Consider the following 72,089-nt stretch of genomic DNA (forward strand, 5'->3'; position numbering starts at 1 on the left):
TTGCAGCTAGGTGGTGCAGTGGATGGAGCATTGGCCTGGGGTCAGGAAGACCTGAGTTTAAATCCAGTCTCAGACACTTACTAGCTGGGTGACCAATAAGTCACTTAACTCTGTTTGCCTCAGTTTCCTCATTTATAAAATGAAGAATAAAAATAAAAACTACTCTAGTATCTTTGCCAAATGGGGTCACGAAAAGTTGGACAGGACTGAACAACAAACAATAGAGTTAGTTGCACAGGAAAGAAGCTTCATTGTTCTGAACCAGTCTCCTAAACTAGACACAGCCTTGGCTCACACTCCAAGCCTACAAAGCTCAAAATACAAAAGTTTGACTAAACACATTAAAATCTGTTTGGTGTTTCATGCCTCTCAGGAAGCAGCAAAGTTGGGTATAACAAGAATTGCCCTGTAATTGGAGTCAAGAAGACCAAGGTCTACCCCTTACCTTGATCAGAGTTATATATTCTAGCTCTCTAGCTTTATGACCTAAGTAAGCTACCCTCTCTAGATAATTTTCCTTTTCTATAAAATGAAGGGTGGCACTAACCCTTCACATGGAAGAATTCAAGAATCACAGATTTCAAACTGGAAGGGACCTCAGGAGCCATCTAGTTCCCTACCACTCACCTTATTTTACAGATGAGAAGCAGTTAAGTGGCTTGTCCAAGGTCACACAGGTGGGATTTGAACCCAGGGCCTCTGATTCCAGAGCTAACTCTGACTTCTCTCAAAGTACCATGCTGAAGGATTGGACTTGGTCTGTTTTGCCCCAAGCATCAGAAAGAAAATAATAGCAACAACAATAGTCAACATTTGCAACATGCTTTTAAGGTTTGCAAAGCGTTTTATAAATATTATCTCATTTGATCCTTGAAATAACTCTGGGAGGTGGGTGCTATTATTATCCCCATTTTACAGATGAGAAAACCAGGAACAGTAGCAGAAATCACAAAGAGACAAATTTAGGCTTGATATAAGGGAAAACCTCCTAATGACTAGAGTTTTCCCAAAGTGAGATGGGTTGCCTAAGGAAATGGTGTGCTCGCCATCACTGGAGGAATTCAGACAAAGGCTGGATGACATATACTTATATCAGATATGTTGTAACATAATGTAATGCTAGCTAATAGAGGGGCATCTTGTCCTGGTTCCAGTTGGAGCAAATGGTTGCTGAGGTCCCTTCCAGCTATGCTGCAAAATCGAGATTTGTGAGAATTAAGTTCAGAGACTTCTAAGGTTCTGGTCCCTCTGAACTAGAACAGCCTGCTCATTTTCATCCAAGTGCTTACAACACAAAGAAAAGCACAAAATGCACAATGTTTTCTATCTGCCTGGTCATTTAGTTACCTAATAATGAAAATACCAAGGAAATGACTGGTGTGTAATATGAGGGAATACATATACATAGAAACAAATATCACATATATACATATATGTATTATATATAATCTATAAATATTCCCATTCATATGTGAACTGTATATATCCTAGGCCCATCTTCCAAACTGTTTTATTGTATCCCAAGGCGAAGATTAGTCATAGAACCTCAGAGCTAAAAGAGAACTTGGAAAGTATCTCTATAGTGCAAATCTTCTCTCTACAGATGAGGATACTGAGGCACAGACAGGGGGAGTATCTTGATCAGAGTCAGCAGCAAAACCAAGACCAGAACTTGAGTTTCCCAACTTCTCATTCAATGCTTTTTCTACCACGTCATTCCATTTTATTTAATGGGCTAGGAATAGGAGTTCCATGAGAAAAATGTCAACACTTTTTTTCCCCCTCCAAAATAATAATATGAAAAAAGTATCAAAATATTTATTGTGTGCATAATTTTTTGTATGAAAAATGGGTTTAATTTCCTTGATTTTTGCCCCTAATTTGCCTAAGTTCCCTTTATCCTGGGAGGTATTCCACACAGTCCAGATGCCGCAGAATGATGTTTATGGTTTTTGTCAGCATTTTTCAAGTGCAGAAGTGTTCTGTGGGCCAAATTAGTTTGGCAAACACTGATCTGCATTATCTAAGAATTCCCATTCACCTCCAATTCCCTACTCCACCTTTCTTCACTCCCACAACCTAAGAAAGGCCAAAAAATTAGGATACAGAATCAGAATAGCAGTAGCCCCACCTTGTTTTCCTGTTCTTGGCATGAACAGAATTGCTACTGTAATCCTTCTGGCTCCTATGATATCACTATAGTAATGCCCTCTCTCAAATGCTTCCCATTTGTCTTCTTCACTTCTTGCTTTATAGTTGAAACAATTCTTTTCAAAATAATTTATAAATGGTTTTGTATGACACCACTGACATTACAGGTTTCTACATTCTACAAAAGATACTCAATAGTGTCCATTTAATTCTTACATCCAATGCTAGAGACCTTAGCTGGGGTAAAAATTTAGAGGTCATGGCACTGAAGAGTCTCACAGTGAGGGGAATAGTTTTACCCCTGGCCAGAAGAGGAAACTTGGCAGGCACCAGCCAATGGGAAGTCTGCCAGAAGAGACAGAACAGTAGGTTTCAACTTAGAGGCTATAGATGGAGGCCAAAGGTTAGTCCAAGAATAAAGGGGTGAAGCTGTTTACTGTCTGATTTTTAAGTTACAAAGAGATGCTTTCCAGTATATCTTTGATATTTTTGCTTCTTTTAAAAATTGCTCCATAAGAGAAATAAGACAAATCCTTTAGGTTAATTTGATTGTTCAATATCAATCATTGTCTTTTTGTTATGCAATTAGCTTATATTTTAAATTGAGGCAAGGATCATATCTCGTTTTTCATTCTGTAATACCACTCCATACACATTTAATGCCATGCAAAGACTAACAAAAAATGTATCTGAAGAACTAATCATCATTTCTTTGGGTGGGGAAAGGGGTGTGGTAGACAGGGATAGTCCTTCGTTTCTGTCTGCATGTAAATATAGTTCCATCTTTGATCCTCCAAATTTCAGAAAGTTCATAGTCATATTAATGGGGATTTTGTTTTAATTGATTCAATCCAGTGGAAATGAGGGAGGGAACCCACTCTACTATCTTGAAAGCATGAATTCCTCCAGAGGATGCCAGCAAAGGGATGTTTTGATTAAAAACTCAGCAATCTCTGGAACTTGCTATTTCTTCTTTTAAAGATTAGACATAGTTGACTCAAGAATCACTATTTAATATTTTTATAGTTTATTGTTTTATCATATTAATAAAAGCTGTCTCCCATGCATGTGTACAAGATTTCTTGAAAGATTTAACAACTGAGACAAGCTAATTGAATAACACCATAATTGTCAGTATCAGACAAAGCAAAAAAAAAAGGGAAGGCATTTATGCTACAACAGAAAAGACTCATTGCCAAGTTGAAAAGCAATTCTCTATACATGGTGATGTATATGCATACATGGTGACTCTTGATACTCCTGTTTGTATATGACATTGTAATGGTTACATCACACCCCAGACTACTACAGAGCTTCCTGGATGAGATATATAATCACTCAAAAGAGTTTGGTTTAACCATCCAAATATGCACAACCAAATGGATGACAATGTCTATCATTCAGGTCATGACATGAAGTTAGATAAATAACCGACAAGGCTCTTCTATCAGTACATACTATTTCAAGGTAATGATAATACCAAAATATTCTATGTAAAGATGTAGTAGGAAGAAAGTCCTGTATGAAATCAGAGGACCTTTATTTTAATCCCAGCTCTTTCATTTAGAACCTGTGTGACCTTGCACAAATCTCTTAACCTTTTCTGGGCCTCAGTTTCCTTGTCTGTCAAATAAGGAGTTGGACTAGCTAACCTACAAGGTCCCTTTTGGCTCTATATTTATGATCCTATGCTCCATAGTGAGTAGGTAATTATTTCATGATGTCAATGAAGGTTTCATGCCCATGGTTGGTGATAGCACATGGTGAGGTACGATTTTTAATTGTAGGAGACATAATTTCTAAGCCTTGACCTGGGCATAAAAGATCAAATGTTTTGTCAGTCAATCAGTCAACAAACATTTATTAAGAACCCACTATGTGCCAGGTACTGTGGTAATTGCTTAGATTACAAAGAAAGGTGGTTCTCAGGCTAAGTACATCTTTAATACTAGAATTTCAAATCAGTTGTAATAATGAGTAGGATGGAGCAGTTGTTCGATGTTAAAAATAATAATAATAAACAAGGATTTTTATTGTGAGGCATCTCTGATTCTACCATGCATGTAGATCTAATTTTAATTATTAATATTATAATGGATGAATGACATTTGTATTTAAGCACAAAATGTCTTTGGATAGAGACAGCTTGATCTGGTAGGTGCAGCCCTTTCCTGGATATCGGAAGCTTATAAACATTGACAATTTTCTTTTTTTAAAAAGGGGGTCCAGGATCTCAGGCTGTTTCTCCAAGGACTTTCATAGTTCTGGACTTTGAGAGAGTCCAAAAATAGCATCCACCTCTAGTTTGTAGCAAATATGACAAACCAGCCAGTTTCTCTTCCCTCAGAGCCTGGCCTGATGACTACGTAACTGGATCAAAGAGAGGGTAAGCAAGCACCCACCCACTCATGTTTTTAATAGCAGCTTGCCTTTGATTATTGATAACCATGTCTAGCTATACCAAGTCCACACTTAAGTCCTGTCTATAGCCCAATATTCCTGCTAGCGTAAGTAAAGAGAATTTATCTCCTCCAAAGTTATTGACTGTCAGTGGCCATCCTCCCAAAGGCCCAGTCCAAATGCTACCTCTTCCAGGAAGCCTTCTCTGATTCCTCCAGCTGCAAGCAATGTCTCTCTCCTTTGATCTCAAGGCACTTTTTATCCTTCTGATGCAATAATAGTGTTCTGATTTGTATCCGATTTATTTATTTATATGTCTTGGTAAAGTGGATAGAGACTCATCATTAAAGCCAGGAAGATCTGAGTTCCACTCTGATCTCTGACATACACAGGCTGTTGTAGTCCTGGGCAAGTCAACTATACAGCCCTTTAAAGCCTCCAATGGACTTTAGAGATATTAACTCATGTGATTCTCACAATAACCCTGAGAGGTAGGAAATACATGCATCATGGTTCCCATTTTACAGATATGGAAGCTGAGGCTCAGAAAAAATTAAAGAAAATTTGCCTAGACTAGGTGTGACAGAGATGAAAATGGAACTTGGGCTTCTTTCTCCTGATTCCAAGTGCAGTATACTTTCCCCTATAACTAGACTGTAGATAACAAGGGCAAGAACTCTGTCTTACTCATTTTTATATCTCCTCCAGCTCTATTAAAGACCATTGCTCATATTAGGCACTTAAGAAATAGCTGCTGAATTCAGGTAACAACTGAATAGGATAACTTCCCAATGGTTGTTGAGGGTACTACCATCCTCCCAGTCATGTAGGTTCACAACCTTGGGGTCATCCTTAACTCTTTCCTCTCCTCACCCCAGAAATCTAAGCCATTGACCAGACTGGTTGGTTTGACATCTATAGCACAAATGGTGTCACTTCCCTTTTCACCACTCATACACACACACACACACACACACACACACACACACACACATCGCCCTGGGTCAAGTCTTTGTCATCTTTTCCCTAGCTGATTACAATAGCCTCCTAACTGGCCTCTGTCCTTCTGGTCTCCCAATCCTCTCCAATCCCTTCTCTATGTAGCTGCAAAAATCATTTTCCCAAAGCACAAGTCAATCATGGCAAGTCCACTGCACAATAAACTTCCATGGCTCCCTATTGCCCTAAGAATAAAATAAAGAATCCTGAGGTTGACATTAAAACTCTTCACAATCTGGTTCCAGTCAACCTTTCTAAACTTATTTTATAAAATTTATGTTATTTATTTTTTATATGATTATTGCATTTATTTTTATATTTATTAAATTCTTTGTTATTTTATATTTATATTTATTTTATTATTATTTATTATTATTAAATTCATTTATTTTATAAAATAAATTTATAAAAAATTTATAAGTAAATATTCATTTATTTCACATTGCTCCAATTCATGCATTCTGAGTTCAAGCCAGACTGGCTTACTTTTTCCTCTCTGAATTCAGAATTCCATCTCCAACCTCCATGTCTTTATATAGTCAGTCCTGCAGTCCTGAAATATACTCCTTCCTTACCTCTGCCTCATGGAATCATTTTTTCTTCAAGACTCAATTCAGACATCACCTGCCATGGAAAACCTTACCTGGCTCCCATAAATTTTAGCATTCTCTCCTTTAAGTAACCTTGTATTTACTTGACTGTCTTCAAGTCACATCCCACCCCAAAAGAGCTGTACTTCCTGAGAGCAGGGCCTGGTTTTTTGTTTATTTGTTCATTTGCTTTACTCTTGGTAACACCAGAGACTATCACAGAGCCTATCACATTTTACATTTTTGTCTAGGTCTATAATATTATGATGTGAAGAACTCCCTGTGTGGAAACCATTTCCATTAATGCAGGCCAGCAACTCTATTCCAATTTATAGCCTTCAGGCATTCAAGGATTAACTGAAGTGTTAAGTGATTGACTCAGAGTCACAGAGCTAGTATGTTAGACTTAGGACGTGGACCCATGTCTTTCTGACTCTAAGGCCAGCCCCCTATCCATTGAATCATGCTGCCTGATATAATAAGTGCTTAATAAATACTTTAGTGAATTGAATTTGTTATTTGGTAAATTGACACACATCACTGGTTCTTAGATCCTTAGAATGGTATTCCTTATGTATTTCTCATTGCCCCCTGAACCAACTCTCTCAATCTTCTTTTTCCTTTCTACCTGCCATCATTTCCACCACTATATATGGATAGTTTACCAATTCTCCAAAGCCCAGCTCAAATGCTGACTGCTAGTGGAAGCCTTCCCTGATTACTCCAACGAGAAGTGACCTTTTCTTTCATTGATCTTATAGCACCTTTTATCCTTCATGTACTGATTATCTCCAATTAATCCTGGATAGATATTACTTGTACATAGTAGGTTTTCTGTTGGTTTCCCCAATATACCGTGAGCTTCTTGGGGGCAGAGGTTGTCTTTTGCCTTTCTTTGTATCCCCAGTGCTTAGCACAGTGGTTGGCCCATAGTAGACACTTAATAAATGCTTGTTGACTGACTGTATGGTTATTGCATTCTCAGACCTCTATTTGCAAGAGATGTAAACATTGTCTATCCCCATACTCATTCCCTAGAGTGAGCCCCAAATACCTGAAGCCTTGGAGGGGCCCCGGAAAACTGATATACCACTAGAAACAGTAAGAGAAGACAAGCAAGCACCCATTTAGCCTCCTTTTTGAATATATAGAGCTCACATTCACCATTTGGCAAGCTCTGTTCAGAGGAGGCTTACTTAGCTCTCATTCTGGGATTATTATAAAAATAAATCTTTTAACATTTGTTTGGGATTAAAAGTGAGGGAATCTAGAATCACATTTTTAAACTGCATATCCTGATGAATAATAAATACAGTTAGTAAATATACATTAAGGGAGAATGATATTTTCCGTAAGAGTGCCGTTTGTTGTCTTTCGGCGAAGGCTTACCCACCATAACAATGAGTTAACGGGGCCCAAATACCAGGCTGAGGTTTCAGCCATGCATGTGTAATTCTTACTGCCATCTATTAGAAACAGGCAAGGCAGGCAGCAGGAGCAGGGCAAAATGAAGGGGAGAGAGCTGACAAGAAAGAAAGGGACAGTGGGCTACAAGAGGGCCATGAAATGGAGCCCTTAAACTGGAAGTCAGAAATCCAAAAAGTCACTCATGATAGCTGACATTCCTGTGCATTTATATTGATGAATTAATCAATCAGTAAGCATCTACTATGTGCCAGGTTTGGCAGTAAACACTAAGGATACAGGAACAGAAATGAATCTGTTCCTGGTCTTAAGAAGCTTGCATTCTATAGAAGAGCCATGTACGCCATTTAAATTGCTTTATATAACAAGGTCATTTATATAAGGACAGGTACTGAATGTGGGGTGATGACAAAAGAAAGTTCGATTAATGGGCAGGTCCTGGATTCAAATCTGTGCTCTGCTACTTACCATCTGTGTTACAATGAACAAATTAATTACCCTCTTGGGCCTCAGCTTCCTCAACTGTAAAATGAGGATGGGCTCTAGCTCCTCTTCCAAGTCTCAATCGATGATCCTAGGAAGTATTATGATCGCCATTGTACAGGGAGGAAGAACATCTGGATTTCAGAGATGTTAGTCACTTACCCAAGCTCACATAGGAAATACTATGTAAAACCTGACTCAATCTTAAGGTTTTCTAAGTTGGAATAGAGTGCTTCTCACAATATTCTGTCAAGGAAATGAGCAGCAACTTGGCACAGTGGAAAGAGTCTGGATTCCTAGTGCTTAACACTGGAAAAAAATGGAAAGAGGGATGGCTTCAAGTTAGGGGACCAGAGTCGAGGTTTGAGCATTGGCAATAGCTAGCTATGTCACACTAACCTGTAAGAGTTTCACTTTCCTCATCTGTAAACTACGTACCTGTATACTAACCTCACAGGGTTGTTTTTGTTATTGTTGTTTAGTTTTTTCAGTCGTGTCCGACTCTTTATGACTCCGTTTGGAATTTTCTTGGCAAAGATATTGGAGTGGTTTGCCATTTTCTTCTCCAGCTCATTTTACAGATGAGGAAACTGAGGCAAACAGGGTTAAGTGACTTACCCAGTGTCACACAGTTAGTAAGTGTCTGAGGCTGGATTTGAACTCAGGAAGATGAGTATTGCTGACTCCAGGCCCAGTACTATGCACTATGGCACCCCCAGCTGCCCTCACAAAGTTGTTGCAAGGTTCAAATGTGATAACATGTGCAAAGGGATTTCCAAATCTTATGGCCCTATATAAATGTTAGCTATTGTGATCAAATTACCTAATACACTATTATTCTAATGCTCTCTTTCCTCACCTCTGCCTCATAGAACCCCCATCTTCTTTCAAGATTCAGCTCAAGCACCGCCTTCTGTAGATTTCTTCCTGGTCCCCCAGTTTGCTAGTGCCTGCCTTTCCAAGATTAGCTTTCATCTCCTAAGTATTTATCTTTCATAAATAATAAATATACACACACATACACATACATACACCATATACATGTATGCATATACATACATATACATGTATGCATACACACACACACACACATATAATTTGTAGCACATGTTCTGGACTTACTTTCTCAAACCCTTCATGAACTTGCAGGTCAGGTCCCCCGAGGTAAGTTATTTCTTTCCCTCAGAGTTCTAGAGATGTTGGGAGAGGTTTTGTCTAGGACTATAACTCATGGGGCCCCACCCATGTTTTCCTACTATTGATTACCAGCTGATATCAAATAGCCAGCCAGATTAATTCACCTTTAGAGTCAGGGATTTACTAAAGTGATATAGTAAATATAGCTGGTAGCAATATGTCCCCAAACCAGGGGCATACTTTCATACCAGTATATACAGAGTACAGGGGAAAGTGGGCTCTTCCAGTTTTTCGAAGTTCACAAGATCATCCTCTGGTCAAGAAGGCAGAGTGAGAAGGAGCCAAGGTTCTTCTCTCTCCCCTAAGCAATTCCCTCTCAAGGTCTTGGCTATAACTTCTCCTACAACCAAGCTGGTCCAGGATACAAACTCACTTGCTATTTCATATAAATCCCGAGGGTATGACCAAGTGTCCCCAACCAATCCCTAATATGCGTCATGTGGAGCATAATTTCATTTCATCCAATAGCTTACATTCCTTTCAAATGGATTAAAGATTTTTCCCTCACCTAGTTTAATGCCTCTGGATAACTGATTAATTCAATGGGAGTGTTCTCACCCTTTAAAGTGTGAGAACATCTCCTTAGTTACTAAGGTGGGCTGTTTGATCAATTCAGTCAAATTCCACCCTTACACGTGGACATATCATCTTCCCCATTAGAATATAAGTTCCTTGAGGAGAAAGATGTTCTTGCCTTTTTTCTTTGTCTCCTTAGTGCTTAGTAGCACAGTGCCTGCCACACCGAAGGTATTTACTAAATGCTTCTTGATTGACCAGTTGATTTCTACCTGTGTGACCTTGTACAAGTCACTCAAACCCAAGGATCCTCATTTTCTTCATCTGTAAAATAAGAAAGTTGAACTAAGTGATGTATGAGGTCATTTCCAGTTTAAGTCTATGATCCCATGACAGTCCTAAAACATCTGCCTCATACCACCTGCAGAAAACCCCTGAGAACAAAACAGGAGGTCTAAGGATCAGGGTCAAGGACTATATTCCATATCTATGCCCTGCCTCATGAACTGTTCTTCCTCAAAATAGGGTGAATAGAGAGATTTGAAAAAGGAAGAAGGGAAAAAGGAAGGGAAGGAAGGAAGAGAGGGAGGGAGGAAGGAAAGAGGAAGGGAAGAAAGAAGGAAGGAAGGAAGGAAGGAAGGAAGGAAGGAAGGACGGAAAGAAGGAAGGAAGGAAGGAAGGAAGGAAGGAAGGAAGGAAGGAAGGAAGGAAGGAAGGAAGGAAGGAAGGAAGGAAGGAAGGAAGGAAGGAAGGAAGGAAGGAAGGAAAGGAGGGAGAAAGAGAGAGGAAGGGAAGAAGATAGAAATAAAGGAAGAAAGAAAAAGAGAGAGGGAGAAAAAGAAAGAGCATTATACTGTGATCTCACAAACAACTCTTTAATATTCCATCACTAGCTCTCCCAAACAAACCATTGCTAGACCTCCTCATCTGCAGAGAAAGACAATTGTTGTTTTGTTGTTTTGTGAGAAGCCTTTGGGGAGCTGGTGAAGGAGAAGGATGGAAGGGAAGGATGAATATTACTCGTCCCCTTAGCAGCTCTCCAGGTAAGCTATACGGGGGCTCAAGGACAGTGTGTTAAGGCTTACTCCTGTGCTGCCCCTGCAAAGCACTGGGAATTTTAATTGAAATTATTTTCCAGATTTGGCACTCTGCCTTATTTGCAATTTGTATTATGAAGGACAATGCTAAATAAGACGGGTGACAGATTTTTTTTTCGAACACAGATTTCCAAACCGTGTGTTGCCAACCCACCTCCACCCACCCCAACAGACAGAAACACAAGTTTGAGCTCACTGAAGGACAGTAAACATCTTTGGTTAGCCGTGTTCAAATGCCAATTAGAGAAACACAGCAGGCATCAGGGAAAGAAGGTCCCCAAAGGGATGAGCCTTCTGGGGAGAAAGGAATGGCTAAGCTCTGGAGGCAAGCTGTGGAGTGAGCACAGATGGCAGGTACCACCAATGTCCATTCCCCATAGTAGCTGCAGCCCATCAGGTGGGGCCACATGACTTGAGAAGCCAAAAAACTCCATCAAAGAGTAAAGCCCTCCATTGATTTTCCTTTAAAAACTCATTTTCTCTCTGCCATAGAGAAAGAGAGGAACCACAGATTTAAATTATGTGAACAGGTTGCTATATTTTTTAAAACCTAAGGAGCAACGTAGTCTGGTGGCTGGAGTGTACAAAGTGGCGAACTTTGGAGTCAGGGAAGCTTCGATTCAAATCCTGCTTCTGACAAAGAATAGGTATGTGACAGAGTCACTGAACTCTTCAGTACCCCTGGGCAACTCTCTGTTAATAGAAGTTTGGGGGAAGATGCCAATCTGAACTGGTGAAGAGAGTTTCCCTATTGAAAGTTCCCCCACATTAATGAAACCATATATCAGGTAAGGGGAGCAAGGGGGAGAGAGGCAGACAGAGAAAGAGGAGGAGGAGGAGGAAGAGGAGGAGGAAAAAGAGGGAGAGGAAGAAGGTGAAGAAGAAGAGAAAGAGGAGGAAGAGGAGGAGGAAGCAGAATGGGAGAAAGAGGAAGAAGAAGAAGAGGAGGAGGAGAAGGAAGAGGAGGAGGAGGAGGAAAAGATGAAAGAGAAGAAGAAGAAGAAGAAGAAGAAGAAGAAGAAGAAGAAGAAAAGAAGAAGAAGAAGAAGGAGGAGGAGGAGGAGGAAGAGGAGGAGGAGGAGGAGGAGGAGGAGGAGGAGGAGAAGGAGGAGAAGGAGAAGGAAAAGGAGGAGAAGGAGAAGAAAAGAAAAGGAGAAAAGGAAGGAAGGAAGGAAGGAAGGAAGGAAGGAAGGAAGGAAGGGAGGGAGGGAGGGAGGGGAAAGGGAGACAGATGGGGTAAGAGAAGGGGAGAGAGAAGAAAGGGGAAGGAGAAAAGGGAGAAAGGGGGAGTGAGGGAGAAAACAGGGGAAAGGAGGTATGTGAGAAAGAGGGAGGGAGAGAAGTACAGAAGGAGGGAGAGAGAGGTTGAGATTTCAAGCACCCAAGAACACATCTAGAAATTCTGTCACCTTGGTTAACCATAATTGAATAGGGAACAAAGGAAGACACACCCCAGGGAGGAGCCTTGAACCTTAGAATACAATGTCACAAGGTAAAGAGATTCCACGTGATTCTGGGACACCAGAAAGCAGTTCTTTGGGGAGAAGACAGGAGTGGAACTGGCCAGACTGCACAGCAGCTCCCTTGGGATGTGGCTAAAGAGGCAACATTAGGACAAGCATTAGGTGTCAGCCGGCTGCAGAAGATGATCAGTGATGATCTGCATAAGAAGTGGCTTAGAAGATATCACCCCAGAAGTGCATAACAAGACAGAGAGGTGGGTTAGTGAAGAAGGATAGAAGATGAGTCCAATCCAAGTGTTGACTGGAAGGAATAGAATCTTAAATGAACTGGAAGAAGACCTCCCTGCCCTTCCCCAAGCCTTGGGTGGGTCCTTTTTGGAGGAGGTATGGGAGGATCATGAGTCTGTAGCTGAAGAACCTTAAGGGGCCATCTAGTTTTACCCCTTCATTTTATAGATGTGGAAACTGAAACTTCAGAGATATTAAGTGACTTGTCCATGGTCACATGGATAGCAAGTCCCACAGAAAGGGTTTGAACCCCTGTCTTCCTAACTCCAAGCCCACACCATACCATGTTACCTCACCTCCAGGACAAGAACAAGACAACATGAGGATGAGCTGTGATTTGTGCCACTGGAGGGAGTACTCCTATTGGTGAGATCACCTTGCCTAGTAGCATTAAAGCACTGATTACAGGAAATGCTTCCCAGTCCAAATCAACAATGGAGGACAAAAGTAGAACCACATAATTCAGGTCCTTCAGCAGCCTTTTTATGGGTCTGCCTAGTTTGTGGAGAGTACTGGAAGAGGCTCTAGGGGAGGGTCAGTCCAACTGAATTCCAAAACATTTGTGAAGGGCTTACTCTCTGCCATACACTTGGATACAAAGATTAACTATATGTCCCAAGGGCCACATAGTTTATTAGGGAGGCTATGCTTCATATGCATGATATAAAGTAGAATGGAAAACTTCCTGAATCAAGGCCAGACTGAGACAAGAGGATGATAATAGAAACCTCACATTTATATAGTGCTTTGAAGTTTAGAAAGTATTTTACTCACAGCAAACCTGTGAAGTAGGTGGTACAAGCAGTATTGGTCCCATTTTGCAGATTAGGAAACAGGCAGAGACAGGATGAATGCCTTGTCCAGCATCAAGTCACTGGGCTGTAGCAGCACAAACATTCGAATTCTAGTCCTTCTGAGTCTAAGCAAAGACTAGTGTTTATCTCACTGCACCAGGGGTTCTCAAAGGGTGTCCCACAAATTGTATGAAATTTACATTTGTCATTGCACATGAGCAAACCTACCAACATTCCTACAGTCTGTTGGGATTCTTCATAGCTGGAAAAATGCTGTGAGCAAAACAGAGTCAAGAATCACTGACCTATACTTTGTTTCCACTCAAATGAATACTTCAAAACCTGCTGAGTGTGCCTCCCTCTTGCCTTTCTCTTTCTAGAGCCATTATTTATAGAGTGCTCTAAGGTTTACAAAGTACTTTACAAATATTATCTCATTTAATGCATACCATAAACCTGAAAGGCAAGTGCTGTTATTATTTCCATTTTCCAGAAGAAGAAACTGAGGCAAATAGAGGTGATGTGACTTGCCCAGGGTCACACACAGCTAGTGTGTGTATGATGGGGGAGTTGCTCCAGGTTCAGCACTCGGTGCATTATGGCGCCATCTAGCCGCCTCTAATCTTTCTAGAACCAGTCTCTCTCTCTCTCTCACTTTTATTTCTCCCTATTTCTTTCCACCTGTGATTCTCTCTTCCACCCTTTGACTAACTTTAGCTGCCTCATACACATAACAGGCAATGATACATACTGACTGAATAAAATAATAAATATCTTTCTGAAAAAGGAGAAAAGGAAGCTAACTAAATTCCTTTTTATTTCCAGGTAGCCTACAATTGACTGTTTCTGAAGGTCAGTGGTTCTAATTCAAAAAAAGACTGCCAACCCCTCACCTCATACACTCCAGGAATGCATTTAAAACCTAGTCTTAAAACCATTGTATTCACATGCTCCCACTAGCGTTTGTCAATCAAACATTCACTTTTAACACTTTTAGTAGAGGATCAGCCCCTGAATTCTGAACTTTATCTCTTGGATCTAGAAATTTTAATGTTTAAGGTATTTATTAAAGCAGCAAAGCAGTAGGCCAGGCCTCTTAGTGGTATTCTTTGTTCCTGCCTCTGGTGCCTGTCTTTTTTTGTGGTGAGGAGCTTTCAGGACCAGAGGAAAGCCTTTAACAGATTAAGGAGATCGTCTGTCAGTCAGTCAGTCAGTCACTAAGATATAGTATGTACCAGGCACTGCGCTAAACACTGGGAATACAGATGCAAACAAAAATACAGCCCCTGCCCTCAAGGAGCTTACATTCTAATGGGGGCAGAGGTAAAGAGGGAAGACAACAACACATAAACGGAACGTGAAAAGGATTTAGGAAGGATCTGGGCAAGAATAGTCCCAATGAGAAGGCATTGATGTGTTGTGATCTAGTAAAGAGACCATTTATATCCATGAGATGATGAATCCTTTGATTTGATTTGATTTAATAAAGAATTCCCTCTCCTGACTAGCAGAGAGACTCTAGGAAAAAGGAAGGAAACCCAGGGAAGCACCATCCATTTCTCTAATAACAATAGGGGTAGGGAAACAAGGACTGGACCTGTGATCTTTTTTGAAATCGAGAATTCCCAGAAAAGGAAATTCAATGCAAGTTAGCACCTTCTTGGCAGCCTTACAGAGCTGCTGAGAACACTGAAAGGTCAAGTCTGTTGCCCAGGGTCACACAACATATACATCTATCTATCTATCTATCTATCTATCTATCTATCTATCTATCTATCTATCTATCTATCTATCTACCGAGCTATCTATTTATCTACCTATACACACACATACATATATATACATTTACCCTACATATACATATATATGCACACACATACCATATATATATGTATATATACACATATATACATAAACATATACACTTATATACATATGTATATATGTGTGATATATATGGTGCCATATATAGATGGTGCTATATATGTATATGTGTGTATGTATGTGTGTATGTATGTATGTATATATCACAAGCAGGACTTCAACTCAGGAATTTCTGGCTAGCCAAGACCAGCTCTCCATCCATCTCCACACTGCTTCTCATAACAACACCAGTAACTTGTATTTATAAAGTTCTTCACAGCTTTTTAAAAGCAGTTTCCTCGCAACTTTTCTTCACATAGGTAGTATGTTATTGTGCCCTTTTGAGATAAGCATCACACAGTCAATAGGTGCAGGAGCATGGACTTCGGCCCAGGCTTTTTGATGTCAAGGTTAATGTTATTTCTTCCATATCAATCTCCCACTACTCCTTATATTCTCATGCAGAATCCCCAGTCTTTGGTAGAGCCCTTAAGAGCAAAGAACACTCCCATTAAAAATTAAACCTAGAAAAAGAAAATAATGTGTTGGAAGGGATGTGGGAAAATTGGGACATTAAAGCATTGTTGGTGGAGTTGTGAACAAGCAATCTGGAGAGAAATTTGAACTATGCCCAAAGGGCTATAAAATTGTATATATCTTTTGCCCCAGCAATACCACTGTTAGGTCTGTATCCCAAAGAGACTTTTAAAAAAAGGAAAAGGACCTTTATATACAAAAAATATATTTATAGAAGCTCTTTTTTGTGGTGGCAAAGAATTAGAGATTGAGGGCATGACAATCAATTGGGGGACAGCTGAATAAGTTGTGGTATATGAATGTAATTGAATACTATTATGCTATAGGAAATAATGAGTTGGATGATTTTAGAAAAACTGGACTTACATAAATGATGCAAAGTAAAGTGAGCAGAACTAGGAGAACATTGGACCCAGTAATAGTTATATTGTATGATGATCAACTGTGAAAGACTTAGCTATTCCCAGCAATACAGTGGTCTAAGACAATTTTGAAGGACTCATGATGAAAAAAGCTGTCTGCCTCCAGAGAAAGTACTGTTGGAGTCTGGACGCAGTATGAAGCATACTTTTTTAAACTTTCTTTATTTTTCTTGGTCTTTTTATTGGGGGGGGGGAAATCTGTGTTTTCTTTCACAACATGACTAATGTGGAAATATGTTTTGCATGACTGCACATATATAATCTATAGCAAAGTGTTTGCCTTCTCAATGAGGGGTGAAGGGAGAGATGGTGGGAGAGAATTTGGAATTCTAATTAAAAAAATTAATGTCAAAAATTATTTTTAAATGTAATTGGGGAAAACATTTTTAAAAAAAGAAAATTTATCCAGCTAATCCTGCCCCTTCTACACACACACACACACACACACACACACACACATATATACACAATCTACTAAAGAAATTTCAATCCTACAGCATCCTCAGTTCACATCGTCTAGTCCTGGACAAAAACCTTTCTGAGAAGAAAACAGTACTTCAGTAATTCAATGGATCATTGACCTCATCAATGTGGAAACTCCCTATTATGAAGGCTGTAATCTATCCCTGCCTTCCCACCTTGTGTGAGTCTCACTCAGGTTGTCACTCAAGGGGTCCATTGAACTGGCTAGGGATCTTTCTCAGGTTCTCTTGAAACCTTGAAGATACCAATGAAGCATGGAAGTTATGCATTGGTGATCCCTTTCTATCACCAAATGATAGGTCTATCATATGTATCCAATCATATGTTTCTTTGGTGACATCTTTATATTCATCATCTGTTGAGGGTAAGGGATAATGGTAATAATAATAATAATAGCTAGCATTTGTAGAGTGCTTTAAGGTTTGCAAAGTGCTTTACAAATATTACTTAATTTCATTTCATAACAGGTAGATGCTATTATTATCTTCATTTCACAGTTTTGGAACTGAGGCAAATAAAGACTAACTGATTTGCCCAAGGTCACACAGCTAGTAAATGTCTGAGGCTGGATTTGAATTTGGGTCTTCCTGACTTCATGCCCTGCACTCTATCCACTGCACTACCTCATTGCCTGCTAAGGAGAGCGATGCCTACTAAGCCAGAATGATGCACTGGCACCCTTAGAATGTCAGAAGAAAATAAGAAAACCCTCTAGGACATTGGGTGGATACCCTGTGTTGAATTTATAGGAGGAAATGGATAAAAGATACACAGAATGGGCAGGTATGGAGAGCTGTGGTCTACACTATTGAAAGGAATACTCAACATTGATAAAATCATAGGTCCATTGCAATATGTGGGTCTAATGTCTTTACATCACTTCTCCTACATAAATCTTTGTTTACAACCTCTTAAAAGCCTGCTCATTCCCACTGTCTCCCATTCCGTGGGGTGATCCTCAACTTCAAATCTTTACTCTCTGAAGAAGAAAGCAGCTCAGCTAAAATAGTTCATGATAAACCACACTCATACAGATCCTCATAATTACAAGGTGCCTTTCCATCCGTGTTTCCATTTGATCTTCACAACAACACTGAGAAGTAAGGCCAGAATTAACCTCACCATTTTACAGATGAGGAAACTAAGGACCAGAAAGGTCAAATGCATTATCTGAAGTCACAAGGTCAATATGTTCTCAATCCAGGTCTCCACCCTTGATCTGACTCCATTCTAGTCAAATCTTCTTTCCACATACACTACCCTATCTCTCAATGACAATTGCTGTACCCATACTAACGTGGTTGAGCTTTGTTTGTTCAAAAGCATTTATCAAGGGTTTAGTAGGTTCAAACATTGTACTAATTATAGAGTATGCAGACAAAAACAAAATATTCCTTTCCTCAAAGAGATTACAGGATATTGGTGAGAAGTAACAGGTATAGAGATAAATTCTGTGTATGTGTGTCTCTGTCTCCTTGTCTCTGTCTCTCTGTCTCGCTGTCTTTGTCTCTCTGTCTGTCTCTCTCTCTCTCTCTACATATATATCTATCTATATATATATACACATAGGTATGTGTGTGTGTGTGTGTGTGTGTGTGTGTGTGTGTGTAATAGAGTTCGCTTGAAGCAGGGAATCAACAGCTGGCCTTAGAGTCAGTAAGACCTGGGTTCAAGTATTGCCTCTAATTGCATACTGGTTTTGGAACTTTGGGGCAAGTCATGGATTTGAGAATGGGGAGTAGAATTGTGTTCTAGGTGAACAAAGGGGCCAATGAAAAGTGGAAGCAGTGCTGAATCACCACTCCAAGCTTCAGAAGCATGGATGCACAGGGGTCAGGTGAAATGTACCAGTTTCTCAAAGAGAAATCTGTGCAGGCTGTCGCCAAGGACGAGAGAACCTAACTGCGTCTTTGCTGGAATGCTGATAATAAGGCAGAAAATGGTTACCGGTCAGGACTTACAAGGCAACAGGCCCCCACGGACAGGGCAGAGAAGTGGGGGTCCCTCAGCCAGGCTGTACAGTGTATGTTCTTAGAATGTGAAGTGCAGGATGGATGAGGGGGAGGTTATAATGGTTTCATGTCTAGAGACAGCTAAATGGGGCACTGGATAGAGCAGTAGACTTGGAGTCAGGAAAATCTGATTTCAAATTCTGCCTCAGACACTTACTGGCTGAAAAAGTCACTAGGAAAGTCACTCTTCTAGCCTCAGTTTCCTTTTCTGTGAAATGAACTGGAGAAGGCAAACCATTCCAGTGTCTTTCCTGAGAAAACCCCAAAATGGGGTCATGAAGAATTGGCCATGACTGAGCAACAACAAAATGAGGACGATGAAAGCACTTACCTCAAAGAGTTATTTGTGAAGATCAATAAAGCTCTTCACAAATGTTAAAGCACTTTACAAATGCTAGCTATTATTCTTGCTGTTCTGGGATGTCCAAGCCCCAGCTAGGAGTCTTCCCCACAAAGCGTAAACATTTCCTATGTCCCCTTATTATTTCTGGGGCATGGTATGGTGCAAGAAGCACCGGCTGTAGAGTCAAAGGAGCTGGGTTTGAATCCTGCCTCTGGTGCTTACTACTTGTGTGACCTTGGGAAAGCCATTTGCATTTCCTAGGTCTTAGTTTCTTCCTCACTAAAATGAGACAGTTGGACTGGATTGCCTATGAGGTCCCTTCCAGATCTAAGTTAAATCATCATATGAAATTCTGGACGTGGCCCCTGGCTGTCCTTGGGGATTCACATTTTAGACTTAGATGTTACTTACACCGTCTTCTCCTTTTTACCAGGTGTGACTCCCCACTCCACCTCCATGTCACATGTGATGAAAGTGCTCAGTAGGCAAAGTCACTCTCTCTCTGAAATACACACACCTATTAGGAATGGTTACATTTCATCTAAGACAACAGATAGTTTTTAAATGCACCATCTCCTCCACGATGTACCTATCATTGGCTTGCTCATTTTCTTCTCTATCTAGCCCCCTTTGAATGGAACAGCACAGATTACACGAGACTCACTTACCATGAGATCTTTTTCCTTCTGAACAATGTAGATTTTTTTTGCTTGTGTCTCTAAAGCTGCCTTTGGAAATTTAAAAAAAATCCACTTTCTACTTTCTCATGCTCTTGATGGTACCCTTCCATGTTAGCCATGGTCATACTGAATTTTTCTTCAAATAAAAGAAAAAGAATTTAAGAAAATAACTTTGACCTTCTGAAATTCATGTTTGCTGGCTATCTGTGTGGTTTCCTCACACTTCTAGCAAATAGGGATCTGTTATAGGCATGAAAATGAGAAAACAGATACTGCAAACCACTTATCTCCTAAGCTGATTCTGTCCTGGAACATTCTGTCCATGGGATGTGTGGACGGAAAGAACAAATATTGATCCAGGCATGGGGAGGTTTAAGGAAGGAAGGAAGGAAGGAAGGAAGGAAGGAAGGAAGGAAGGAAGGAAGGAAGGAAGGAAGGAAGGAAGGAAGGAAGGAAATATACCCTGACCTGAAGGAGATTACTTTCTATAGAGGAAGATAAGAGATAGATAAACAGATGGATAGATAGATAGATAGATAGATAGATAGATAGATAGATAGATAGATGAATGGATAGATAGACAGCTAGATCTCTACGTGTATGTGTGTATATATACACATATACACATGTGTATACACACATATATCTATTATCTCTACCTATAGAAAGTAGTCTCCTTGAGGTGCATATGCATACACACACTCACACACACACACACACACACACACACACACACACCCCTGCAAGCACACTTTATCTATATGTGTGTGTGTGTGTATATATATATATGTACACATATATAACATTATATATGTAAAACTTTGATATACACACATGTGTGTATACCTTGAGGTTTACATCTATATCTATATATACATATATATACACATACACACGTATATGTGTGCATTTAAGCAAATTATATATTTTATTTAATTATATTAATTTTCTTTTTGATTTATGGAATAAAACAAGCATTTTCATAACATAATACAATAAAAAAGATTATTGCACATGAAACTGCAACTCTATTATGTACAACTTGCTATTCCTTTTATATATATAATAAAGCTATCATGTATATTTCTTTTTTTTTCTTTTTTTCCTTTTTTGTAAAGAGGCAGAGATCTATGCATCAGTGTATATACAAAGTAAATAAAAAGGTATAAGCTCCTCCATGGTAGGTACGTTTTGTGTCTTGTCTTTGTATCCCTGGCTAATAGCACAGGGCTTTGCATGATGTAGCTATTTAACAAATGTTTGTTCAATTGAATTAAATGATGGGGAAGGGGAACACATAAAAAACAATCTAGAACAGAATCAAGGAAGTTAAGCTGATTGGATACTAAAAATAATCACAGCACAAATAAGGGTTTTTTTACACACACAAGATTTCACATTTTACATATTAAAGGAAAGAAATATTCCTAGCATCAAGATTTCCTCAGAACACTGCTTGGAAACACTGTCGTGAACCAGTGTTTATCCAAATTGATTGAGGAACAAGGTGATGGAGAGTTACTGTATGTGCCATAAATAAATTACCACCTCTTCAGTGAGAATAAAATAAAATAGACTCTGATTATTTTGAGGAAATTAAAAGTTCCTGCAGTGCCATTTTGGGGAATGCCAATTCAATAAATTAAGACTTTGAAGTCAGGAGTCGGCAGTCTATATAATACATTTCTCAAAGATGCCAAGGAAGATGATGCTTAGTTGTCTAGCGGTTGAGGCTGGGAAGAGAGGCCTGCCTAGACGTATAGGCAAAGCCTAGACAAGGCAACATCATATATGGGAAAGAGTGCTAGACATGGATTCCAACCACCTGGGATCTACTCTCATCTCTACCCTTAACTAAACCATAGTACCTGCAGCTGAAGGATACTTTAGAGGTCACCTAACCCAACCTTCTCATTGTCCAGATGAGCCTGAACATTTTTTTTTCCTTTTGAATTTCAACTTCTTATATTCAACCCAATATTGTAACCCAACAATATGTCTTGGGACTCTGCTCTTTCATTCAGTATGCTAGCTCTCTCTCCCAAGCTTTATATCATTTGCCTATTTCATAAGCATGCCATCTTTGCCTTATCTAAATCACAGATAAAAATGTGAAATCAAGTGGGCTAAATGCAAATCCTTGTTGCTCTCCATTGGGAACCTCCCAATCACATGATAGAATAGAGATTTGGATGCAAAAAGAGAAAGTCATTGGTCATCTTTTATAGGCATTTCTGAACAGAAGTCTTGGGCTAAACCTACTGGTTATACCCACATCTTTAAGCACCAAGGGAGTTTCAACAAAAAGATGTCCCTCCTGTAAGTTCCCCTCCCCATATCTATCCAGTTACAGACAGAGATAAACGTGCATTTACATTAGAGCTGAGAGCTAAACCTCTGCCTGAAAGTTAAGAGTTTTTGTATCTGGGGGCACTAAGCTATTGCATTTTTGCTATCAAGTTTTTGTTTGAAAAAGCTCCATAAAGCAGCAAAGGAGGAGGCTACATGGGCTGGTAATGCCATCATAATATTAGCCATGGACTTAAAAAAATACACTTATTGTTAGAACAAGGTATAGCTGATTAAATAACCAGAAACAAATACAACAGGGAAGAAAGGGTAATATCAAATATGTGCCAGCCAAATTATATCATATACCTGTAGTACAAAGCTATACCCACAAAGCTGTAACACAACCACTGTGTTAAACTAACATTGAAATATTATCATCCATCTCACTATAATATCATGCAGTCCATATTGCTCCATCTTTTCCTCCAAACTAATTTGATACTTTATCATCGCATTCATGAATTCTAGGCAACTTCCTCAGATCTTTTACTAACTCTATGTAACCCACTTAGCAGCCCCGTGAAAAAGGAAATCTGGTCGACATGGCAAGAAGCGTTCTTAACTAAGTTATTCTGGCTCTTTGTACCACTCCTTCTAGATTATTTTCTATTTCTCTAATCACCCATTCTAGAAATTTGGCAGGAATCACAGTCCAACTCAATGGCCCATAGTTTGCAGACTCTCTCTCTCTCTCTCTCTCTCTCTCTCTCTCTCTCTCTCTCTCTGTCTTTCTCTTCCTGTCTCTCTCTCTCTCTTTCTCTCTCTCTCTCTTTCTCTGTCTGTCTCTCTTGTCTTTCTTTCTCTTTCTGTCTCTTTCTCTATCTCTGTCTCTATCTTTTTCTTTCTTTGTCTGTCTCTGTCTCTCTGTCTCTCTCTGTCTCTGCATGTGTGTGTTTCTCTCTTTCTGTCTCTGTCTCTCTGTCTTTCTCTCTTTCTCTTTCTGTCTCTTTTTCTCTCTCTCTGTCTCTCGGTGTGTTTCTCTTTCTCCATCTCTCTGTCTGTCTGTCTCTCTCTTTCTGTCTCTCTTTCTGTCTCTCTTTCTCTGTCTCTGTCTCTCTCTGTCTCTCTGTCTCTCTCTGAAAATCAGGATGTTTGCTCTTCTCTAGTCCTTTAGTACCTCTTCCGTTCTCCATGATCTTTCAAATATCACTGGCACCATCTCAGCAATCATATCTGCCAGTTCTTCCAGTGCCCAAAGCTGTACTATTTGAGCCAGGTGAATTGGGCTCATCAGAATCAAATGTTTGGCCCACCAGTCAGAAAGCTAGTAAGTCTTGAAGCCAACAAGACTCAAACCCTGGTTTTCTAACTTCAAGTCCAGTAATCATAATGTGAATTCCAATTCTTTAAGCTTTTCACTAACCAGAATTTCTGATAAATCCCCTAGTTTAAAGAAGACAGCAAATTAATTCCAAACTTCCTATATGACTATGGGCAAGGCACTTCACTTCTTTGTAGATTAAAACAAGGAGGCTGGATTAGATGACCTCTAAAGTCCCTTCCAGCTTTATGATCCTGAGATCTAATTTGTATTTGCATAAATTACTGAAAAACAGAGACAAAATTAAGATGGGACAACTGGGTTTCATTGGTGCTGAAAATACAGAGTTCTGACATCTGGGGATGTATTTCTCTTCCCCAGAATCTGTAACCCCACCACCGCCAGACCTGCCAGGTCTTTAAGCATCATGGAAACCTTGCATCATACCAGGGCATACTTCCTACTCTACCTGTTCCTCTCTAATTCCATCACTGCAGATCACACCCCTCTTAGGTTCCAAAATTCCTACTTATGGCTCTACTGAGAGCCATGAGCTAAGAGATAGCATGGCATAGATAAGAAATCTGGGTTCTAGTACGGGCTCTACCACTAACTGGATGATTCAAAGTCTTTTCACCACTTTAGTTTCTAGCTCCTCAATACGAAGAGGAGGACACCTCTTCCTGATTTGTAAGGTCCCTTTGAAAATCATGGAATTTTGGAGTTGGAAATGACTTAGAAATAATCTAGGTTAATTCCTTCATTTACAGATGGGGAAACTGAGGTCCATAGAGGCAAAGAGATTTGCTCAGGCTCAAACTGCTGGTTAGTAGCAGAGCTGGGCTCAGAACCCTGGTCTCCTAACTCAGACTCTTTTGACTACCATGCTGTCTGAAAATCCATAATCTTCTAGTTCTAGTAAGGGCAGGTGGCCACTTAATATTACTGGAAAAGATGTTAGATCCCTAATACAGCAATGCCACAGGGAAGATAATCCCTGCACCACAAGCAATTCATGTTTAAAAAAAAAAATCCCGATTTGCTGTATAGTGTGACTGATGGGGATGGTGAGGATTGAAACGTATGTGGGAACAGGAGAGGGGGAGTGGGAGGAGAGAAGACCCATGCAGATCAGTGAAACATAAACATCCTAAATGTATTTTCTCACTCTGATTGATTTAAAATGTGTGACTATGAATCCACTGCAGTGAACAGCTTGAAGTTCTTTGGAACGAACATCCTCTCTTTTAAGGTCAATCCTAAAGGAACGGCAATAATAACTTTTGGCATATGTAGATACAGTGCTTTGCAGACGGAGCATGGAGAATTATGCACTGCATGTTCCGGGAAAAATGATCCGTGATTCAAGGGTAAAAAATGGCAGGTACATTTTTGACGGCAGCAGCTAACCCAAACCGTGGAACCATCCAATCAATATGGATGTCCTCATTAAAATCCCCAAGTAGCTTTGTGGTAGATTTTCAGCAGGGCCCAGCCAGGAATAATGGATTCGGGTGGCCCCGAAGAATATTAGAGGTTTTAATAAAAGGAACTTAAAATTACCAGCCTTGGCCCCAGTTCCAATGAAGACCAGTCGCTGTCTCCGCAGCCAAAACAGGGCGCACCGAATTTGTCGTTTCTCAGTTTCTTGTTTCAGAGGGAAATCAGATTTCATATACAGAGTGATCATTTGTCCTCAAAAATAAAGCTCATGGAAAAAAATGGCTTGAAAATGCCTGATCCATGTTTGAAGTCCACATAGGTATTAAACCCAGTTTCCGAAAGCCGGAAAAGCCAATTATGCATTCAATTAGAGTTTCTTAATAAAGATTAAAACTCTGAAGTCTATTACAAGCCCATATTTAATTCAGCTGCCATTTTATCCACGCATGAAAGTGGAAGTGGTAACAATGAATATAAATTATAATACATGCCATAGAGCGCATGCTATTTGTCCAAGTATATTCCTATAAAGAATTAAATTTTGCTATCAGTCCCAGGATCGAGTTTAAAATTGGTATTCTTTCTTCGGTCTTTCAATGCAGTCCAATTTCCTACTTTGAAAAACAAATTCTGGGGAATAAAGAAAAGAGATTAATTTATCATTAAGACTCTGCTTAATTGAAGTCAATTCCGAACAAACTTGAATTCAATTTCTGCTCATTAAATTGAATGTGCTCGGCGTTTCTCTCTGCATTGCTTTGAGCAAGCAGCTGAGAACAAGGGACTAACATCAAAATTATTAAATTGAAGAGATTTTATTTGGTCTTCACATGCCAGCGCCGCTTTGATGAGGGGCTGTTTTGGCACTGAAAGGGAAGAAGAGCAGCTGGAGGAAAAATCAAATGAAACTAAGCCTCGGAAAATTGAAGAAAACGCGAGCTTAATAATATTTAATAATTAAATTTCCACAAACAATAGCAGCAAATGAAGTAATCTGCAAAGTCTGCGAACTCATTTGCATAATTGATGCCGGTCCCCCTGTAAATGAATAATGAAGATAATAAAAGATGTTGCTAAAAATGGGCACAATAACAGCAAATTTCATCAAGCCGCGCGCTCTGATTAATCTGCTCTTGCAAATCAGCCGCGAGAGGGGAGCGCGTGATTAACCGCGCTGAGGACTGCGGGCGGCGGGGCTGCCCTTTCTCTGGGTGTCTCTGGGCGCCGCAGCTCCCGCCGCCCCTGCGCTCTGCCCCGCTCCGCTCGCTCCCAGCTTCCCGCTCCGGCCCGCCTGCCCGCCCGCTCGTGCCTCTCCCTGGCAGCTGCTGCAGCCTCTCCTGCTGCAGGCAGCGGCTCAGCCCGAGCGCCCCTCACCTCCCCACCCCCTTTCAGGAGCAATTTGGTCTTTGTCATTAACCACTTCAGTCCTGCCCTTTGTTAGTGCTGGGGCCCTCTCGGAGAAAACTAGCGTCTGCAAATGGATAGCCGTGGCGAGTCAGGCCTGCCTCCCTGCGCGTCTAGGTGCACTGTCGGGGGAGGCCCAGAGCAGATCTGGGGAGCTGGGGGGAGCTTGCTGCAGGCAGACTTGAGCAGAAATACGATTGTGCTTGCACAGGGAGGCAAGGAAGGGGGCTGAAATCACACCATCAGATGGCACAGCATCCGCAGTGAGGCCTGCCTTTCCTTTCTCCCGGCTACACCTTCCTACTGCTTGGATTAATCGGTATTTGGGGATGTTTTTAAGGAAAAGGGGGCCCAAGGGAACCCAGAGGACCTGGAAAATGGGCCTTCTCAGATATATGAGAGTGGGCATTGGGGTTGGAGGGAGTCGATGGAAGAGTACCATAAAAGCATCAACATTCCCCATCCTCTCTCCCCATCCCATCTTAAAGGAATGGGCCTTTGAAAGGACGAATGTATTGAATACTTGGAAATTCCTATTAAGAGAGACAGAATAAAATGCTCACCAGCCCCCACACTTCTTCCCGACAAACATACATATATTGCCCTCCTCTAGCAGAAGGAAGGGGGGGAAAAAAGAGAAAAACCCACAGAGGTATACCGAGCATTTCAGGTTTTTATATCTTCTTGACTTTTTTTAGAGTCAAAATAATATTTTTCCAGTTTGTGCCTTACATTTTCAAGTGTATTTTTCTCTGGGCCAACCCAGGGGGCTAATAAAAACCTCTGAAAGCTCTCCGTTATGCCACAATACAGTTTGTGCAGGAGTTCAAGAAAGAAACTTTGTGGTGTGCAAGTGAGTGAGTAAGCGAGGGGAACGTACATCGGGGCCATGAAACAGAGTGAGCATTTCACAGCCGCAAAAGGCCTTTTTCAAACAGAGGCGGTACTTTTCCAGCCCTCCAGAATAACTTGTCTCAGGGAAAATAAAACTGTTGATAAAACCATGGTTCCAGACTGATAGTTATTTTATGACCTCCGGTTTGCCATCTATCACAGCGCTGGTCCAAACCCGACTGATGGGGGCTCTTCACTTGTTTATAGTATATGCAATGGTTTATGCTTCAAATGTACCACATCAGCTATGCAGAATAATGTGTTCGCTTTTTTTCCCATCCTGGATCCACCTTCACAACTGGTTTTTGTTTGAAATGAAGGGCATGTTTTTTATTACAGAATGGAAACTTAATTCTCTAGGCGACAGAGAGGCACTTCTTTTTTTCAAGTCAAGAGAAAGGGAGGGAGGGTCTCATGTTTACCCTCACTGTAAACTGCAATTGAATCTATTTAACTTGACCAGCTTTAATCAAGTCTAATAAACCACAACCTTGCTTGCTTAGGCACAAAGAAGCTTGTTCACTGCTTGCTGCCTTCCTGCCAAGCCCCTCGCCTTCATCTTTCTCTGTACGAGGACTTCAAATAAGCTCCCTGACTCCTTTGCTTTCCCACATTCACTGCCATTGGTTAGTTGGTTGTTGTTTTGTTTGTTTTTCTGGAGCATCTATCTCATTCAAGTCCCCCCCTCTGCAGACTATAGTCCAGACATATTCAGGGCTCTGAACTCCAGTGTCCTCATCTATAAAATGGGAATGATAATAGCATTTATTCAAAGTGTTGTGAAAATCAAATGAGATCCTGTATGTAAAATACTTCCCAAACTTTTGATGGTTTAAAGAAGTGTCAGCTATTATGATCAGCTAGGGAATAGCATCTATGACTTAGGATATCAGTCCTAGGGAGTTGCTTGAAGTCCTTAGCAGCTAAATGACTTGCCCAGAATTCCTCAGCTCATAAAAGTTGGAAGAGGATTTTAAACTCAGATCTTCCTGACCCCAATCACAGCATGCTATCCATTAGTTGCACTGCCTCTCCTGTAGTATACTCTAGTTCTCCATTGGATTGATTATATCATCTGTGTAGGCATCTCCTCCCAAATACAGATAGTGACCATAGTCACTGCTCATCCCTTGCTCCCATTGTCCATGTCCTACATTAAATCCTTGAGGGATGGAGTAGTGGGGATCCACTCAACATATTCACAGCATTGGGAACACACCAGTGCAGCATGAGAGCAGCCCTGGTTCTCCCTACAAACCAGCCCATCTTCTTTTTCAATTGGGCATTTCTTTGATGTCATTTTTATAGTTCTTTGTATCATGTTGCAGTCCAGTCACACCAGCCTCGTCTGAACTCCTCCATTCCTGTCTAGGTTATCCTCAACTTCATTTTTTCTTTAAAGACCAGATAGTTTAATGACTCGTAGCCATACAGTCTTACAAGAAGAATACTAGTCCTTGTTAAGTAGATCTTTTTTTCTTTTTCTTTCTTTCTTTTTTTTTTTTGCAGGAAGAAGCTATAACAACAAGGAAATCAGAAAAAATCAGGGACTTTTAGACATGGGAAGGACCTTAGAAAACATGTAGTGCAGTTCCATCAGTTTACAGATGAGAAAATTGAGACCCAGAAGAGGTAAATGACTTAACCTAAGATCCCACAATCACTGGGGCCAGAGGACTAGAACCCAACTTTCCCTATTTCTAGTCCAATGGTTTGGCACTACATCAAGTTACCTCTAATATACATTGGAATAAAAACAGCTCAGAATTAAATAAACACTTTAGGAATCACAAAGAACTTCACGTACATCACCTCATTTTTTTTATTTGCAACAATTCTGTGAACTAGGAGCTATTAGTATATTTATTTTACAAATGAGAAAAATGAGATTGAGAAGTTAAATGACTTGCCCAGCATCACACAGCCAGCGAGTATCTGAGAGAGGATTTGAACAAAATTCTTCCTGATTACAAGTCCAGCAATTTTCCTCAGATAGTTGAAAGTGTACCAAGTACCAACATTTTTGAAAAGGTAGGAGTTTAGGGAGTAAAGTTAACAAAATATGGGAAGGGTAAGAATCATAAACTGAAAAAGATAGGATGGAAAGAACTGGGCTGGGCCAGGCTGGGAAGCATTGGGATGAGATGAGACAGGATGAGATGGGATGGGATGGGATGGGATGGGATGGGATGGGAGGAGTGGGATGGGATGAGATTCAAAGAATTAATTGCAATATAGCAATAAACAAGATATGACAGGGTAAGGATCTGCTTCTCTGTCAAGCAAAATAATTTTGAGCTGTGAAAGAGATGTGTTTAGATCAATACCCAGAGAAGGAGAGGAAGGTCTGTGGAAGTTCTTATAGCTTAAAAGGGAGTATCGCGTAGGCTTCTTGTAGTGGATAGGAACCCAGAAGACACGGGATGCTGTTTCAGGAAAGGATGAGGTGACAAATTGCCTCGCAGTGAGAAGACAAGTGCAGGGGGCTGGGAAGGAAGAGAAGAATTACTGCAGTCAAGATGAATTGTAGACCCTTGTAAGAGTTTCATCAGAAGAGCAGGGATGATAATGCTGTTTCTTGATGCATTCCAGAGGGACTGCAGCAGGACAGAATGGAAATGCCTTGAGACCAGTCAAGCCTCAGGTGTCAAAACAAGTGATCCAAGGTCAACAAACTGGTCTACACCAAAGCAGAAGGGAGGACCCAGGTTTCCTGAATCCTAGTCTAGGACAGCTTCCCAGAACCATAGGACTTCGGAGTTGGAATGGACCTCAGGGATCAACTCATTCAATCTATATTTTAGCAGGAATCTCCTCTCCAATATCCCCGACAAAAGATCAGCCAGCCTCAACTTACCTACTTAGAGTGTTAAAAAACTTACTAGCTCTAGAGGCAGCCCATTCCACTTTTGGACTAAGCTAGCTGTAGGCAGTTTATTTTTTTTTCTTGTATTAACTTAAAATTGATGCAATTTCATATATAATCACAGAATTTGAGAGACTTCTGCAACCATCTAGTGAAACACATACATAAAAGGAATTCTCACATCTCCCATTATAAAATACCTGACTAAAGGTTGTCTAGCCCATATTTGAAGATATTCAAGGAGGGGAACTCCCCACTTTTTGAAACAGCCCATATGAACAGCTCTAATTGTTAGGAAGTTTTTCCTGACATTAAACACAACCGCTTTCCAGTTTCTATCCATACCTTCCAGGTGAGTCTTCTAGGGCCAATCAGAACTAGAATAATCCCCCCTCCATATGACTATTCTTCAGACACTAGAAGACAGTTATTATGTTCCCTCATATCTTTTCTTTTCTAAGCTGAACATCCTCAGTTTCTTTAATCAATCTTCCTATGACATAGAATCAAGATCCTTCACCATCTTGGTTGTTTTTCTTTGTACACTCTCCAATTCACCAGTGTCCTCAAACTATGTTGCCCAGAACTGAACACAGTACTCTAGAAGTGGTCTGCCAACCACTGTTCTCAATTCAGCTCTTCAGGGCCAAAGACAATAAGTTTCTCCCTTCTTTACCTTGGCTTACTTTAAGAAGAGAACACGATGGTGGCAGGAGAGTAGGGACCTCAATAATTAGCCAGTTCTGCCTCTGTCTCTGTCCCAAGATGTCAGGAGGGGACAACAGGGAATGAAGATAGAGAGGGGAAAGAGCAGAGGGAAAGGGGATGGAGAGGGAAGGGATTGTGGAAGGAGAGTGGAGATAAAGAGGATAGTCAGAGAGTGGAGGGAGAAGGGAGGGAGAAGGGAGTGATTGTGTGGGGAGAGGAGAGGGAAAGTAAAGGGATTGTGGAGGGAGAGGAAAGGGAGAGTGGAAGGAGAGAGGAGAAAGAAGAAAGAGGAGAAGGATAAGAGGAGAGGAAGGAGAAGGCTGGGGGAGGGGAAGGAGAGTGCTTCAAAGCATTAGGTAGCATCGCCCACCACAGACTTTCTTCTGTAAGCTAAACATCATCATTTCATTGAAGTAAGCCAATTTCCAGACTTCTCCTTATTTTGGTTGCCTTCTTCTGGACTCACACCAATTTATGTGTGTGTTTCCAAAACTGTGACACTCAGAAATGAACATAAAACTCCAGTTGCTGTCTGACCAAAGCTAAGTACTATGAAGTTCATCATTCTAAAAATTGTATCTCTATTAATGCAATGGAAGATCAAGTTAAGCTGGAGGAGAGAGGAGGGAGAGAAGAGGAGGGCTACTTAGTCCCATTGTTGATTCATGGGATCTTACTGTTCCCTGAAACCCCCAGACCTTTTTCACCAAAATCATTCATTGTCTTGCCACTTTTCCTCCCAGGATGTACAAGGGTAGTTGATTTTTTGAGCCCATGTATATTACTTTACTTTTTCTCCTACAAGTCCTTTCCTCAGCCTTTCAATTATTACTCCTCTCCCCCTTCATATTACTTGTATTTGTTTTGTACATGTTTTTGTCTTTATCTGTGTATATATTGTTTCTCCCCAACAGAAAATAAGCTCTTTGAGGATAGGCATCATTTCATTTTTGTATGTTATGCCCAGTGCCTGGCATAGTGCCTAGCACAAGGAGATACTAAATAAAGGTTTGCTAAATGAGTAAAATGGAATTGAGTTATTAGATTCAGCTAATTGTTCTAGACCACCAAGATCTTTTGGGATCCCAATCCTTTTGTCCAGTGGCTTAGCTCACTCTTGTTCAACTGCAAATTTGATAAGTATATCATCTATATATTTATTCAAGTTATTCATATAAATGTTATGCAGAGATCAACTGGACATTCAAATAGAGAACTTCTTTGGGCTGATAGTAATCTGACTGAGTGCAGTCATTCAACCAGTTTCAAATCCAGGTAAAGATATTGCTCTCTACCCCAGAGGTGTCACACTCACTGCCCAGTTGCACTCCCCCAGGTGATCTGAACCAGATTAAAGTGTAATTGGGAAATGTTTAACAAAATAAATAAAAATGCAATGTAACATATTGTTAATGGGTGGTTTTCTAGGTCAATATGCAGCCTAAGGAAATCCATTTCCATTTGAGCTTGAGACCACTGATCTACCATTTTTTCCTTAAAGATATCAAGAGAGAAAGTTGAATAACATACTGAAGACCTCAGCAAATTAAGTCCATATCATTCCTCTGATGTATTTATCTGATAACCTCATTTAAAAAAAAAGAAAGAAAAATGACAGTCTGACATGCCCTGTGCTTGATGAAGCCCTTTTCACTTTGAAGTGATTGCAGCTTCCATTTCAAAATGTTCACAAACCATCTCTTTAAAAATGCATTCTAGAATCTGGCAAGGCATTGAAATTAAGCTCATTCATCTCAATTTTTTAGGACTACATACTCATCCCTTCCTGGAAAAGCAAGACAAGCTTTACCCATTTCCAGTACTGTGGCACCTCTTCCCTCCCATTCTCTAGGAGTCCCAAGTGCACTAACAGAGGGCCAGCAATCCCATCTACCACTCTGTATCTATCTACATCCTGGGATACATTTATCCAGGCTTGACATCTTGTGCTCATTGAGGGAAGGGAAAGGAAGGGAGAAGGAGGGGAGGCTAGGGGAGGGAAGAACACAAGTGTTTCTTAAGCACCTACTATGTGCCAGACACAATGTTAAGTACCTTATAATTATTCTCTCATTTGAGCCTTATAGCAACCCCATCTGATAGGTGTCGTTATTATCCCCATTTTCCAGATGGGAAAACTGAGGCAGACAAAGGCTAAGTGATTTGCCCAGGGTCATACTACTAGTAATGTCCAAAGCTAGATTTGAACTTCCTGACTCCAGGCCCGGAGCTCTATCCGCTGTCTCACCAAGCACCAAAGGCTTTCTTGCTGTTTTGTGTATCTTGGGCTTTCACTCTGTTAACCATTTTTGTTCCATCCTTGACTCAGAGACTATTCTCCTCAGTAGAGGAAATGGAGGCAGAATAACAGTTAAATAGTTCTGCCTTCTTCTTGTCATCCACTATTATCATACTACCCACCCCAAATCAAAATCTTATTCATTTTTTTAAATTTTCCTCTTGTCCTTAACATAGCTTTCTTAAAAATCTGATTCTTTGTTTCTTTTCTTTTTTTCTGGATCAGTCTCCATTTTTTTCTTAATTCTCACACTCATGATCCAATTCTGATAGATTTATACCACATTTTTATATTCATCCTCAGGTACCTATCTGCTTTTGCTCCTATCTTTCTTTGCATGTCTTTTTAGTCTAATTTGCTCTGTGGATTTCCTTGATATCAATATCAATCTCTTTGGACAGTTCCTCTTTTATTTTTTTCATCAAATTCATTTATATTTATGCTGTAAGAGTTCTTATTCTTGAGACTCTTGGGCTGACTTCCCAGGAAATTTTTAAGAAATGGGAAGCACTGAGTTCAAATCCTGCCTCAGAAATTTGCTAGCTGGGTGATCCTGAATAAGTCATTTCACTTCTCTGTGCCTCAGTTTACTCATCTATAAAAAGGAATTGAACTCATTGACCTCTAACGTCCCTTCTAACTTATAATCTATGATCTCACCCATTACACTGTGAGATCCTCAAGAGCAGGAACTGTCTTTTACCCTTCTTTGTATCTCCTGGCACTTAACATAGCTCTTGGTACATAGCAGGCACTTAATAAATGTTTACTAGATGACTGATCAGTGATAGTTTCTCCATCCTTTCTCTAAGCTCTTAGAAATCCATTCAGCACACAAACACCAGAATTTGTGTTAGACTTTACCTGGGTTTATCCTCTGTACTTATCACAAACTCAGTGATGGATAGCCACTTCCTCACAATCTTGCCATCATTTAGGAATAAAAATTGGTCTATGTTAGCTGACACTAGATCTGGAACAGTGCTAAATTAGAATCACAGGATTGTGGGATAGGAAGAGATCTTAAAAGGCCCCATCAGCACGTCCTCTGCTCCTTCCCTTTTCTAATTTATCAATTAGAAATTTACCCTAGAATGTCACTCAGCTTTATCTGTCTCATCTAAGAAATACATTATCTTCCCCTGACTAGGAAAGGATACCCACAGCTTGGCCATTTCTAAGCTACACAAATGTAATAAAAAAGTCAAGTTCAGTAAAGTTGATTTTAATGAGTGAGCTTTTGAAAGCCATTAGTCTCGTACTACCTTATTCTAAGTAATCCTGCCTTGCAATGAAGTGATGAGAAAGTAGAGCTGGAAAAGATTTAATAGCTTTCTTTCATTTTTTAATACCCCAGGGTTGAAAATTTTAATGGGCAAATGCCTAGTTCTCTGGAAGTTGGTGAGCTTTGAAGCTGCATTCTAAAACATCAGTTGCAAGTGTACTTTGGCATTAGCCCCAATGCTGTCTTGCTTACAGTCGTGGTCTTTATATGAATCCATATACCACAAGGGCTGTAACATCACCTTGTGAGATGGTTGTGGTAAACAATCATTATCAGTACCTGGGGGATAGCCAGGTGGTGTGGTGGAGAGGGTATTGGACTGAAACAGAACTGAATTCAAATCCTTGCTCAGACCCTTAACTGTGCGACCACAGACAAGGCATTAAACCTTTGTCTACCTCAGTTTCCTCATCTGCAACCCCTACTCAATAAGGCTGCTGTGAGGATCAAAGTAAATAATACACAGTGTTTTACAAACCTCAAAATGCTGTATAAATGTTAGTATTTATTACTATTATTAAAAAATTATCATCATCATCATCATCATCATTATGCTGCTAGGTGGCACAGTAAATAGAGAGCCAGACCTGGAGTGAGGAGGACTTATTTTCCTGAGTTCAAATCCAGACTCAGATACTTACTAACTGTGTGACCCTGAGCAAGTCACTTAACCCTGTTTGCCTCAGTTTTCTCATACGTAAAATAAGCTGGAGAAGGAAATGGCAAACCATTCCACTATCTTTGCCAAGAAAACCCCAAATGGGATCATAAAGAATCAGATACAATTGAAATGACTGGAAGATAATAACAATAATTATTATTATCATTTATTGTTGTTGTCACAGTTGTTGATGTGATAGACTGAACCAGGGATGGGCAGGATTCAGGCTATGCGCAACCACTGGCCAAAGCTGGAAAGGAGACAGATGATTCGGGCACATCCCAGCACTGGGCAGGAGAAGGAAAACTGTACAGAGAAGTGGGATGCCAACAAACTAGAACAACAGGTAATTGTCACCAGTCCTTGCAGTCATCCAATAACAGCCGTCTCACCAATCAATCAAGAAGCATTTATTAAGTGCCTGCTGTATGCTGGGTGCTTTCCAGGGGCCGGAGATACAAATGCAAGATCTCACAAGGGTCTGCCTTCAAGGAGCTTACAATCCAGTAGAAGGATATAATATACAGGATATTTACAAAATGATCACTGAATGGGTGTCGCCTCAGTCAAAATGAGATCTGGGAAAGACCTTCCCTATCCAGGGTCATCTCCTGTCATCCTGATTCATATCTGGCCACTGGACCCAGTTGGCTCCAGAGGAGAAAGTGAGGCTGGTGACTTTGCGCAGTCCTCCCTTACTTCAATTTACTTGCAAGTCATGGCATCACCTGCCTGATGTCATGGTCCTCTTCAAGAACGAAGGACAAACAACTACAATGTAACAAGATGAGAGGAGGACCCTAATCAGGAAGAGATATCAGAAGCAGCCTTTCCAAGGAAGCAACATGGCTAGGAAACAGAAACCTAGCCATGGGGACTCAGATTCAGAGGCAAGATTCCAGTCTCTGGGAAGATCGGCCAGAGCAAGACAGGCTCCCTGTCCCAGAGAACGTAAGGGACTGGACAACGTAAAAAGGAAGGGACTTAGGCCCAGAGGAACAAGCAGAGTCCTAGTAACTAAAACTGACACACTAGGTGAGGTGGGCACATGGGTAAGCCTTCTTAGTGCTGAGCTGCCTGAACTATGGAACCAGGAGTTCTTCTATTTCCCTTGTGATAATATTTATAAAGTGCTTAGCACTTTGTGCCTAGCAAAAAACAGGTTCTAATAAATGCTTCCTTCCTTCCTCATCTTGACCAGGGCATTTGTCCAGCACCTGAGATGGCTTTAATCCTCCAAACATCAACACTGGAAGGATTCAAAGGTAGGAAATCCAGAAGATCATCATACTTCACTCTTATTAAAGGCCACTCGCTCCTAGTTCATTTGGAGAAGCCATTCTGAAAGTTTGGGCATAACAAGTAATGGTTATCATCATCACTAGCATTTACATAGCTCTTTGTGATCTGAAAGACACTTTACAAATGTTATCTCATGTTATCCCCACAACAATCCTGAGAAGTAGATGTTATCATTATCTTCATTCTACAGATGAGGAAACTGGGACAGTAAGAAGTTTTGCCCAGGATCACCCAGCATCACCCAGCTAGGTAAGTATCTGAGGCAGGATTTGAACTCATTTCTTTTTGACTCCAAGGCCAATACTTTATCCACAGCACCATCTAGCTGCCAGAGTAGAGATCTGGGCTTGGATTTTGGAAGACTTACATTCATATGCTGTCTCTGACACTAGCTAACTATATGGCTGTGGTTAAGTAACTCTCTCTACCTCGGTTCCCTCATCTTCAAATAGAGGAAAATAATACCTTTTTTAAGCACCTTGCAAGGTTGTGGTGAGAATATCTAAAGTGCTATATATATGACAGTTACTATTACACTACATTCCTAAAAGATTCAATAACCTTACCCTGTAAGGTTAGTGGTAAACTTGAAAAAAAAAAGTTAATCAACAACGGTAAGAGATTTTTTCCTGTTCAAAAGACAGTTATGAAGGTAACTGGGCATCCCTGAGATTGTGATCCAAGAGAATGCACTGGTATGGGTGGACATCTTTACACCATCATTTAAATATAATTCTGTACTTTTGTCATTGGGAGCCAGTCAGACCTAGAGTGAGGAAGACTCATTTTCCTGAGTTCAGATTCAGCCTCAAACACGTACTAGCTGTGTAAACCTGGGTGAGTCACTTAACTCTGTTTGCCTTAGTTTCCTCATCTGTAAAATGAGCTGGAGAAGGAAATGGCCAACCGCTCCACTATCTTTGTGAAGAAAACCCTAAATGGGATCATGAAGAGTCTGACACAACTGAAAAATGACTGAACTACAACAATGATTATCATTGAAAAAGTTTCTTCAATGCCCATGTGGGGATGTCTATGTATCAAAGTAAGGTAAATAAATGGTTTAATCTAGCCACTTCTTGCTTACTCATGCATTGTGGGATCACCCAGCCCTTCTGCTTCTCTTTCACTCTTCCATTGTCCCTTTTTGGCTGTTTAACCAGTCAATGGCATTTCAACTAGAGTAGGAGAAGCAAAACAGATAAAAATCAAATTGTGCAATTTAACTATGCGTTATTAGCAGAGGTATAAGTTTTGCTGAGGGAGGAGAATGAAACTATAAAATTAGGTTTTGTGATTCTCTGTAGGTTTCAATTATCCAGGCTAATCCCTGTTCCTATTACTCTGGATAATCAAGAGTTGGAAAAATCCCAGACTTCTGTTTTGGAAGAAGAACACAGTGCTGCTATCTGTTGGAAATCACCCTTTTCATCACAATATATTAATTCACCTGGTATAATACATGAGGTCTTGTGTTAGCTGGTACCACTGGAAGGACTCACACATTGCCATATAACTAGCAATACCCATGCCTCAGGAATATATATATATATGTACACATATACATACATATTATATATGATATGTGTAATATGTAATGACTCATATTTGCAGTTTTTAAGACTTCTAAAGCCTTAAGGTGTCCCAAAGCCCCACCATGATTCTTTAAAGTAGGTAACTAGCCCATGTGTTAACACTCTCATTTTACAGATGGGAAAACTGAGCTTTTGAGATGTGAGGTGAATTGCCAGGCTAATAAGCATCTGAGGCAGGATCTGAGCCTCTGTCTCCTGCTGCAGGATTCTATTTACTGCTTCATGTTGTCTCTCAAATACATACCCTTCAAGACTTATGGGAGAAAATAATATAAGGTTTGTTTCTCTTTTTTCTCAATAATTTAGATGAAATTCTTCAGAGTACTTTTAATGGGACCAAATAACAACAAATTCTCATGTCCCTAAATCCCAAAGTGGATTGTCTGAATGTCAAATTTACATAATTATTGCTATATGATTAAGAGAAATTTTACACATTAAAGCATTTCTTTGTGTTTTTTGTTTGTTTATTTTCATGTTCCTCTCCATTTTTTGGTCAAAAAATCTTTTTTTTTCCCATCATCACTTTCTATGTTTGCTAGAACTTTGTAAGCCATGAAGTACTATCAGGAATCTATTTTTTGGCTGTCTTTTGAGTCAGGATCTCAAATGAATCTGCAAAACTGACACATGCCCTCCAAGACCAGCCAATGGGGGCCAACAAATTCAGGGTTCTTTGGTTCAGAAACCCAAGCCAGGGTAAACGTAAAGTGACTGTGGTTCTCCTGCTTAGGAGAGGCAGCATGATAGCTAGGATAGACAGTGAACTTTGGAGTATGGATGACCAAAGCTGAAGGCCTGTCACTGACACATACTAGCTTTATAACCATGGACAAGTGCTCCAGGGAACTAAGGTTGTCATTTGCAAAGAAATATGTGGTACAGTGCGGAGAAAAGGATTTCACCCTTCCCTTAGTAAGTTACTTATCAACCTCTCTTATGCTCAGTTCATCTGTCAGTTGAGGGTAGTGGACTAGATCCCCTCGTTCCTTTTCAGGTCTATAAATAAGATCTTATGACCCTAAATTTGTAAAACGGCGGTAGAATTAAATCAACAGAAGAGTTTCTATGCTGGAAGTCCCCAACGCCAATAAAATCACAGGTTTGGGATAACAACAACTATCCTATTTAGAACAATTGTTTTTCAGATGCTCCAATAATTCTATGAATTCATATAACACTCCATCTTCATTATAATAATAGCTAACATTTCCATAATGCTTTAAAGTCTGCAAAGAGCTATACATGTGTTATTTCATTGGATCAATCCTACAACAACTCTGTGGGATAAGTGCTATTATTATCTCCATTTTTCAGATGAGGAAACTGAGGCTGAGAGAAGCTAAGTGACTTGCCTTGAGTCACACAGCTAATAAGTGTCTTATACAGGATTTGAACTCAGATCTTCCTTACTCAGATCTCCTATAGAAATCAGAGCTTGAGCTGAATCTTGAAGGATGCTAGAGATGCCATTAAGCAGAGGTAAAGAAGGAGAGAGTATTATAATATCATTGTATTATGACTAAGGTCAGTTAGGTAGCATAGTAGATAGAATGTCATGCCTAGAGTCAAGAAGATTCCTCTTCTTGAGTTCAAATGCATGCTCAGGCACTCACTAGCTGTATGACTCTGGATACTCTAGCCCTGTTTACCTCAGTTTCCCTATCTGTAAAATGAGCTGGAGAAGGAAATGACAAACCACTCCAGTAATTTTCCCTAGAAAACCCCAAATGGGGTCTCAAAGAGTTGGACACAGATGAAATGACTGAATAATGATTATGAATAACATAATCATATTAGTTGATATTTATATAGAGCTGCAAGATTTGAAAATCACTTTACCTGCATCATCTCCTTTGTGCCTTACAACTACCCTATAACAAAGGTGCTGATGATATGATTATCCCCATTTTACAGTGAATGAGGCTCATAAAGTTGAAGTGACTTGACAATGGTCATATGGTAAGTGGCAGAAACCCAAATTCAAACCCAAGTCTTCCTGACTCCAGGTCCAACACCCAAATGGAAAGATTTCATTTGCTTTTCCCCTATAGCCTACATTCAGATTCTCCCAACTCAGAGGATCCTCTGCCCCTGAAATCCCAGAGATTGGTTGCCCTTTCTATTTCCTTTGACATGAAATCATCCATTCAGTACCATCTCTCCAAGATTCTCTGTCTTTGTAAATTTTTGCATTGCAATCCCATGGATATAGAAGAGATATGCCAAGCTCATATGATTTCCCAGATTGGGAAAGGAGGCAGGGAGGGGGTGTTTTAATTCCTTTCTAAACTTCAGCTCATTCCAGCCAGTCAACTGTCCGCGTGGACCCATGCAGGGGTGATGTCAGGTATTAAGATAAGTGAGTTTTGAAACACCAATTTTTTGTGCTTGCTGACATTTACAGGTCTTTTCCAAGGGGGGTTTTCCACAGACAACACCAATAACTTCAAAAGGTTGTTAGAGGCAAGAGGTGCCAGTGCTATCTCCACTCGGCTAATTTAGCTGGTGTCTTCCCCAACTTTCCCAATCAGTATATTAAGCAGATGCAGGCTTTGTCCCCTAGTAAGTTGTGTTAGACCTTTTGGCACTCTGTAGTCTTTTTATCACTCAGCTGCCAAGTTCCCCAGGGTAATCATAGACAGCTTGTCAATTTAATTGCTAGGAAACAGGCTTTCTTGTGACCATTCCAATTTTAGCTGCTACTTTAAATTGTACATGATGGCTCTTCCATGCTGTCTGCCCTTTAAAGACTGTGGATCTCGGCAAGTCTCTTAATGGTGATAGAGGGAAGAGGCTAGATGGAGAATTTGACTTGCTGATAGAACCTTTGTCTGTTTTTTAAGTCACTGCTCTAGAAGTCAGCTCCCCCTCCTTTCAGGCCTGTGGAGTTTCAGGCATCACCTTGTCCACATTTTGGCTCTTCAACATACGAACATTTCTCCTTCTCTCTAACAGCTCATGCTGGGTAATAGAGGATTCGAAGGCCATCTGGATTCTGGAACCTCTGGATTTGGACTTCCACAAGACAGAGTTAAAGGGAGGAGATGGTGAGATGCTTGCAGTTGTCTCCAGAGACCTCTAAATCAACCAGAGGGTTCTGGTTGTCTCCATTCCTGAAAGTTAACATGAATGTTATCATAAAAAAGCTACGGTTGCAATTAAGTCCAATGTTCCAAGAGATCCCTACCCATAAAAGAAAGCAGGATTTCTAAAGTATGCAATTGAGAAGTCAAGAATCAATTCAGGCACTCAAGCCAGCAGTTAGATCCTCTCTAAATTAGCCTTTCTCATGGAGTTTTTCAATTACTTTGTTATCAGTTTATTTGGGAGTTTGATTTTGGGGTTTCACCACACAGCTAATGGTAATATTATAGGAACACTTAAGATTCATCCAATTCACTTGCAAGTCAAGACATCACCCTCCTGATGTCACTGGTCCTCTTTGAGAACAAAGGACAAGGAGGCAGCTAGGTGCAGTGGATAGAGCACCGGCCCTGGATTCAGGAGAACCTGAGTTCAAATCCAGCTTCAGACACACAACACTTACTACCTGTGTGACCCTGGGCAAGTCACTTAACCTCATTGCCTAGCCAAAAAAGAAAAGAACGAAGGACAAAAAAACAACAAAGTTCAGTGATGCCTTTGGCCCTTTAGGGGCATGGATGTACTGTCTATACCAACCAGTTGTTGGGGGGATAGAGGCTGGCTTGCCAAGGATCTCACAGCCAGTAATTTTCAGAGAATGGGGTTCAATCCAAATCTTCCTAGCCCAGCAGTCTATTCAGTAAGCCAGGCTACTTCTAGGATGATAACAACAACATTTGTATAGTGCTTTAAGATTTACAAAGCCCTTTACATATATTAGTTGGTACTGTATACAGTTAGGGGGTATAATGGAGAGTGTTGGACTTGGAGTCAGGAAGACCTAAGTTCAAATCCTCCCTCAGGTACTTACTAGCTGTGTGACCCTGGGCACATGACAACTTCTGTTAGCCTCAGTTTACTTATCTGTAAAAGAGGGATAAGAACACCTACTTCACAGAGTTGTTGTGAGGATTAATCAACTCATATACCTTAAAGTACTATGTAAATGTTTATGTTTATTATTATTATTAATATATAATTATTATTAATAATAATTATACTTAACAAAAATTCACATTTGTGTAAAATTTCAAGGTTTAGTAAGTATTTTCCTTACATCATCCCAGCAGTATAACTGAGGCTTGGCTAGGTCTCGTGGTTTGCCCAGGATCATACAATGAGTAAGCATTGGATCTAGGATCTGAACCCAGGTCTTTTGTCTTCAAGACAAGTGCTCTTTTGTAGCACAGCACACCAATGCTTAGCTAGCCATTTAATGGTAATATTAACTGACATTTATATAGTATTATTGTGTTTGCAAAATTCTTTATATACATTAGCTCATTTGAGCTTTACACCAACTATATAAAATATGTTCTTCAAGTACCAATATTCCCATTTCACAGATGAAATAATGCAGGCTCAGTGAAGTAAAACAACTGGTCCAAGATACATACCTAACACATGTCAAAGCCAGGATTCAAACTCAAGTTCTCTTGGTTTCAGTTCAGCTCTCTTTCCTCCACTGACTATTCCACTGACTCCCTAGTAACATTTCACACTGCTCAAATTTAAAGGACGAATGACCTTACAGTTTGTGGTTTGACATTGACTTTCTATAGGCAGCTGTGGAACAGATGTTCAATACTCTGCCTTATTTTCTGAGACTTTTATAAAATTTTTTGTTTATTTCACTATATTTTGCCTGGCAACTATGCCAACTCTGTTAACAGAATTTTCCTTCTTTCCTAATGAAACAGAAGCTATGACAAAGTAATAAAGAGATATGGATATTGAAGGGCAAGAATCTCCAGTGACGCGTTGCCATTTTATTAAAACATCACACATCTTTCCGATCTGATAGATAGCAGGTAGATAGATAGATAGATAGATAGATAGATAGATAGATAGATAGAAGAGAAATAGGAGGAGGGGGAGGGAAGGAGGCAGGAAGAGAAAAAGATAAATAGAGAGATGGGGAAAGAGAGGTAGGAGAGAAAGAGACAGACAGATTATAGACATTGGGAGAGAGGAAGGGAGAGGAAGGAAGGAAGGAAGGAAGGAAGGAAGGAAGGAAGGAAGGAAGGAAGGAAGGAAGGAAGGAAGGAAGGAAGGAAGATACATAGATACATAGATACATAGATAAGAGGTCAGGGGAAGGAGGGAGGAAGAGACAAAGATAAATAGAGAAAGATAAAGAAAGAGCAGGAGGGAGAGAAAGTGACAGATCATAGAGACTGGGAAAGAGGGAGGGAGAGGAAGGGAGGAAGAAAGAAAGAAAGAAAGAAAGAAAGAAAGAAAGAAAGAAAGAAAGAAAGAAAGAAAGAAAGAAAGAAAGAAAGAAAGAAAGAAAGAAAGAAAGAAAGATAAGAGATAGGAGGAGAGGGGGAGGGAAGGAAGAAGAGAAAAAGATAAATAAAGAGGGAGAGAGAGAAGGAGGGAAGGAGAGAAAGAATGGACAGACAGATTATAGAGATAGGGAAAGAGGGAGGGAAAGATAGATGATAGACAGACAGATAGATAGATAAAGATAAAGCATTTATTATGTACCAGGCACTTTGCTGCATGCTAGGAATGCAATATATGCAAAAAAGGAAATCCCAACTCTTAAGTACCTTTCATTCTAATGCAGAAAAACAACACTGCAAATGAGAGCTACCAAGGTAAGGAGGTAAAAGAAAGGGCATTCTTATGGGGCAATGTGGCTGCTAAAGAGAAAGTCAGGAGACAGAGCCTCAGCTTGAGTGAGATGAAATATGGCTAAAGTCCTTCCTAAAATGGTGGTCCTAAGAAGTTACCAATTGGGAAAAATGGTTCCAGGATGGTGGGCTCCCCAGGACATCAATGTCACTGGGGAGAGAAGGAGGAATTGGGGCATATAGTGTAAAGGGGTTAAGTGATGTAGCCATGCTGATTTCTAACACCATCACCACAACCACCACCATCTCCCTCTCTCAAAGACCTTCCCAAAGAAGGGAAATTTTATGGTAAATGCTTTATGGTGCAGGACGCCTAATTTGAAAATAGAATTAGGTAATCTTTAATTTAAATACAATTGTTCTCTGAAATAAAGGATAATGAAAAATACAGTCCACTTTGCCCCAGTTTGTCATATCATTAATTTCCTCTAACTGGCATCCTCAGCCCACCTTACTCAGAAGCACAATATTAGATATTCACTTGTATGATATCGACCTTGTATGAAGAGAATGAATAAAAAATGAAGTTCTTAGCTGTGATCTATTTCAGATTAGCCATTTTCATTTATAAAACTGTTTATTTTACTTTGTCAGCTTGAAGGTCAATCTAACTTTAAATTGCATATTGCAGAATTTCAACAAAGATAGGCGACCCAACCTGGGTCCTTTAAAACTAAAAGAGTGAAGCTGAGACCTAGCTGAGAGAATAATAGCCCAGACTTTACCAGGAGCCTTGGAATGGAGCAGATCCCATTGGACCAAAGCACTCAAAGATTGATACTTAAATTTGGAGTCAAAACATAAGGGCAGAGCCAACAGAGCTGGGCTTGAAAAACATTGCACAGTTAGCAAATTGTAACTGGGATCACTTTTCAAGGGAAGGGTTCTGAGAGCAGCCAGGGTTTGAGGGAACCTCAGCTCTGAATTTTCAGAAAAGTACAACTAGAAGTTGCCAAGGTCACCAGTGTTAATCCTCTCCTGCACAAACACCTATGCTAGGAGTTAGGTGATAGTATGGTTTTAACTATATTTATTTTCCATATATTTCATGTTGGCTCTACCTATAGAGCGTAAGCTCCTTGAGGCAAGAACTGATTCATTTTGTCTTTGTCATATAGTAAGAACTTAATACTTAGAATCCTAGGCTTATGGATTTAAATATAGTATTAAAGAATATAGTAATCGGGGCAGCTAGGTGGCACAATGGGTAGAGCACTGGCGCTGGAGTCAACAGGACCTGAGTTCAAATGTGACTCTGGGCAAGTCACTTAACTCCAATTGCCTCACCGAAGAAAAAAAAAGAATATAGTAATCAAGTATTAAAGAGTTTTAAATGCTATTATTAGAATTGCTTAGGGCCATTGAGAGGTTAAGTAACTTGCACATAGTCAATATGAGACAGAGGAAGCATCTGAAGCCAAGCGATCTTGATTTCATGGCTGGATCTCTATGTGTTATAGCACACTGCCCCCATTTTTCTTCATCAGTTAATTATGAATTTGAGAGACATCATGGAGTAATAGAGAGCTTCCTTGGAACCAGGAATGGCTGGGCTCAAGGCCTGCCTCTGACATCTACTAGATACATAAATAACTCAGGCAATGAGCTTGCCCTCTCAGTGCTCAAGGCAATTCTCTAAAACTATTGGAAAGTTGAAAAGAACTTGTTGACCTGCATTGGTAAAGGGAGTTTCCTTATCCAAGGGTCCCTAAATTCAATAAAACCATGAATCTAGTCCTTTCCCACTGTATCATAAATCCTCTCTAAATGACATCCTCAGGTTCCTTAGCTATATATAGAACAAGCCCATAAATGTATTCACTTTCATCAAGCGAAAGGTGGGAAGGGTGGGAGGAATAAGGGAATCTTATATAGCCCACTACAGGTTTTGTGCTTTTACCTTCCAAGTCTATTCTCACTGCTCATATTTGCCCTTATAAAAATGAGAAGAAAGGGCTATTTGCTCTGGATTCTCTCTCTCAGTTTGATTGAGACTTTCTAATTCAGGGGACTAATTCAAATCCAAGAATTTAAGTAAACATTTAGACTTCAGAATTGACCTAATCTCCCCCTCCTCCTTTTCTTTCTCCATCTCCTTCTTCTTTTTCCTTCTCTTCCTCCTCCTCCTTCTTCTTCTTCTCTCTCTCTCTCTTCTCTCTCTCTCTCTCTCTCTCTCTCTCTCTCTCTCTCTCTCTCTCTCTCTCTCTCTCTCTCTCTCTCTCTTTTGGAACAAACCTGTAATATCATTGGTATAAAAAAGTCTTTACAAATGAAGATTAGCCTCTACTCTACAACTCATAGCCTTAGGTCTGGGGGGAGGGGGCCTAACAAGTTAAGTTACTCGCCCAGGGTCACACAGCCAGTATGTGTCAGAGATAGAAATTAATCTCAGGTCTTCCTGTCTCCTAACTCAGCTCTCTCTTTCTCAATCACACTAGCCTGAACCTAATTGCAGTATCATAGATTTAGATCGAGAAGGATGATAAAATCATAGATTTAGAGTTGGAAATGACCTCAGAGATATAATAAGAACAAAAACAGCAACAATTTGGTCCTCACAACAATTCTATGAGGTCGACTTTATTATTATCTCCATTTTCCAGACAAAGAAACTAAGACAGAGGGAAATTAAGTCACTTGCCCACAGTCCCAGGGTTCATAAGGCAGAATTTGAGTTCATGTCTTCCTGATGCAAAGCCACTGCTATGGCCATCACACCAGCTAATGAAGTCCAGCCCTCCTCATCTTACAAATGAAGAATCCAAGGCCCAGAGAAGTAAAGGGACTTGTCCAAAGAAACACAGCTATCTGAGCTGAGATTCAAACCCAGGCACTCAAACTCTTTCCACTTCATCAACACAGCCTCCACCCAAACCAAGTTCCAAAAACTATAAAAAGCAAGAATTAAAAATCCCAAAGGCACCCATTCTTATGGTTTCTGGAATTCAGAGATGCATGTTCCTCTTCCTCTCCTCTCTCCTGAAACCTATTGGATGCCCCTGCTGTACCCTGGGTATTAAAGGGGCAAACCTAACAGTTTTCATGGTGTTCCACTGAGCACAGTAATCCTGCAAAAGGAAGCAGGATGGCAAAGAGCTAAAATCAATCAATCAACATTTATCGAGCACCTACTATGTGCCGGGCTCTATGCTGAGCATTACACTTAAAGCCTTTCCTGTGATTCTCAAACCGACCCTGTATGGGCCTGATTGCTATCTTGTTAGTGCCCTTTATTGGTAGGTAAGTGGAAGGAAATTGCAAGCACAAATTTCTCAGGGATTAAGACGTTTTCTTGGCAGCTTCAGGTCATCAAGCCTGCTTGCCTCTTAGACCCTCTGACTGTAAAAGCCACAGCCCCCAATTTTTTGCCTAGCACTTAACTCCCTAAAGCCATCTCCTGTAAGAACTTTGAGATAAATGTGTTCAGTCAAGTGGCTGAAAAACTCAACAACACTTCTTCACAAGAGCATGCCTCCTTTTCTACCACGACTTTAGAAGTCCCTCCCCCTCCCCAGGAAGAATACTTATATTTCCTAAAAGCAAAAGAGGAGAAAGAAATAGGAATCAAGCTCAGACCCCATGACTACTATGAGGATCCATAGAGATAAGGAAGTGAATTTTGCCTTTTACCCTTAGATGAAGCAGTATCTGTCTTTGATTAGAGATCCACAATATCATGCCTGGTGAGCCCTGCTAAGATTTTTTTTAAATTTTTTTTCATGGTGCTTTGGTTTTTAGATAACTCTACTAAACAGAGATGTAACTGGGGTAAGACAACCGGGGCTTTGTCCCAGGATGCCAAAGTTTAGAGGATGCAGATGGCATTTATCCTCCTTCAGAAGGGAAAAACAATTGAACTCAGAAAATAGCCAGAATTAGGGGTAGCAATTGTGATCTCAGACCAAGCAAAAGCAAAAATAGATCTAATTAAAAGAGAGAAATAGGAAAACTACATTTTGCTAAAAGCTATCATAGACAATGAAGCAATACTGAAAAATTTTATGTTTCTCTGATAATGGCCTCATTTCTCAAATATACCGAGAACTGAGTGAACTGTATAAAAATAAGAGCCATTCCCCAATTGATAAATGGTCAAAGGATATGAACAGGAAGTTTTCAGAAGAAGAAATCAAAGCTATCTGTAGTCATATAAAAATTTTCTAAATCACTATTGGGGAAATGCAAATTAAAACAACTCTGAGGTACCATATACTTCACACAGAAATGACAAATGCTGGAGGGGTTGAGGAAAAATAGGTACATTAATAAACTATTGTTGGAGTTGTGAACTGTTCCAACCATTCTGGAGAACAATTTGGGATTATGCCCAAAGGGCTATAAAACTGTACATACCCTTTGATCTAGCATACCACTATTAAGACTGTTCCCCAAAGATATCACAGAAAAATGAAAAGTATAAGTGCAAAATTATTTATAGCAGCTCTCTTTGTGGTGGCAAAGAACTGGAAATTGAGAGGATGCCCATCAATCGGGGAATTGCTAAACAAGTTACGGTATATGATTGTGATGGAATACTATTGTGCTATAAGAAATTATGAAAAGAGTGGTTTCAGAAAAAAAAAACATGGCAATACCTATAAAAACGAATGCAAAGTGAAGTGAGAAGAGCTGGTAGATCATGATACACAATAATAGCAATGTTGTAATGAGCATCAACTAGGAAAGATTTGGCTACTCTGATCAAAAAAATGATCCAAGACAATTCCAAAAGACTCATGACGAAAAAGTGCCATCTACTTCCAGAGAAAGAATTGATGACCTCTGAGTGCAAATTGCAGTATGCTTTTCTTGCTTTCTTTTTTTGCTTTTTTTTTTGTAGCATGGCTAATGTAGAAATGTGTTTTGCATGATTTCACATGTATAATTAATTGATATCATTTTGCTTCCCTTCCTTAGTGGGTGGGGGAGGGGGTGGGAGGGAGGGAATTTGGAACTCAAAATTTTAAAAAGAATGTTAAAAATAAATAATATTTTTTTGAAAAAAAAAGAAAGAAAATAGCAGAATAATTCATTAAGATAGCTCTTTACCAGCTGGCCAGTTTCCCTCTCCCAGCTGCCACATCCCAGGGGAATTCCTTTTCTCTCTAGGTCCAAGTTACTCTCCTTCCTGCCATCCCCACACAGCTAGTAAGTTTTACTTCCATAGCCTTGAAGTGCCCCAGTTTAATCCATCCACAGGAGCTGTTGTTCCTGTGAGTCTCTATCTACCTCCCTCCAAAGATATGAGGTCTCTCTCCTCCCCTAGAGTGTGTTGTGGTGATTGTCCCAGATGGCAAGATTTCTAGTTAAGGCTATGTTACTAAATCAGCTGGACACTAGCCTGCCAGCTATTCCAGGAACAAGACACTTCATCTCTCAGCTCCCATTCTCTCTGGCTGTCCTCCATATGTGGAATGCTCTCTCTCCTCCATTTCCACTATTGACCTCTCTGGCTTTCTTTATATCCCGCTGAAAATCCCACAATCTACAGGAAGCCTTCCGCAGCACCTTTTGATTCCATTGCCTTCCCTCTGTTAATTATTTCCTGTTTATCCTAGACGGAGCTTGCTTTGTGTATATTTCTATGTTGTTTCCCATATTAGATTGTAAGCTCCTTGAGGGCAGGGACTATCTTTTGCCTCTTTTTGTATCTCCAGTGCTTGGCACATAGGAGACATTTAATGAATGTTTATTGATCGAAAGATTGAGTGAAAGAAACAAATTGAATTCTAGCTGGATTATCTCTCTGTGAAAACTCACACACTAGGAGAGAGAGGTAGAATAATGGAAGCACTAAGCACGGTAGATTGGAGTCCAAAGATCAGACCTAGCTCTGACCCTTGCTGCCTGTGTGATTGTGTGTGAACATCCACCAGGGACAGGGAACCTGAGACCTCAAAGCCGCATGTCGCCTTCTAGGTCCTCGGGTGTGGCCTTTTGACTGAGTCCAAGTTTTACAGAACAAATCCTTTTATTAAGGGGATTAGTTCTGTGAAGTTTGGATTTAAAGGGCCACACTTGAGGACCTAGAGGGCCACATGTGACCACAAGGTGGCAGGTTCCCCACCCCTGATAACCTCTCAGCTTTAATCCTATCAGTGGCATAGCTGATCTAGTACTACTGCTGTAAGGAGAGTGGCTTTATAAACTGCTATGCAAATGTGACTGAGGCATAGAGAATAGGCTAAGAGTCCAGAAGACCTGTCTAGGCTCTATGACCCTGGGCAAGTCATTTAACCTCTTAGCGCCCCAGATAACTGAAATGCAGAACAGGTAGCAGTTTCTTCATCTGGAGTTCCCTATAGCAATGAAATCACTTCTGGTTCAAAACAATATACAAACACAAGCCATCTCTTAAGACAATTATGAAGTCCTTCTCTAGCAAATGCTTGTTCTACTCAGGAAGCTGGCTATAAAAGATAAATCTTAGGAAGTTGCCTGAGACTCAGAAAATATGAATGACCCTGACCTGGTGGGAGCAGAGAAACAGTTGAGGTGAGAGATGGGATATGAATCCCCATCTTCCTGACTCCAAGCCAAGGGCTCTCCCCATTTCACCACACTATCTCTTAATACATGTAATGTACATTATAACAATCGCTGTTAGAATTTAAATCTTCTCTTATGTTTTGGGGCATACCACAGCTGATGAACCACTTATTTTAAGCAATAGCCTATACAACCAAATTCCATGATAACAAAAGAACACAATATGGTCCTTTGGACTGGATTGCATTTGTCTATGACCTAAAGTGAAATCCATGAGCATCACAAGGTCATATATTTAAAAGTAGGCAACTCTTGCTACTGTTACTGGTGGCTTATTAAGTCATGGAAATTAATTTAAAGTCATAATAACTTTCCCTAATGTTCCTATTGCTAGCATATCTCTCAAGCTCCCTTTTTTTTCTCCTGGGGAATTCTTGGCACTGACCTCTTCAGGCTTACTGATCTAGAACTATTTTTAAATCACAACTCTTCCAAGCCTGCATTTCAACAAATGTCCTACATGGGAATGAGACACATTCCTTACCTGTTAAACAAAAATAGTGTTTTAAATATGGTTTTCATTACACTCAGAAGCAGCTGGCAGTTCTTGCTGCTACCAGATTCCAGCCTTTCTCTGTCTAGCACTGTCACTGAGGTACTCAGGTCCAATGCAATCCAGCTTCTCTCTGAGATATTCCATATTTCCATTGAGGTCTCAGCCCCACAAGAAGCAAACACCTCAACACACTCAATTAAGCTAGCTGAGGGTCTAAATTTCAGATGGACAATGGTGAAAGGGATTTTGTTTGGAGTAGGTATTCACAAACCAACACCCCAGCTCAGCAAACACAGCCCCACACCACCACACCAGCTCCATTCTGGGTTAACCTTAAAGCAATCACATTAAAATAAACAAGACTGTCAATAGAACAATTTTATAAATAGCTAAAATTAAACAGAGCAAGACTGGCAGTGCTAATGCATAAGCAAAGACTGACTCCCTGCATTTCATCCAGAATTCCTGATAGCAAACTGCAGTATGTTTATTATACATTAATTCAACTCCAGCACTCAAAATGAATTTATGCCCCAGTTGAAGGGTGTGATATTGAAACTAAATATTATTTATTATCTTAATATTAGTAACAATACCCCCCCAAATACATTAAAAAGCTCCAAACTCAGTGTTAAGGATTCCAAGTGCTTAAAAAGCAAGGTACCCCACCTACCAACAGCATTCTTCTTAATTTATGCAACTTTAGTCTATAGCCAAAAGCTCTGTATATTTGTTTCCCCATGGTATTATGCTCAAAAAATAGGACACTCTTTCAAGGGCACCTTATAAACACAGAACTATAATTTATATGGCAAATTAAGGCTCATATAAAATGTGCACACTGAGGTAGAGATTAACATATTTAATTTCTATATTACCTGCAAACCTATTTTTTTCCCATGCACTGTTCTAATTAGTCATATAAAATCAAGTCTGTGTATTATAAGCAATTATTTTAGTGGAAATAGAAGCTGGATCTAAATTAAATATACTGTAAAAAAAAGATAACACTTTTATGGAAATTAATATAACCATTTGCACCCAGAAAAAAAAAGTGTTCTAGTTAAACGTTGGAGGGATATTGAGCATTCAAAAACCTGATTGCAATAAAAGTTGAGGATTTTTTCTTATGATTTAATAACATAGCATAATATGCAATCTTAGAAACACACCAATATTTATATTTTGATCATATTTACAAGTTTACAAATCTCCAGTAACCATTAGTTTCACTGGATGCAATGAAATTTCTCCTATTATGAATATTCACTCCCCCTACAGTTGAACATGCAAATTGTTGGAAACATTTTCTTCAGTAAATGATTCTTTATCTATTACTATAAAACCATGAAATACGGTGATTAGAGTACTGAGTTGATGTTACATTTAACAAAGTTGCAGATGAAAGATTAAGCCTGATAATAAATAGAAGTTATTGAGATATTTGTATATACATATATATATATATACACACACACACATTATATATATATATATATATATGTATATATATATATATATATATATATATATATATATATATATATATATACAGAGAGAGAGAGAGATTTTAAGTTTTGATCTACAACTATCTTGACCATCCTCAATTAGTTCCTCCTACATAAGGTTTACTATAAAAACAGGTTATGTTTTCCTTTTAACAGTGACAGGATTTAAAAGGACCCCCATTAACCTCACCTAGATTTAATTCCAGAATAGGCCATGTGTTTGGGGTATTTGGGTGGCTGGAAACATATGCTAATAAATGATTGGCTTCCAGTCTTCATTGTGGGGTTAGTTAGCATTTATTTAGCAAAGAATCCTAGTTTTCTTAAATAGGGTACATACATGTTTCTTTTATTTTGAATTTGATTCCCACTAAAATTCACAGAACTCTAGAGCATAGAGGAAAATTGTTTGCCACCCTATTTGCCTCTTGTTGTCCAGGACACACTTTTAGCATCCCATACTGATAAGCCATTCTTTTGAGGATTAGGAAGTCCCATAAGGTGGGCTGGAAAGTAGCATTAAAAGTCTCTCTGAGGATGATGGCATGACCACCCTCCGTGCAATCCCCTGGGAAGCACTCTTGGGACGCACTCCTGATGCCATCCTCTTCACCCCTGATGCCCATCACACTGCACCCTGGAGCCTCTCTCATTAACTTCAACCCAGAAAGAAGTTCCAGGTTTGCCCTCGCCATTGCTGCTTTTTATTATTCAGCAGCCTCAACTGTAGCATTGGCAAATTAGCCTGCAGGTTGGCCTAAACACCCAGAATATCACTCTCAAGTAATCAATAGCTTGCTTTTGAAAACTTCCAGAAATAGTAACTGTGGAACCTCTCCCTGGGAAGCCATTACAACATCTGATGAACCTCATTGTCAAGAAAGTCTTCCTTCTGTATACTCTTCTAAATCCCTCTTGCTCAGTACCATAACAAAGGGGAGGCTTTGCCCAGGGCACTGAAATTTCAAGGGGATACTGGCATCACTTCCTATCCTTTATTATAGCACAAAAATAAATGGGCTCAACACCCAGTTAATGAGAGTAATTACTTAGTTGACACAGAAAGTTACCAGATAGCACCCCCTCCCATTCAGTAGCCATAGACCACCCCATTCCTGGCTCCTTCCTGGCTCCTTCCTGGCAGGGCCTGATATTATTTGTCTATCCCCCAAGACACAGCTACCCCATCCTAGAGTCTCCACTGCATACACTGCCAACTGAATCAAGTGCATATTCCTTTTTGCCTGCCTCTGACATTTTTTGTCATTTTACCGAAACACAAATCTTATTAATAGGTCTCTCTTCCTACTTAAAATTATTTCTTACTGTTTATTTCCCAGAGAATGTAGAAAATAATTTCCATCCAATACAGCAAACATTTATTAAACATCTATGAAATTCAGGACTCAGTGGTAAATATGAAGAATAGAAATACGAAAAAAATATAAATGTGAGAAAATCCCTGCCCTCAAGAAATTTACAGTTTCACACACAAACATGTCATAGAGTGGAAAGTGCACTAAATTTGGGATTAAATAACCTGGGTTCATAGGATCATAGACTTAGAGTTAGGAGGTCCTCAAAGGCCATCTAGTTCCAAACTCCTCATTTTACAGATGAGGAAGTCAAAGCCCCGAAAGTTAAAGGTATTTATTCAAGGTCATATAGGTTGTAACCAGCAGAAGTTGGATTTGAATCCAAGTCCTCTGACTCTTAAAGAAATTAATTCAGGATATTCACTGGAAGGTCAAATACTGAAGCTGAAGTTTAAATACCTTGGCCACATAATGAGAAGATAGGACTCATTGGAAAAGACCCCGATGTTGGGAAAGATTGGAGGCAAAAGGAAAAGATGATGGCAGAGGGTGAGATGGATGGATAGTGTCATGAAAGAAATTAACATGAGCTGACAGACTTCTAGAGATAGTAGAGGATAGAAAGGCCTGATGTGCTATGGTTCATGGGGTCACGAAGAGTGAAATACAACTGAACAACAACCTCAGGTGGTATTTTTCCCAGTACTCTCTGCCCCACCAGGCTCAAATCTAGGCTCAATAACCATCTGTGAGACCTTGGGAAAGCCCATCTCTCCGCACTCAGTTTACTTATTTGTTACATGAAGGGTTGCATGAGGTGGCCCATGAGGAGCCCCTAAAATCCTATGATCTATTGGGGCAATATTGTCAAACTCAAATAGAAACAAGTGCCATTAATCTATACATAAAGATCCTCCAGGCTGCACATTGACAGTTTTAAAAATCAGTTATCTATGTTTTATTGTATGTTTATCTTATTAAATATTTCCCAATTTCATTTTATTCCAATTCAGGCTGTACCTGGGAGTGCTTTGAGCCATCAGCCATTAGTGATCAGCAATTAGAGATGTGTTTGACACTTCTTCTATGGGTAACACAACAGATCCACAAATTAGGATGAAACAAAGTAGGATGTAATGAGGACAACGGAGAGATGTAAGACCAGGTGAGGAAGGATGCTGATAGCGAAAGCTCACATTCATGTAAAGCAAATGCTTTATATACGTAAAGCGGATCTCATTTGATTCTTACAATAATCTGGGGAAGTCAGTGCTGTTACTATGCCCGTTATATAAAGGAAAAAACTGAGGGTGGGAAGCAAAGAGACTTGAACAGGCTTGCAGCTAGTAAGTGCATAAGGTGGGATTTGAACTCAGGTTTTCCTGACTCCAGGTTCAAAGCTCTATTGGGGTGGGGGTGGGGGGCAAGGGAGAAGGCAAGAGGGAAGGATTTTAATAGGCAAGAGGATAGCCAGTATGAAGGCATTAAAACAGAAAAGGACAGGATGAGAGCTAATGGGATAGTTTAGCCAGACTTCACAGACACAGAAGGTGTAAAGTGATGTAATATAAAATGTTGTAAATGATGTAAAGCTTAAAAAAAAAAGAAAAGGTTAAAGCTGAACTGTTGAAAACCTGAAATTCCAGGCAAAGGAATTCAAATATTATCCTCTGTGTGATGGGAAGCCACTGAGGTCCTTGAGGTACAGATAAGTATGATACAAAGGAACTTGAGGAGTTGGGGGAGGAGGAAGCTGAAGTAGGAGGTGTGAGATGGGGGAATAAATCAGAGAAGATTTCATAGAAAATTTGGTACCTGAACTGAGTCTTGGGGTCTGAAAGACCACGTCAAGGGAAAAGCTATGGCACTTGCAAATTCACACAGGTGTGAAATGGAATGAGTTTGGGGGAACAACACTGTAAGAGAACAATTTGTAGAGAATAAAACATGTGAAGGGTGATGACAAATAAGTTTGAACATATAGGTTGGAGACACCATGGAGGATCTTATGTTCCAAAATGAGAGGTTTGCTAACCAAAGGGACAATAGAGAATCACAGAAGCTTTTTGAGCAGCAGAGTAACATGGTCAGAACTGAACCTTAAAAAGCTTATTTTGGTAATGATGTTGAGGATGGACTGAGATGGAGAGAGGGGAAACAAGCTAAGACCAATTATGAAGCCAATCCAGGGGTGACAGGACAAGAGCCTTGGCTAGGATAGTGGTCATTTGAGTGAAAAAAGAGGGGATAAATAGATGGAAACAATATTTTGGAGGTAGAATCAACAGGTTTTAATAAAAGACTAGAATAGATGAATGAGGAGATGATGAAGGGGGAGGAATCGAAAATGAGCAACACAGGACAATGGAAAGAGCCCATGACTTTGAAGTCAATGGATGTGGGTCCAAATTCCATCTCTGCCATTTACAGTATGTGACTTGAGGGGAAGTAGGAAGATGACAAGTTCTGTTTGGGGACATTCATTAATCATGTCCTTGTTCCTCAACTAGCTCACGTAAAAACAGGATCAGCTACCTGGCACTTTCCAGATCATCCATTTACTGTATGTGCCTGTTTTTCTTCTTCTTCTTCTTCTTCTTCTTCTTCTTCTTCTTCTTCTTCTTCTTCTTCTTCTTCTTCTTCTTCTTCTTCTTCTTCTTCTTCTTCTTCTTCTTCTTCTTCTTCTTCTTCTTCTTCTTCTTCTTCTTCTTCCCAAATTAAAGGCCTTTTTCAACCTCCAAAGGAAGGGTCAAATGCCTGCCAGAGCCCTGACACATTTCCGTTGTGCCCCTCCAGACTTTTTTCTGTTTCTACAGTTGTTTTTGAAGGTGAAGTGTCTACAATATTCAATATGACTCATCCTCCTCCCTTGTCTCAACTTAAATTATCTCCCCTCAGAAGCCTATTTTGCAGCTTTGCCATTCATCCTTCCTTCTCCCACATCCTTAATAAATATATTGAACAAAAACTGTCATCACACTGGTCCCTGACACACTCCTTTATTAACCTCCTTCTAGCCCAAGTATTGTTCACTTATTCTCCCCCAGCACACACTCTTTTTCTTCTGAGAGTTGTTAGTGCCTCAGAGGATATACCCTGCTATTGTATTCAAACTAAGAAGCTAACTTCCTTAAGTTATTGTGGCTTCATTATGACTGCAAAGGCATGAAACACTCAACTATGTACTACACGGGTCAATTAGTACACAAAACAAAACCATTAATTCATTTATTCATTCAACAAGCAATCTTTAATAATCCAGCAAATTTTTCTTCCGCTAGTAGTGACTACATAGGAGATAATGGGAGGTTTACATATTCATTCCAATCTGCAGTATAAAATTTTTCATACAGTAGGTGCTCAATAAAAATTTCGAGAATTTAATTTAAGTTGGATTTAGTTGAATCAAATAAAAGCAAATCCAATTGAATTGATTGAAATTGAATCAAATTGATAGGTTGGCACAGTGGATAGGGTTGTGTGTCTGGAATCAGTAAGTCCTGAGTTCAAGCCCAGCCTCAGACACTTATTAGCTGTGTAACCTTGAGCAAGTTACTCAACTTCTATTTACCTCAGTTTCTTCAAATGTAAAATGAGGATAATAATACTACCTACTTCTCAGGGTTGTCATGAGGCTCAAATGAGATAATATTTACAAGTAGCCTAGCACAGTACCTGACACATAGTAGGTATTATAGAAATGGTAGCTATTATTATTACCATCATCATCCTCAAAATTGAGGTGCATTGAAGACAACTGTATTATGGCAAGAACAATGGATTCAGAATTAGAGGACCTGGGTTTGGCCACTTTCTAGGTCCATGGGACCTTGGGGAAGCATCATTCACTTCTCTGGACCTCAGATGCTTCATCTGTAAAATGAGGAAGATGAATTAGACTCCCTTTAACGTCCCATCAAGATGCAACTTAATGGAATGTAATGGGGCTTTATAAAGGGACAGTAACTTCCTAAATACCCGGGAAGCTGGGGCAAATGAGGTCCCAAAGGGCATTCCAGATTTCCTATAGTGGCTGGTGCTCTCAAATCCACATTGTGCAGGAGGGACCATTATGATCCATTTCATATCCAGATTACTGCACTAATTTCAGTAGATCTTCAAGGCTGTGTAAACATATTCTTTCTATCTTCTTCTGAAGGACTTATAATACTCAGTTGTGATAAACCTTTCAGAGATGGTAATAGATTAGTCAGATAAAACTCACCTTTTCAATGAGCCATACAGAACTGCTAATGATTCTGGTGGGGTTTTTGATTCAGTTTCTGAATAAAGGCAGAAGGATTCTGAAATCACATTTCAAACTCTTCAACAAAATAGCGACATTTTTCTCAGTCTCCTAACAGTTTTATTTTTATCTCATCGTTCCTTCAGAAATCTTCAAAGTCACCATCCAACAATCATCAGTAATTCCAATTTGTTTTCTCAAAACTTTTAACCATTTAGGGGTGGGTAGGAGGCCTTTCTTACTGAAAACTTAACTTTACTGTCCACATAGAATAGCTTCGGGCAGAGTCCAGGTCATTTTGACATACCCATCTTTTGGAGATTTTGTACAAGTGGTCCACCAAACAGCTCTCGCTTCTCATCTCCACCTCTTAGAATTCCTATCTTCCTTCAAAGCACAGCTTGTATAGAACCTCAAATGGCTTTCCATGATTATTATTAGTGCACTTTCTGCCTCTTGTCTCTGCCTCTTCTCTTCTCTTTCTTCTCTTCTCTCTCTCTCTCTCTCTCTCTCTCTCTCTCTCTCTCTCTCTCTGTCTCTCTCTCTCTCTCTCTCTCCCCATGTATGCATTGCAACTCTGGCTCACTCTCTCAGAGCCAAGCAAGCTACATCTCCTTTTCACAATTTTATGGAATACCCTGAGGGTTTGGGGGCAGGAGGAAGCCAGAAGGCTTTTACAAGTGACATTACACAGTACACTGGATTTTCACCACCACACAACTGACTGAAGGATGTAGAGAATACAAGATCCCACTGTACTTATTGATTATTAAAGAGCTCTTGATATAGTAGAGTTAAATGCCTCCTTAATAAATACAGTCAGGGGTGGGTTAGTGAATATTTAACAACCAGATCTCATGGGGGGGTGTATACATAACAAACTTTTAAGGTTAATCTACATTACTAAAATTTTCTTCATCATTTTCTTAGGTCTAGATGATCAACAAAATGATAAATCAAGCCCTAATTTGTAACATTTGCTGATTTTCAAGGTACAAATGCTCACGTTGAAATTTTAACAATCAGCTCTTCCTCGCAGTGGGAGCTGGCTCCAACACCCCTCTGGTACACACCAACAAGGTGTCTCTCATCCATACATCAATATTATTCAATTCCTCTTATGATATAATAAGGTGCTCTGATCATTAGCATTGGGTGAGGCACAAAACAGGGGCATGAATGCTCACCAAATATGTTTTTAGCATTGTCAAGGAGATTCTAGAGCAAAGTACAAGTTGACACAAGGGATTCTCCACTGATGGTGAAGTCTTCTAGAAGCTCCCATTTGTGGATGGCATTGTGCAAGTAGTAGCAAGGCACAGCACACTGAAGAGCCTTCTGGAAGAGATCAGTAACCATTCAAGGAGCATGAATTAACCATCCATGCAGGAAAAACCAAGTGAATAATGACATGATACACAGTTTGGGGGCAGCTAAGTGGTGCAGTGGATAGAGCACCAGTTCTGGAGTCCAGAGGACCTGAGTTCAAAGCCGGCCTCAGACACTTGACATTTACTAGCTGTGTGACCCTGGGCAAGTCACTTAACCTCACTGCCTAGCCAAAAAAAAAGACATGATATGCAGTTGGAAGACCAAATGAAGTAGTTTATCTAGTAGTCTATTATATAATACAAACTTAGGTCTATATGTGTATGTATAGACAATATATAACACATATACTGAAGAAAGAACTCTGGAAGTTACCCTTCTAACTATATAACTATATTTGTGTATGTGTGTATATACACATACACACACACAAAGAAAATATATTTGAATCTATATAAACATATATGGAATATATATGTGTTTGTTCTATATATATATATTATAGAGAGAGATAGATAGATATACTCTATAATATACTGAAGGATAAACATTCTATATATTATATATAATGTATGTATGCAATATGGGATATATACACATGGAATATTCCATATGGAAAAGTGTGTGTGTGTGTGTGTGTGTGTGTGTGTGTGTGTGTGTGTGTGTGTATGTATGTGGGTGGGGATGGGGAATGGATGAGAGACAGAGATAGAACTATATACATATGATATTTGATATTTTATAATAAAATAATAAATTAATTCCCTATGTATATGTATACTTAAATACACATATGTGCATATGCATGTGATATTATATTCATATGCACACATGCACCTTACGCAGATAATGTAAATGTCTATTCTACCCACGTAATTACATGGTTGTGATTCATGGAACACTACAGTCTCTGAAGAATTAAAGAGAAGTACAATGGGAAGGAGTGTAGTGAAGTGTAAAGAGCAATGACCTTGAAGTCTAAGGACTTGAGTTTGAATTCTGTCCCTGTTACTTGTCCATATAGCCTTAGGAAGATACTCATCTTTCATCAGAAAGGTGAAACAAAACTCAACAGAAGGTAAAAATAAGTGATAGCGATTCGACTTCCATAGTTCTTTCTTTGGATGTGGACAGCATTTTCCATCCTGAGGCCTCTGGAGATGTCCTAGATCCTTGTAATGCTGAGAAGGGTTCAGTTTAACAACATTAGTCATTGCATAACATGGCTGTTATTGCATACAAAGTCCTCTTGGTTCTGCTCACTTCACTCAGCATCAGACCATATAGGTCTTTCCAGGTTTTTCTGAAGTCAGCCTGTTCATCATTTCTTATAGCACAATAGTATTCCATTACATTCATATACCACAACTTGCTCAGCCATTCCCCAATGGATGGGCATCCTCTCAATTTCCAATTCTTTGCCACCACAAAAAGAGCTGTTATGAATATTTTTGTACATGTCGGTCTTTTTCCCATTTGTATGATCTCTTTGGGACATAGCCCTGGAAGTGCTGTTGCTGGATCAAAGGGTATGCACATTTTTGTATCTCTTTGGGCATAGTTCCAAATTGTTCTCCAAAATGGTTGGATCATTTCACAGCTCCACCAACAATGTATTAGTGTTCCAGTTTTCCCACATCTTCTCCAACATTTATCATTTTCCTGTTTTGTCATGTTGGCCAATCTGATAGGTGTGATGTGGTACCTCAGAGTTCTTTTGATTGCATTTCTCTAATCAATAATGATTTAGAGCTTTTTTTCATATGACTATAGATGGCTTTAATTTCTTCATCTGAGAACTGTCTGTTCATATCCTTTGACCATTTATCAATTGGGGAATGGCTTGTATTCTTATAAATTTGTTTTAATTCTCTATATATTTTAGAAATGAGGCCTTTATCAGAGAGACTGGTTGCAAAAATTCTTTCCCAATTTTCTACCTTCCTTCTAATCTTAGTTGCATCTCTGTTGACCTCAGTTTCCTCATCTGAAAAATGAAGGTGTTAGACTGCTTGACCCTTCTGACTAGAGATCTATGTTCCTATGAGTACTCAAAGGTCAAGGGATAGAAGAATGGTGGGTTTGGGTAGTCTGCAGAACATACCAGGTAAGGAACGGTGAATAAGAACCAGAATAAAAGATGTCAAGAAAAAAATGTCTGATCAAACAAGAGTATGGGCTGGTCACGTGGTCATAGTGAGGCAAAGCCAGGAGAAAGCCATGTGTTCTAATGACAGAAGAAAATGAAGAAGGCTTCTTTTAAGCACATAAAGTAGACATAGCATATCCCTCTGGGAAGACACAGAAAGGAATCACACAAGATATGAAGGTATGAATAGGCTATGTGCTGCATCATTAGAGGAAACATCTACAGTAATAAGACCTCAGATGCATTTGAGTATGAATATGTATGGATATATATGTATATAGACATAGATGAGATATAGATATATGTACACATGTGTGTATTCATGCATATGTATATGTGTGGAGGGAGAAGGGGGGAAGGAAGGGAGGGAGAGAAAGAGAAAGAGAGAGAGAGAGAGAGAGAGAGAGAGAGAGAGAGAGAGAGAGAGAGAGAGAGAGAGAGAGAGAGAGATATGGAATGAGGGAAGGGGGGGAAGATATATTTTGTATTTGCTTACTTGTGAACATGTATTGTCCCAGGAAGAATGTAACCTCCGTGAGGGCAGGAGCTGTTTTGTTCTATTTGCTCTTTGTATTCCCAGAGCCTACCACAATTCTTGGAACATAGTAGGCACTTGATGAATTTTCATCTGCGACACTGACCCACTTCTTAGATGGAGGATGCCACCAGAAAACAACCAGGCTTCTTTGCAGTCTTCTCTCCCTTCCTGATGACTGCCTTTCCATCCCAAGAGCAGCTGGATGCAGCTTTCCCATTTCTAATATACTGGTCTTAATATTTGTTTTGGGTACCTTTGCTTATTTGTTCACATAATTCTTAGCTTACATTATTTTTTTAATGAATTATGATTTTTAAATAAGTTGAAATAGCTCTATACAGGATTTCTTCTAGTTCGACCCAATAAATAGAGCAAATCAGATGGAGAGATTGAGTCAGCGAAGCCCAGCTGGAGAATTAATGTCCAATCTTCCATCCAAAGTAATCAGTTGTCATAGTGGTGATCATCAAATACCTTTCAAATATTAATTTTTAATCCATCAATGTGGCACTTTTACCAAGAGCCTCTTCTGGACTCCTTTTTGTGTGTGTGTATTTTTTCCCCAAGAGCTGAGCAGCAGATTCCACCAAATTTGTACTAATGTCAAGCTAGTACCTTGACACCTTCGTCAAATTCCCAGAGTTCTGTCATGTCTCTTTTTGTTGCCAGTAAATCCAGATGGAGGGCTTGTGTGCATATACTTATTAAGTGTGAGCTTATTAATGTCAACTATTAGGTACATATTGCACATTGTCCCTTTTGCAGTCCTTAAGATTGAGCTTCATAAATAAATGTACCATTTAAGTCCAGGAATCCAAGGACAAAATGGAGACTTTGGGGTATGAATTAAAGGCCTTTATTAGGGCTTACAATGGAGCCAAGAAGCAGAACTTATGACTCATTAATTTGGCACGGTCACTCCTCTATACCATTTTTTTAAAAAATGTGGGCACAAGTTTCTCCATTTTTAAATGTTTTAAATAGATGCAGGAAAAGGGGAGACAAAACCATTCGAGAAAATGAAACTGATTCTGTGACCAAGTTGTATGTACATGTAGCATGTATGTGTAGGGAACCTAGTATTTTCTAACAAGTAGGCATTAAGTGTTTTACATAAGGTATAATAGTATCATGTTTTAGTTGCAACAAAGTTATGTAGAATATAACTTTCACTGAGACAGAGATGGAGGCCCTGGCTGTGGGGACTTTCATTAAGGGGTAAGGCAAAGGTGGCCATGTTTGAACTCTCAAAAACTTAACCCATATGCTCAAAAAAGATGTTGCCAAAGGGTGGGGCATTTTGAAACACAAATTTTGCCTCTCCAGCTTTCTCCTTATTATTCTGCCTTGAATAATATGTTTTTTTTTTTCATTTTTGACTTTGTATCATCAGTGCCTAGCATGGTGCCAGATATTCGTTTTCAATTTCATTGGCACGGAATGAGAATTAGGGAAACTGTCTCCACCCAGAAACATTGGCTATTGCACTGTAACTTAAAGTCGTTGAGTCATCTGGGGCACTGAGAAGGTGACTTGCCAATGGTCAAACCAGCAAACTATGTCAAAGGCACAACTTGAAGGAGGGTCTCCATGAATACAAGGCTGGCTTTCTGTTTACTATATCCCACTGCATGATGCATAGCAGGCATTTACCAAATGCTGATTGAGTTGAATTGAATTATGTTTTAAATTAAAATTAAGCTAAAAACAGGTGACTATTGTCAATTAAGAAGCTATCTTGGGATGTAATGATATGAAAAAAACCATCCTGTCTACCCATGGGAAGTTGGGTAAGTGAACTCATCTCTCCATGGCTCATTTTTCTCATCTGTGTGGAGAGTGGATTGGAACAGCTGAGTGGTGCAGTAAATACAGTACCAATCCTGAAGTCAACAAGACTCATCTTCCTGAGTTCAAATATGGCCTCAGAAACTTACTAGCTATGTGACCTCAGGCAAATCACTTAACCCTGTTTGCCTCAGTTTCCTCATCTGTCAAATGAGCTGGATAAGGAAATGGCAACCACTCCAGTATCTTTACCAAGAAAACCCCAAATGGGGTAGTCGGACACAACCGAAAACAACTGAACAACAACAGCAGAGATCATAAAGAGGTCATGATTCAACTTGTTGCTGGTAGAAAATGAAAAAAGAAGATCAACAATCCAGCTGTTGTTATTTGCACAGAACATTGGAACATGATGCGGAATGGTTGAAAACAGTTTCCTCACCATAGTTTCACTCAGCTCCTTTTCTGTTTGATGAAGGAATGCCCTAGAAATACTTGTTCTATTCAGAGTGTGGATGATAAGAACTAAAAACCAGTGGATTTCTAGTGGGAAATTAGCCAATAAGTAAATAGACGACTAAGATGAGTTCAAAAGCAGGAGTGATCTAAACTTGGGCACCCATTACCTTCTGGTACAATCTAGTTAAAGAGAAGAGTTGCATTGCTATTGACTGAATGCTTCTCCACAGAGGGGAGACGCTTACTCACCAATAGATGGTTGAAAGTATACCAAGTGACCCTGTAAATCATTGGATAGGTGATGACAAACTGGAGCACAGAGGAGATACCAGATACCAAGTGCAGTGAGGAAGCAAAGAGGAAATCAGCAGATCATAGCATGTGATATCACAACAAGTTATCGTTGGCTTGGCAGCATCCCAGGCATGATCTGCCCATTTAGGCTGGTGCCAGAGCCAACATGTTTCCTGAACAACTGTGTTCCTGGATCATGATCCCTGTGCATAATACACAAGTATGTGTATTAGTGGGGAAAGAGAGCTCTAAGTTTATGGGGGAAATGTTCTGTCATTATTTAATGACTATATTTTGTTATTGAATATCTTTGCTTTGAACTCAATCTGGCTGTTCAAAGTAAAGATATTCAATAACAAGCTAGCTATGGGGTAGCTAGGTAGCTCTCACACTTACTAGCTGTATGACCCTGGGTAACCTCTGTCAACAGAGGTAAACCTCTGTTTGCCTCAGTTTCCTTATCTGTAAAAATGAGCTGGAGAAAGAAATGGCAAACCACTCTAATATCTTTGCCAAGAAAACCCTAATGGGGTCATGAAGAGTTAGCCATGACTGAACAACAAGCTGGCTGTAAACATCAACAAGGGCTCCCTAGCTATGATTTCAAGAGGATTTTGGCCCAGGAAGTATGTAAAACATCAACTTTAGGGAACCCTAAAGTGGGAGGTGGGAAGAAGATCTGGTTGCTACAGCTATAAAATGAATTGGACCAAAGTCTGTTTCATCTCTAACATGATATAATATTCTCAAGTTTCCCTGTCCCCAATAATATCCTCAAATAAAAAAGCCTGTTGGCACTTAACACAGAGTCTGGCACATAAGAGGTGCTTAATAAATGTTGATCGATTGATTGATTGGTGCTGTGTGACTTCCAAAGTTCAGGACATATAAGGAAAAGGCCACTGAGCGCAGAGGATGATCCCCATTATAGAGGCCCTTCTGTTTGAGTGCCTGCCAAGGTCAGATGGTAACACCTAGCAGGTGAAGTCACAAATAAAGTAACAGTTGGATATTTATCTATTTCCATTGGCCTATGAGAGCTCCTTAGCATCCTCTGCCAATGAATACTAATGGAGCTGGTGAGATAGCTTATCTACTTCTTCAAACAAGACCAGAACCTGCTGCTCCAGCAGATCATTCGCATGAAGTCATAATGAGGGGTCAGGATGGCCAGTTTCTTAATTCCTTTTTATTCTTTGCTCTTTGATTTTGTACCATCTCTATTCCTTATTAATTACAAACAAGGTGGACTAGGCCTTCTACTTCAAAGAGCAGGGGTGGGCTGCTTTCCTTACATTTGTCAGCTTGAGTCACCCGTAAAGTTTTAGGTCAAAATAGTTCTGGGTAGCTTGAAGTGACCTCTCTGGCCATCACAGGAAGAAAATTGGGCCCTCTCTTTTTATTGTGAAGGGACTTGAGAAATGACAGTTGAACCAATGGCTTGCCATAAAGTGCAGAGGGAATGACAGAAAGAGTGGCAGACAAATTAAAGAGTAAGTCCTGTTTAGCAATTTGGGGTGACAGCACTTTAAATTTTTATTCTAGGATTGTTTAGGAATGACAGAATGTAGTGAGAAAGGCAGAAAACCCATTATGAAAAGGAATGTGCGTCAGGGACTGAAAAAATAAAAAATAGTCCTCAAAATTGGGGGAAAATATTTTTTATGCATATGATTTAAGTAGTAATCCATTAACCTTTCACACAGTCTTCAAATTTCCCATTGCTACATCTTGTCATTAACTTAATATTTGAATCAAGATTTCTGGTAGCTTTTATGTTGCCCAAGCCCTACAGGGAAGTCATTAGGATGTGAAATGAGCATTTTCTGTCACTCTCTCCCACATAGCAGGCTGTGATGTCACAAATGCCCAATTATGACATCAAGATGAAGGTCTAATCTTATAAAATGCTAGCTTCACAAATGGAAACAAAAGAAGATACTCTGCTCATGAATAATAAAAGATGGGCAAAGAAGAAAATACAGCTACATCTCTGCCACGAGGGCCATCGTGGAGGGGAGGGAAAGTGGCCACCAACAGTGGGTTGCTTTGTTCAATTTTGGAGAGTTTGTTTTTGGTTTTGCTTTTACCTCTCAATTTGTCAGAGCAGCTAAAATGCCCGCTATGAAAGTCACTTCGTAAGATCAAGTTATCTCCAGATGGCCTCTCACTATTAAAAGGTTACCAATCCCCCAGCATAGTAGTGAGCCATGGCAGTTTGAACTAGCCGTTCAAAAAGCGTGGGTCACAAACCACTTATAATCCTCAAGACCCTTTCAGGGGATCCTCAAGGTCAAAACTATTTTCATAATAATAATGAGTCGTTATTTGCCTATTAAGGTATTCCACCCTTTTCCAACTACATATCTGTTGTAACATTGGATTTTTTTTCTAAACTTCAACCAAAACAATATATCCCAACAGACTGTATGTAGAAGCAAACAGGAGAATCCAGCTGTCTGCTAATAAGCCAGACATAAAAGAGGTTGGCAAAAATGTGTAAAACAATGACATTTTTCTCACTCATTTTTTTCTTTTGTGAAATAGTTATTTTTCCTAAAAATAGGTTATTTATGCAAACATATAATGGGTTAACTGTTATTTTTAATAAATTAATTAATATTTTAACATTTTATCCATTTTAATGTTATATGATTGGTTGTAAATATATATATATATATATATATATATATATATATATATATATATATATATATATAATATCAAGAAATATAACCCACATGAACAGAAGCTCTTTGGAGTTCTTGATAATTTTTGAAAATGTAAAAGGGTACCGAGACCAACAAATTTAAGAAACACTGCTCTATACCATTGGAATTATAAGCCTGGACCAAAAAAACTAATATCATGTCCATTCCAACAATCCAGAGGTTTTGCTTAAATAGGAAATGCATTTGGAGTAAAAGAATGTAGAAATATGTAGGGGTATATTTTTTCTTGGAAACTTCTGATGCAATAGTGCATGGTTGTTTTTCTTGATAATGATAGCTGAAATTGATCTATCATCCCATCAAGCTCGATGTCCCCTCCAATGTCACAGGTCACAGTCCATTTCTGGTTGCCCATTCTGTACAACTCTTATCCATGACTGCCTATCGGTTCGCTATTAGGGACCCATACAGCATACTAGAGGCCTTCATCACTTTCTCATGATAATACAAGGATGCCAGTGGGGTACTTTGGCTGTCTAGTTAGTGTTGTTATCCTTGCATAAATATTATCTCTTTCTCTTACCTCATGACCATCCCATCTTCTCTTCCTAACATTCATTTCTTGATGACATCTTTATTCCTGTTCTATTTCAGAGGTCCTCCTTGGTTATGTGTTTTGCAACCTTCTCAAGCTTGCTATGCATGTCTTCATTGACTTCTGTGTGATAAACATTTTCATTTCTTCAAAGACTATTGGATTCTATGTCTATAAGCCATACAACACTATCAATAGAATATTGGTCTTAAAAAATATGGGCCATTGTTTCTGGGGAAAGTTTAGGATCATTAAATAAGCTTTGTAATTTACTAAAGCTGATTCAATCTCTTCTTCTCCTATTTAATTCTGGGCCCAAATCATCTATTTGTTTTATCTGGCTCAGATACACATGCTGATAGACAAGCCCTATGGGTTTTTCCATTCTGCTGCATGTCATAATCTGGGCAATAGACAGTCTTCATCCGCTTGGTCTTTCCTGGATGAATGATTAGGCCAGATTCTTTTGCATAGTGACAGATCTCTTATAGGAGACTTTGCAATATTCTGGGGTTTTGTTCAAACAGCATATTGCCATCCACAAATAAGAGCATCTGGAGCAGAGATGTCAAACACAAGGCCCACAGACTTTATGTTCCCAACATCCAGAGTGTGGCCCAAACCAGATTAAAATGCTATTGGGAAATAGTTTTATTTTTTTAAATTTTATTAATTTATTTTGATTTATCAATAATCACTTCCATATGCTTTTGAGTCGAAAATTTTTCTCCCCCTTCCTCCCCCCCACCCTCCCCAAGATGGCACACAATCTGATATAGGCTTTACATTTACATACACATTAAACACATTTTCACATTAGTGAAGTTGTAAGTAAAAATTAAAACCAATAGGAGGAACCATCAGAAAGATGAAACAAAACTCAACAGAAGGTAAAAATAAGTGATAGCGATTTGACTTCTATAGTTCTTTCTTTGGATGTGGATAGCATTTTCCATCCCAAGGCCTCTGGAGATGTCTTAGATCCTTGTAATGCTGAGAAGGGTTCAGTTTAACAATCTTAGTCATTGCATAACATAGCTGCTATTGTGTACAAAGTCCTCTTGGTTCTGCTCACTTCACTCAGCATCAGACCATATAAGTCTTTTCAGGTTTTTCTGAAGTCAGCCTATTCATCATTTCTTATAGCACAATAGTATTCCATTACATTCATATACCACAACTTGCTTAGCCGTTCCCCAATGGATGGGCATCCTCTCAATTTCCAATTCTTTGCCACCACAAAAAGAGCTGCTATGAATATTTTTGTACACGTGGGTCTTTTTCCCATTCGTTTGATCTCTTTGGGATATGGCCCTAGAAGTGCTGTTGCTGGATCAAAAGGTATGCACATTTTTGTAGCCCTTTGGGCATAGTCCCAAATTGTTCTCCACAAAGGTTGGATCAGGGAAATATTTTTAAATAAATAAAAATAAAATAAAACATAGATAATATATTTTGAAGTTGAACTTTAAATGAACTTTAATGCAGCCTACAGGGATCCTTATGTGGCCCCTGTTTGTATTTGTATTTGACCTCACTATCCATGGGAAATCATTGTCCATATTTGCTCTGCCTTGGATTGCCTTCTTCACCCAAAATGCATCTATTAAAATGTATTTAATTCTTTGAAAACATAGGCATTTTGAGGACATTGTCTTCAATTATCTGCTTCTAGGTGGCACAGAGGATAGAGCACTGGACCTGGAGTCAGGAAGACCTGAGTTCAAACTCAGCTTCAGACACGTGCCAGCTTCTTTGATCCTGAGCAAATCACTTGACCTCTATATGCCTCAGTTTCCTTGAATGCAAAATGAGGATAATAACAGCCCCTACCCTGTAAGGTGGTTGTGAGCATCAGATGGCATATGAGTAAAGCTCTTGGCACAGAGCCTGGCACATTATAGGTGTTAGACAAATGCTTCTTCCCTTCCCTTCCCTTCGTTGATCAGCAATGGCCTCTGTAGAGCAGCATTCAGAATAGCATCTTTCCTACTGCTCACTGAGCGACGGGAGGCTTTCCAGGGTTATTGTGATTAGGTGACATTGCTCCACAAGTGAGTATAAAGCAGCGCCGACATACAGGGCTCAACACAGAAAGTTCCAGAAATATAGGCAGCTGTTGTAGACGACCACAGGAAACCACATGGAAGACTTTTGTTCTCATTTCTTAATTGACTGATGGAAGAGGTGCCCAAGGCAATCATAATAGACATTTATAGAATAAAAAATAGAGGCAGCTAGGTGGCACAGTGGGTAGAGCCTGGAGTCAGGGAGATCTGAGTTCAAATCCAGCCTCAGACACTTACTAGTGGTATGACCCTGGGCAAGTCACTTCACCCCTGTTTGCCTCAGTTTTCTCATCTGTAAAGTGAGCTGGAGAAGGAAATGACAAACCATTCCTGTATCTTTGTCCAAAAAACCCCAAGTGGGGTCAGGAAAAGTTGGACATGACTCAAAAACAACTGAATGGCAATAATAATTGTTAGGAGGTTTTTCTCATAACAAGCCTAAATTTTCATCTTTGCGATTTCTTCACACCGCTCTTGGTTCTGTCCTCTAGAACCAAATATAAAAAGTCCAACCCCTCTTCCATATGATGGTCCTTGGAATCCCTAAGGACAGTTGTGGCTTCCTTAACCCATCTCATCTCTAATTCATTCACTTGAGCTTCTTCATACAGCATCATCTCAAGGCCTTTTGCTATCCTGTTTGCCTTTTTCTGCAGGCCTTCATGTTTATCTGTTGTCAGGAAGCATTAAACTTCCTGATAAATACTTAACAATAACAGTAATAAATAAATGCTTAACAAGCATTTATTAAGCTCTTACTGTGTGCCAGGCACTGTGTTTCAATGTCCTTTCTAAAATGTGACCCTCAGAAATAATCATGATAGCAGGACAAAGTACAGAAGGACCACCACTTCCCAAGTCAAAGACATGAGGCCTCTCCTCAATTGGCCTAATGTTACTTTAGTTTTTTGCCTGCCATATCACACCATTCACTCATTTTGAGCTTCTGGCACACTGAAACTCCTAGATCTTTCTCAGTTTAACTCCTTTCTAGCCATGTCTCCCCCACCTTGTGCTGCAATGTTGATTTTTGGAAACTTTACATCTATCCCTATTAAAATTTACCTTATTAGATTTGGCTCTGTGTTCCAGATTGTTGAAACCTTCTTGGATTTGGGGTCTTTCATCCAATGTGTTGGCCATCCCTGAAAGCTTAGTGTCATTCACAAATTTGATAAACATGCCATCTATGCTCAGATTCAAGTCATTAACAAAAATGTTAAGCATCTCAGTGCCAAGTGTGAACCCAGGGGTCCTTCACTGGAGACCTCCTTGCAAGTTGACATCAGACTATTAATGGCTCTTTCTGGGTCTAGCCATTCAATCAGTTTCATATACACCTAACTATACTATTATCTTCTAACTCTCATCTCATTACCTTTCCCTTTTTTTAATTAATTTATTTTGATTTATCAGCAATCACTTCCACAAGCTTTTGAGTTTTAAATTTTTCTCCCCCTCCCTCCATACTTCCCTCCCCAAGATGGCATGCAATCTGATACAGGCTATACATATACATTCCTATTAAACATATTTTCACATTAGTGATGTTGTAAGTAAGAATTAGAACCAATAGGAGGAACCACCAGAAAGAGGAAAGAAAACACAACAAAATAAAAAATGGCAAATAGTATGCTTTGATCTGCATTCAAATTCCATAGTTCTTTCTTTGGATGTGGATAGCATTTTCCATCATGAGGCCCTTGGAGATGTCTTAGATCCTTGTATCGCTAAGAAGGGTTAAGTCTATCAATATCAGTCATCGTACAACATGACTGTTACTGTGTACAACATTCTCCTGGTTCTGCTCACTTCACTCAGCATCAGACCATACAAGTCTTTCCAGGTTTTTCTGAAGTCAGCCTATTCATCATTTCTTATTTGCTACCTTTTCTAATATCTGATCCAGTTTTAAAGATTAGGAAACTCACATCTCATGCAGGCTTTCCTAAGACAATAGCAATTGATATTGATGCAGTACTTTAAATTTTGAAAAGCACTTTATAGAATACATACATACATACATATATATATGTGTATATATATATATATATATATCAAGACAGACAGAGAGAGAGAGAGAGACAGAGACAGAGAGAGACAGAGACAGAGACAGAGAGAGAGAGAGAGAGAGAGAGAGAGAGAGAGAGAGAGAGAGAGAGAGGTATCATTATCCCTATTTTAGACAGGAGGAAACTGAGTTTTATAAAACACTTTGCCGAAATATGGCTAAACTATAGCTATAGCATTTTCATGATATTCCAGATTAGTTACCCTGCCAAAAAAGGAAGTAAAGTCAGTCTGATATGATCCACTCTTGATGAAGCCTTGTGGTGATCTCTGCTTCCTTTCTCAATGTCCACTAACCATCTCTTTAATACAACATTCTAGAATTTTGCCAGGAATTAAAGTCAGGTGCGTTGGCCTGTGGTATGCAGATTCTGTTTCCTTCCTCCTTTTTGTAAACTGGGACATTTGCCCT

Source organism: Phascolarctos cinereus, unplaced genomic scaffold, assembly GCF_003287225.1.
Source record: "Phascolarctos cinereus isolate Bilbo 61053 unplaced genomic scaffold, phaCin_HiC Scaffold_5;HRSCAF=322, whole genome shotgun sequence".
Lineage (NCBI taxonomy): Eukaryota > Metazoa > Chordata > Mammalia > Diprotodontia > Phascolarctidae > Phascolarctos > Phascolarctos cinereus.